Raw genomic sequence first — 72,089 nt, forward strand, 5'->3', positions numbered from 1 at the left:
TTCTCAGGAAAAAAACAGGACGGGCGCTAGAAACTATACGACGCACAGGGCGCGGGATTGAGGCGGCTCACCGCTGGGCTTCGGCCCAGGTCGCGGGAAGGGGTCGGCTGGGCTGGGCTGGGCCGGCGGATCTGCGCTGGGGCGAGGCCGACTGGGCCGGCGCGGGGCCCACGCGGGAGTGGCGAACGGAGGCAGAGCAGATCGGGGATCTGGCGAGGCAGAGGAGGGCCCAGGCGGCGGCGGCTCGCCGGAGGGCACCGGGGTCGCCGGATCTGGCCGCCCTCGACCGGATCAGGGCGGCGGCGGCCCTGCAGACGCGGGGACGGGGAGAGCCGGCGGGGCGCGGGGCGGCGTCCGCGGCGCCGGCGGCGAATGGCGGCGGGGCCGGGCGCGGGGTCGAGGCGGAGCGCGACGGCCGGAGGCGGCGGAGGCTTCGCCGGCGAGGATCCCGTGCGGCGGAGCGGCGGCTGGCGAGCGGAGGGCCCGGGGAGGCGCTCGGGACAGGCGCGCGGAGAGGCTGTGGGCCAGGAGGGCCGAACGTGGGCTCTCCGGGCCGGCGGCGGGGGCGGTGCGGCAGGCGAATGGCGGCGTGCCACGTGGCGGCGGCGGGGCGACCCGGACGTGTCCGGCTGCGGCCGGATGTGTTCGGTGGCGGCGGGGACGAATCTGCTAGGGTTAGCGGGAAATGATCCGGAATTTGGACGGGGAGGGCATATTTATAGGTAGAGGGAGCTAGGAGTGTCCAAATGAGGTGCGGTTTTCGCCCACACAATCGTGATCGAACGACCGAGAGCATGGAGGGGAGTTAGATGAGTTTTGGGCCAGTTTGGAAGGGGTGTTGGGCTGCAAAGAGAGAGGGGCTTTACGGTTACCCGGTTAACCGTTGGAGTACCAAACGACCTCCAAATGGCACGAAACTTGACAGGCGGTCTACCGGTGCTATACCAAGGCCGCTTGGCAAACCTCGGGCCATTCCGAGAAAGTTTAACACCCACTCACAACAGGAGACAAAAGGGGAATGCCGGAGGGCATAGGAGCGCCGGATTGCAAAACGGACAATGGGGAAAAGGCTCGGATGCATGAGACGAACACGTATGCAAAATGAAATGCCCATGATGACATGATAAAATGCAACACGCAAGCAAATGACATGGCAACGACGGCGAAAACTGGCGGACACCTGGCACATCGAATCCGGGGCGTTACAACACTCCTCCACTAACAAGAGATCTCGTCCCGAGATCTTAGGACCGAGACGGAAGGGAAAGAGGAAGAGGTGAAGCAAGAACAAAAGAGAGAGGCAAAGAATCGAGAGCATTCGAGATGAAGAGAAGAACGACGAGAATGACGAGAATCTAAAGCTCACGGAATCAGATAGACTATGAAACCATTCCGGTTAGAACGAGATAGAAACGAATAAGACTAAAATGATTTAGGCAGCACTCCGGCTGAAAAATGGAAGGATAGAACACGAGCTTGAGAGGACGGAGTGATACTTGATGATGATATGACACAAAACCTCCGGAAGGAATTGGAAGAAAGGAATGAAAATAACTTAGAAGGAAGGGTTGAATGGAGTTGTTGAGAAAATCAACAACGAAAGAATAAGCTTGATGTGGTCTTATAGATAACATCTCAAGAACCGGCCACAACGGAAATTATTGGATAGCTGAGAAGAACGAAGAAACGCAAAACTCCACTTCAAAAGAAAATGAAGAATTACTTGCGCTTCGAGACGCGAGAAGAAAAAATACTTGAACTCCACCAACAAAATCTTGATGAACACTTGAAGAATGAATTAAATCATGAAGAACCACCATGAAGAACTCCGGTAACAAAAAGGATGATGAGATGGAATGAAAGGATGAAAGAATAAGATGAGCCTTGCGATGATTTAGATGGGGGTTCCGACGAAATGGTCGAGGAAATTTTGAACTCCGGAAAAGAAAAGATGAAAACACTTGGAAATAGAATTTATTCCTCACGAACAAAATCCGAAGAAAGGGATTACTCACTTGGATGAAATAAGAATAAGATTTATAGTATGCTTATCCTTCATCAAATTAAATTGATGACAAGCAATGGATTTTTGCATACTACTTATTCTTCTTGAAAAGGAATGAGAAGGGATAGCACAAAAACTTGAGAAAGTCTTCATGAACCACCGGTAGGATTGAAAGAAAGGAATGGATTAAAATGGTAATCGAAGAAAAGAATCTTGAACGAACCACCGTTAGAATTTGGAAATGACTGACGAAAGAGGATGAATCACCGGGAAGAATTAGAAGAACAAATATGCTTGAGGGGATTTAGATGCAAGAGGACAAAGAGATCATGAGCGGATTGAAGAACACTTGAACGAAGCACCGGGATAATTAGAGAACGGTAACTGGAATGATGGCCTCCGGTGAAAGAATTGGGAAAAAAAACTTCTGACATACTCCGGATGGATAAGACAAGGATATCTGACAAATGGAATAATTCGAGAGGATGATATGAAGCTAGAACCGCAAAACTTCGATATGACGGGCAAAATTGAGAGGAAAACTCTTCTTCGGTCTTCAAATGACGACGAGAAACAACACCAAAATTACTGAGATACTCCGGGAAACGAAAAAAACGAAGAGGTTGAACCAAAAATGAAATGATTGGAAATCGAACTTGGAAAAGCATCTGACTGATGAAATACATACTTACGTCAAACTTCGGAAAATGATTTGAGAATAGCTCCGGGAAATTAGAAGAGTCAGGTAAGATCCTGGAAAAAGACCTGTGGGTTAGGGCCCACTGAAGAGACAACACCGTTGGAAAGGGATGTTGAGCAGATAGATGATGCACCGGAACAATTTAAATATTTGAATGAGGTGGCAACCTCGAATTAATTAGAACACAGACGAATCTCCTGAGATATCTTGAGCACTCCGGAAGGATAAACTGGCGAGAGGCGAACGAGCAGGGAAAACACTTGAGCTGAGGGAAAGAATATAATCAACTCGAAAAACTTGAATTGAGTCCACCGGAAAAGAGATGAAGAATGTCCACCGAGACGAGATTTCACCGGTTGAAATAATTGACGAAAGACTGAAGAGGCTCCGCACGAATGAAATAGATGGTCGAAAGAGACGCAGGCTCCGGGAAGAAAAAGGGTGGGAGGGCGGGAAAACAAAGGCAACTTGGAAGGGGAAATCAACGAATATCTTGAAGAGAAAGCACCGGTTGAGATCATTGAGGAAAGAAAGCAAAGACTTCGCACGAGTAGAATGGATACTCGATTACGGACTCCGGTTTCGAGAAGAAAAGGGGAGGGCGGGTGGGAAAGAAAACAACTGAGGATTAAACTCAATGATGAAGAGGCTCGAGTCGACTTGACGAGAAATGCACCGGATGAAAAGAGCTGAGAACCAACGATCGGAAAACCAACTGCGTGATCCTAAAGAAAATTTGAAAGGGGAGAGGAGTAATTCAAAACACCTACGTCAAGATTCCTTACCAGAGCGACGAAGGGGCTGAGGAGTAAAAAGAATTCCTACTCTCCGATATAACTAGACTCCGAAAACAGTTTTCTTCTAGACTCAACAACGGTCAAACTACACGATCAATCAAGGGGGCTCCTAGGGCCGGTCGAGGCTCTGATACCAACTTGTCATGCCCAATATGCAACCCTATCCAAAAGGAACTCGAAGGTCCCACCAAGGATAGACCCGCATATTGAAACGCTTTTGCAAGGTGGATATCATTACATCAACATTACATAATAGATGGGGATACATACATAAGGCATACAATGCCACATGAATACAACATCATCATACATAAGATCATCATCCGACTACGGATGAAACACAAACAGAAACTCAAACGACATCCACCCTGCTAGCCCAGGCTGCCGACCTGGAACCTATCCCCTGATCGAAGAAGAAGCAGAAGAAGAACTCAACGCAAGCAAGCATCGCTCTCGCGTCATGATCATCGCACAACCTGTACCTGCAACTGTTGTTGTAGTAATCTATGAGCCACGAGGACTCAGCAATCCCATTACCATGGGTATCAAGACTAGCAAAGCTTAAAGGGAAAGGAAGGGGTAAAGTGGTGAGGCTGCAGCAGCGACTAAGCAAGTATGGTGGCTAACATACGCAAATAAGAGCGAGAAGAGAGCAAGCAGAACGGACATGAAGCTAGCAATGATCAAGAAGTGGTCCTGAACTCCTACTTACGTCAAACATAACACAGAAACCGTGTTCACTTCCCGGACTCCGCCGAAAAGAGACCATCACGGCTACACACGCGGTTGATGCGTTTTAATTCGGATCTGGTGTCAAGTTATCTACAACCGGACATTAACAAATTCCCATCTGCCTATAACCGCAGGCACGGCTTTCGAAAGATTATACCCTGCAGGGGTGTCCCAACTTAGCCCATGACAAGCTCTCGCGATCAACGAAGGAATAGACCTTCTCCCAGGAAGACCCGATTAGACTCGGAATCCCGGTTTACAAGACATTTTGACAATGGTAAAACAAGACCAGCAAAGCCTCCCGCTGTGCCGACAAATCCTGATAGGAGCTGCACATATCTCGTTCTCAGGGCACACCAGATGAGCCAGACGTCGGGTTGGCATAGACCCTGGTTGCCCAGGGGGCGCCGGACATCGCTCAATTTGGACCAACACTTAGACAAGCACTGGCCCGGGGGGGTAAAATAAAGATGACCCTCGAGAGCGCGACTCCCAAGGGAAAAAGGGCTAGGTGAGGCAAATGGTAAAACCAAGGTTGGGCCTTGCTGGAGGAGTTTTATTCAAAGCGAACTGTCAAGGGGGTCCCATAAATCACCCGACCGCGTAAGGAACGCAAAATCCGGGAACATAACACCGGTATGACGGAAACTAGGGCGGCAAGAGTGGAACAAAGCACTAGGCAAAAGGCCGAGTCTTCCACCCTTTACCAAGTATATAGATGCATTAATAATATAAGAGATATTGTGATATCCCAACCAAAATCCTGTTCACCATGGAGAAATCTTCAACTTCACCTGCAACTAGCAACGCTATAAGAGGGGCTGAGCAAAAGCGGTAACATAGCCAAACAATGGTTTGCATAGGAAAGGTGTCAAAGGTTAGAGGTTCATGGCAATATGGGAGGCTAGATAAAACAGGTAATAGGTAGCGCAGCATAGCGATAGAACGAAGCAACTAGCATAGCAATGATAGTAGTGAGATCCAGGGTAGCGGTCATCTTGCCTGAAATCCCGCAAGGAAGAAGAACGAGTCCATGAAGAAGACGAACGGATGAAGCCGAACCAAGCGTAGACGAATGAATCCTCACGATCGCAACGAAACAGGAACTATCGTAAAGAAGCACACAACATAGTAAACACACCACACATGAACAAGGCATGATGCACAACAAGCATGATGCATGACACGGCTACATGAAGCTACTCATGGCAAGAGATGATGCAAACAAGAGCAACACATCAGGGCAAGTTTAAATGAGGCCAGGAACAACATATAACAATTCCGGTAAGTCCTCATATGCATATTTCAAAATTGGTCCAGATCTGAATAAACCTTATGTTCAAGTTGTTAAACAACAAGTTAAGATGCACAAGGATGATCTACACGAGATTCTAGTCAAGTTACATATAAAGTTCATTTAGTTCGGAGCTACGGCCTAGAAGATATGAGCAAAACAAGTTAAACATGGCATTGATGCAAAATGCACCCAAACATCAAGCAAACATCTCAAAACAAGGATGCAACATGATAATATGAATCTACATGCAAATCTAAGCAAGTTTCATATGGAGCACACTCAAAACGGAGCAACGGTTCAACACACACACATGAAACAAATTTAAAGGACAAGCTGTCCAAAACAGCAACTAGGCATATTGCAAGCACCAAAACAACATGCTGCATGACCTCCACATAATAACAAAAGGCATGGACATGATGTACAGGTAAAGCATTACAAAACATGAACAATGAGCTATCTCCAGAAATCACTAGAACATGCTCAAACACACATGGTAAGATTGCAAGTAACAACAATTCCAGACTTTGCAGAAAATAACATCACGATGCAATGTTCAGAGCTATCAAACAACATGTTACAAGAACTTATAATAGCAAACAAAGGCATGGCATGAATCTACTAAATTCATAGATCAAAAGTCCCTTACTGATCATAAGCCAAAAAGGATCAGAAAATATGATGGCACCCATGTACACATGGCAAGTTATATTACAAATTCATGCATGGCAGGAACATAATTACGAAGGCATGTAAATGAGCTTGTGCAACTCACTACAGAGCAATACATGGCATGGTAAGGTAACCAACAGTAAGAAGACATATTTGTGAAGCTAAGCATGGTAATAGCAAGGTCATAGGGTGCATGGAACACTAGGAAAACACATGACAACAACTGAACTTAATGTTAACAGGACGACAACAACATTATGAAGCAACTTTGGAGCAAGATATGAACAAGCTACAGCAAGATATAAATGCAACCATGGGCATGTATGGATATAGGATGATATGTAGAACAAAACATGTTTATAGAACATCTCCAGATTATGCATAGAATGATTAGTAGCAACATGTTTATATAGCATCACGAAATAACATATTCAGCCTAGCAAAACAGCAACATCATGTACCCTACTTAACAAGCTCAATTCACTCACCACAAGTCATTGCATTACAAGATAAGCATAGCATCATCAAGAAGACATGTTTTTCAAACAAACCAAGTCAAGAACAAGTCCATAGCATGCAAGGATCAACTATAGCAACCTTGGCCAAATTGAATAACATGTAAACAATCTGCCAGGAAACATTTTGAAGCAAAAGTAGAACACAAAAATGACATGCTAGACTACTCCATAATTGCAACAAAGGGCATGAATGGATAGACAATAACCAATTGTTCAAAACACCCTTACTGAAGTATCTCAAAATATGCATGGATCTCTCTGTAGCATCATGATTACATGGCATTAAAATTATAGCAGAACAGGGACTAAAATCAGCAACATCACGATGCCTAGTTTGCATGCTTGTGCTAGTCACCACATTGATCACAAAAATACATGGCATACACCCCTGTAAAGATGGCATGACATAGTTCAAAACACATGAAGATATCAATCTCATAGGATGCACACATCAATCATGGCAAAAATGACAAGAGCTCGTTCTGATAACAGACAGCAGAAAACATCATGAAGCACTCTTACAACAAAGATTCAGGCATCAAGATGACCTCAAATGAATATGATGCAATGGAAAGAAATGATGTACTCGTTGGGAAGAACAATTTGACATATTAGACGCACGAAACGGAGCTACGGATGCAGAGATATAGCAGGTCGAACATGGCATGAAAATTACGCAGAACTGGGACTTAGCAGTTTTCAGGAAAAAAACAGGACGGGCGCTAGATACTATACGACGCACAGGGCGCGGGATTGAGGCGGCTCACCGCTGGGCTTCGGCCCAGGTCACAGGAAGGGGCCGGCTGGGCTGGGCTGGGCCGGCGGATCTGCGCTGGGGCGAGGCCGACTGGGGGCCGGCGCGGGGCCCACGCGGGAGTGGCGAACGGAGGCGGAGCAGATCGGGGATCTGGCGAGGCAGAGGAGGGCCTAGGCGGCGGCGGCTCACCGGAGGGCGCCGGGGTCGCCGGATCTGGCCGCCCTTGACCGGATCGGGGCGGCGGCGGCCCTGCAGACGCGGGGACGGGGAGAGCCGGCGGGGCGCGGGGCGGCGTCCGCGGCGCCGGCGGCGAATGGCGGCGGGGCCGGGCGCGGGGTCGAGGCGGAGCGCGACGGCCGGAGGCGGCGGAGGCTTCGCCGGCGAGGATCCCGTGCGGCGGAGCGGTGGCTGGCGAGCGGAGGGCCCGGGGAGGCGCTCAGGACAGGCGCGCGGAGAGGCTGCGGGTCGGGAGGGCCGGCCGTGGGCTCTCCGGGCCGGCGGCGGGGGCGGCACGGCAGGCGAATGGCGGCGTGCCATGTGGCGGCGGCGGGGCGACCTGGACGTGTCCGGTTGCGGCCGGACGTGTCCAGTGGCGGCGGGGACGAATCTGCTAGGGTTAGGGGGGAAATGATCCGGAATTTGGACGGGGAGGGCATATTTATAGGTAGAGGGAGCTAGGAGTGTCCAAATGAGGAGCGGTTTTCGCCCACACGATCGTGATCGAATGACCGAGAGCATGGATGGGAGTTAGATGGGTTTTGGGCCAGTTTGGAAGGGGTGTTGGGCTGCAAAGAGAGAGGGGCTTTACGGTTACCCGGTTAACCGTTGGAGTACCAAACGACCTCCAAATGGCACGAAACTTGACAGGCGGTCTACCGGTGCTATACCAAGGCCGCTTGGCAAACCTAGGGCCATTCCGAGAAAGTTTAACATCCAGTCACAACAGGAGACAAAAGGGGAACGCCGGAGGGCATAGGAGCGCCGGATTGCAAAACGGACAACGGGGAAAAGGCTCGGATGCATGAGACGAACACGTATGCAAAATGAAATGCCCATGATGACATGATAAAATGCAACACGCAAGCAAATGACATGGAAACAACAGCGAATAACTGGCAGACACCTGGCGCATCGAATCCGGGGCCTTACACCCCCCCCCCCCCTTGATCACTAGATATCGCCTATTCTTATCTCTACTGCTTGCATTAGAGTAGTGTAGCATGTTACTGTTCGGTTAATCCCATTCTGTTGCATAGCCTGTCATTGTTGCTACAGTCGTTGATACCTTACCCGCAATCCTAAATGCTTAGTATAGGATGCTAGTTTATCATCATTGGCCCTACATTCTTGTCAGTCTGCCTTGCTATACTTATGGGCCGTGATCATTCGGGAGGTGATCACGGGTATATACTATACTATATATACATACTATACAGATGGTGACTAAAGTCGGGTCAGCTCATTGAGTCCCGCAAGTGATTCCGATGTGGGGGCTGAAAGGACAGGTGGCTCCATCCCGGTAGAAGTGGGCTTGGGTTCCCGACGGCCCCCGACTGTTACTATGTGGTGGAGCGACAGGGCAGGTTGAGACCACCTAGGCGAGAGGTGGGCCTAGCCCTGGTCGGCATCCGCGGTTACTTCATAATAACACGCTTAACGAGATCTTGGTATTTGATCTGAGTTTGGCCACTGGCCTATACGCACTAACCAACTACGCGGGAAAGATATGGGCACTCGACGTCATGGTATCAGTCGAAGCCTTCTTAACGTCAGCGACTGAGCGGCGCGCGCCGGGTTGGACTGTGTTAACGCAACTTCCTTTGTAATGGAGGTTGCTAGGTCTGCTCACCGGCCGCGTACGCAACGTGCAGGTGTGCAATGGGCGATAAGCCCAGACCCCTACGCGCATAGGATTTAGACCGGCGTGCTGACCTCTCTATTGTGCCTAGGTGGGGTTGCGACGTGTTGATCTTTCGAGGCAGGGCATGACCCAAGAAAGTGTGTGCGACCAAATGGGATCGAGCGTGTTGGGTTATGTGGTGCACCCCTGCAGGGAAGTTTATCTATAAGAATAGCCGTGTCCCTCGGTAAAAGGACGACCCGGAGTTGTACCTTGACCTTATGACAACTAGAACCGGATACTTAATAAAACACACCCTTCCAAGTGCCAGATACAACTCGGTGATCGCTCTCTAACAGGGCGACGAGGAGAGGATCGCCGGGTAGGATTATGCTATGCGTTGCTACTTGGAGGACTTCAATCTACTCTCTTCTACATGCTACAAGACGGAGGCTGCCAGAAGCGTAGTCTTCGATAGGACTAGCTATCCCCCTCTTATTCTGGCATTCTGCAGTTCAGTCCACTAATATGGCCTCCTTACACATATACCCATGCATATGTAGTGTAGCTCCTTGCTTGCGAGTACTTTGGATGAGTACTCACGGTTGCTTTGCTCCCTCTTTTCCCCCGTTTTCCTCTTCCTCCCGGATGTCGCAACCAGACTTTGGAGCCCAGGAGCTAGACGCCACCGTCGACGACGACTACTACACTGGAGGTGCCTACTACTATGTGCAGGCTGCTGACGACGACCAGGAGTAGTTAGGAGGATCCCAGGCAGGAGGCCTGCGCCTCTTTCGATCTGTATCCCAGTTTGTGCTAGCCTTCTTAAGGCAAACTTGTTTAACTTATGTCTGTACTCAGATATTGTTGCTTCCGCTGACTCGTCTATGATCGAGCACTTGTATTCGAGCCCTCGAGGCCCCTGGCTTGTATTATGATGCTTGTATGACTTATTTATGTTTTAGAGTTGTGTTGTGATATCTTCCCGTGAGTCCCTGGTCTTGATCATACACGTTTGTGTGCATGATTAGTGTACGATTGAAACGGGGGCGTCACAAGGTGGTATCAGAGCCGACTGCCTGTAGGAATCCCCTTCCACACTCCTTGGCCGAAGTCGAGTCTAGTCACTACAAAACTTTTACTAACATGGCTATGTGCCTTACGGGCCCACGTCGCCATTGGGTGGTACTAGGATATTTTACTCCTCGACCTTTACTCTGGGACTCTAATCTCTCTTCTATTCAGGGTAAATGATTTTACTAAATCTGACTCTAGGTTCTCGTAACTACTTCCTCCCGGTGAGCCCCTTATTACAGATGATTGCCGGCTGCACCAGAAGATTTCAAAGATAATCTCCGATATTCTCTCCAGACCTTATGCCCATTGCTTTTGCAATTCCCTACCACCGAAATATCCCTATGGATAACTACCTACAATTGTCGTTCATTTCTTTATCATCAATTGCTCTTGTTATTACAAAATGCCCTAAATTGCTCTCCGTTGTTCCGAAAATCCTTTAAGCTTACTGCCTTGCAGTTCTTTACCACATGAATACCCCTATTGGAAATTCCTCGCACTTATTGAGTATCTGTTCATCCCCAGTTGTTCGTATGCTTCATAAGATACTCTGAAATACTATTCGACCTTCTGAGCATCCTCTTCAAACTATTGCTCTGAAAATACTTGTATGCTTACATTATGGATGCTCCCATATCACTAGCAATATTCACTAGTATCTTTTGACACCGTAATTTTGATCCTATTGATTCAACATGTGTGTGAACGCACACAATCATCTATCAACCCTTCTAAATTATCTTTCCGGCTCAGACGTCATTTTGAACATGAGCTGGATCTCGACCAACCTATTTGTCTTCAATTGTGCCTCTGGTCTATACAACTTATCCATCCTTGATCAAAGCGTCTATTTCTGATCCTTTGTTTTGAAAATCATAATTCCTTTGTTATCCAAGCATCGAATTATTCCGATGTTTTATAATATGATGCTCGTGCATTCTTTCTTCCTCTGATGGAGTACCGATACTCACATTAGCTCCGTTGTGGATCACCCGATCCATTGTTGGATTGTTATCCGACAGTGTCCTTCATATTCAATCACCTTGTGAGTTCTTCCCCTAATACATAGTGCCTTTGGTAAATTGTATCATCTGCTTGGCCAACCATGCTCTGCTTTCGAGCTTGTGATATTTACTCTTGAAACTTGTGGTATATGTTTCTAAGAAGCCCTTATGGGTTGAACATATGCCTTCTCTAAACCGTGTGAACCCAAAAGTTTTCACGAGTCATACCATTCTGGTGTTTTTACCAGATAATTTTCTGCTCTACAACTTCTTCGAAAACGAGAAGTAAATGATAGGTTAGGCATTGAAGAAGTGGGAGTCGACCTTGAACTTTGTGTTCATGCCCATGGATCCGATGTGGCTATCATGGAAGCTTCTTGTAATAATAACTATTTCCTTGATATAATATCATTTGGTATCTGTGAATTGATCCTTTGCAAATGTGGTTCCGACCATATTTTCTCCTTGATTCCGTTTCTTGGACAAGTTAAATCACTTGTCTTCTGCAGGTCAATATACCTGCCCAACCTCTATTATGATCTACCTTTGAGTATTACCCCTGGTATCTCGGGGATATCTTTCCATTGCACTACATCTTATATACTTTGATGAAGTACTACCTTACCTTGTCTTTGTCACTTCATGGGTTCTGGGTTGTTTGTCGACCGAGAACACTGATAAGTGAATCGATTCCGCTCTCCGAATCAACAACTCTTAAGTAATTTTCGTTGCTTACGAGTTTAGTAACCCTTCAAGTCATTCCTAGTCTGATTAGCTATATGATTATCGTGCAACTTTTTAAATGTGCTATCTGGTCCTTCTTTCCGAATCACAATTTTTGATGATGAGCTAAGCTTACGTCGACTTTCCTCGTCATATCGTTTCGCCTTGAACAACAAGCTTGGTTCAGTTTGTTTCGTACCCGTGGTTTCAATAACTTTTCGCTCCATCCTTCCTTTTGCTTGATGTCGTCGATGAACGATAATATCTTCATGAAACCTCTCAATAAATGTGTCATGATCATCATCAACATTCTGAGCTCTTCAAGGATATCGATCGAATTCATGTTGAGAAATACCATCCTTGCCCCTCAATGATTTGTGTTATCATCGACAACATCCTTGTCTTCCCTTGACACAAATGTGTTCTTGTTTTGGATTGAATCTTGAGTTACTTGCTATCTAGCATTTGTTCTTCTTTACCTTGGAGTATTACCATCTTTTATGTCAAGAATGTCATGAGGATTACTCCACCTCTTAAGGATTCTTGGTATATTGATACTTCTCACCATCACCATTCTTTCTTGGATCCCGTGTTGATTCTAACCGGGGTACCAACAAGTGAACGGTGCTATTTGGATTCTGTACCTCTGGCAACCCTGATGGATTGAAGTTAATGATCGACAGTTCATTCTTAGACCAATGGTTATCGAATTACCATTCTAATCTTGATCGTGCTATCGAGCCCATATTTCGGGTGCAACTTTCAACCAATGTTTAAATATGTATGTTTTGCTCGAGCATAAATCATTATATCATTTGATCTGACAAATGATATCTCCTTGTTCACATAATTATGGAAGTCCATCTTTTTGGAAATCTTGAGGAATTGTCGCTGAGTCCATCATCCACCTCCTCATCCTCTTCTTGATTTAATGATAAACTCTTGTTTCGGAACTCGCTTCCATAGTTCATTTCCCGAGAATCTTTGATGTCATCTCGTCAATTTGTGTCGCACCTTTTCTCCTCGAGCATTGTGAGTTTGAGGTATCCTGACACCAATCAGATCTGAATCTCGGCCAGATATGATGGTTGGAACATATTTCCAAGAGTTATAACAATGGTCTTTATGTGACCCGGTAAGGTGATGTCGTGCCTAGCACACCTGGCCGGTGGCCCTATTGTTATAGATTCCTTTTGAGCAAGGTTATCCATTCTTCCATGAGGAAATTGTAAGACTTATCCTATAAGTTGTTTTCGATGAATCCTTTGTGTTTCCGAAGTCTGATCTTCACCTGATGACCATGTCAATGCTATCTCGAAGCATGTCTATGGTACTCCGATTTTCAACAAGAACACTTATACCAATGCTAATTGTTTCTTGCTCAATTATCCAAACACCATTGTATGGGTAATGTCATGAAATTTCTCTCACCTTACCTAAAGAGTTTTCTACATTATATCCGGTCATGGATATCATGCTCTGCTTGTCTTTGGGAAGGATATACCCTTGAAATTCGTGTGTGATCACAATTTTCCTTTCCATTGTTCTGTTTAATCTGATAATCGCGTTTTCCTTTCCATTCTTTTGTTTAACCTTTCCTGAGTCTGGCTTAACTAAGCAAAGACAATTCCCTGCTTAGGTAGGCACCTTGTTGTACCATTCTGTCTGTAAGATCCTGTTACTATTGTTGATGACATTCCGGTAACAACCATAGGTGATAACTTTGCCAATTGGTTCGCCTCGTTCAACAAGCAGAAAAATTGCTGTCTTCGTTCCCCGTCCTTGGTACCGACATTGTTGCTGGCATAGCTGACAAGCTATTCACTGACATGCCTCCCTGTCGTACTGTGCAAGATGTCACCACCCTTCCCACCTTCAACCCACATGGTGGGCCCATAACCCACAGGTCCACTGGATCGAATCCTGACTCTTCTTTACAACCCGGATTCTAATGTATCCTTTGCACCTGCCTTCGCATGTGATTCACGAGCTAAATTCTATACCATTATTCATCTTGGAATCAAACACCATGTTATCCTCGTTGTTCAAACCCCCATTCCAGCTTCTGTCTAGTCATCGAATGATTGCCTACCCGTTTGGAACTTTGGTACCATTGTATATTGCACTCAACGAATTCACTGAAATACAACTCGTGGGGTACCTCGTGTGTTTCCATTGAGTTCACCGTCAGATGCCCAACTTTGTGGAGATGCGTTCTTCCGGAGTTTTTCCCCTTGGTCACGTTCGTAGGACGATGGAGACCCCGAAGAAAGGATGACGACTTGATCATGGTGACTTGAAGCAGAGAAATGAAGACATCAACGAAAGGGATCAACCTCCTCGAAAGGGCAGCCAAGACCGAGAAGACTCGTGAGGTTTTCGCTACCAGCACTTTTTCCCCCTTACTCCACCGCTTAAATATCGGGACGAGATTTCTTGTAGTGGAGGAGAATTGTGACGCTCGGGTAATCAAGCTACGGTAACCCTCTGGTAATGATGCCATGTCACCGCGATTACTGTTGCTAGTCTCGTGTTAGTTCAGAACCGATCCAAATTCAAATTTGAATTAAATGCAAACATCAAAAGTTTTCAAACATTAAAACTAAAATGTTCAAGCTGGGACAAATAAATCCTGTGTAATAATGGTGGAGAAACCACACTTTTATGAAATGTTTAAATACTCTAAAACGAATAAAATAGGGGCTAAATCAATTATTCAAATTCTTTTAAAATAGTAAACAATGCAAGCTAATTAATTAATGTGCCAAATTATTTGTGGCAGTGGAATGTTTTGAAACACTATTTTAGGAGCTATTGTGGTATTTTATAAAACTAAGTTTATTAGGATATAAATAGACAGCAATAAAAGGTAATAAACAAAAGAAAAATCAAAACTAAAAGAAAAAAAGGCCCCCCTTCCCCACTAGGCCTCTTGGCCCAGTCGGCTAAGCCGACAAGGCCGGCCCAACCGGCCCCTCATCAGTTTCCTTAACCCTACCTCGACCGGAAACCCTAGCTACACCCCCCACTTCCCCCGAACCGCTCGTCTCCACTCCCCCCTCACTCCCCGATCCCCCTTGGATCGGGATCGATCCCGTCGTCGCTCACCACCCTGTCGCCCTCGTCGCCGGTGGCTCGGTCGCCACCCCGCCACCTCGACCGCCTCCTCGCTGGACCCTGCGCCCCATCCTGTTCACCTGCCGCGCCGAAGCCCCACCACCACCGCCGCGCTCGCGCTCAGGGATCCGCCGCCTCATCATCATCTCATCCCCGCCGCCCGAAGCTCCTCCGCCACGCCCTCGACGCCACCCCGAACCGCCGTCGCCGAGCGCCCTTCGTCGGAGCTCCTCCGTTGCCGATGGATCTCGCGTCCCCGTCCTCCTCCACAACGACGTCCACAAGCCACGCCGACCCCCCTTCTCAGCAACGCTGTGAGCCGCCCCCGTTTCCCTCCTCTTTCCCCGCGTTCATCGTGTCGCTCGCCGTACCCCTGCACTGCACGCACAGCCACCGCCACGCACGGCCAGCTGCTGCTGTTGCTGCGCCCCATCGGCGCTCGCTCACATGCCCGCTTCACTGCGGCCCCCGCCCGACCGCCGTGGCCACGTTCCGGAAAGCCCTGCCGCACCACCACCTCCCCTCGCTGGCGCTCGCTGCCGCGGCTACGCCCGCAGCTCCTACGGTGCTCATGTGCGAGCACGCGCCTCGCCCCTGGCCTGTGCCTCTGACCACAGGGCCCCCTGGAAAAGAACGTAAAGAAAATAAAATAATAGATAAAAACAATAAATTAATTAACTAATTAATTAATCAATCAAATAGTTAATTAACTTAATTAGCTAATTAACTTCTAATTAGCCTAATGTGAGAATGACAGTAGGCCCCACTACTTAATTAGATTAATTAAAACGTTAACAAAACTCTGGTGAATAGAACAACGACCTGCAATGGGGTCCCACAGGTCCCACTGACTTGGATTGCCCCAGTCAATGACAGGTGGGCCCCTGTTGACCCAGATGACCAGTCAACTGGTCAACATTTGACATGCTGACTCAGCCCACGACCCCACTGTCCGCCTCACATTATGCTGTGTACACTTTTTGTGTGCACTTAGCATTTAGCTATTTAATTTTCGAATTAATATTAATTCCAGAGTTATAGAAAAGGTATAAAACTCCTAAAATTAATATAAAATAAACCGTACCTCGGATGAAAATACTTTGAATATGAAAGTTGCTCAGAACGACGAGACGAATCCGAATACGCAGCCCGTTCGTCCGCCAAACATACCTAGCATAGCGAACATGCAATTTTCCCCCTCCGATTCACCTGTCCGAAAACGCGAAATACCGGGGATACTTTCCCGGATGTTTCCCCCTTTCGCCAGTATCACCTACTACCGCGTTAGGGCACACCTAGCACCGCTCTTTGTCATGTCTTGCGTCGTCTTGCTTATGTTTGCACTGTATTTATTGTTTCTTCCCCCTCTTCGCTCCGGTAGACTATGAGACCGACGCCGCTGCTACCCAGTACGACTACAGAGTTGACGACCTCTCCTTCTTGCCAAAGCAACCAGGCAAGCCCCCCCCCTTGATCACCAGATATTGCCTATTCTTATCTCTACTGCTTGCATTAGAGTAGTGTAGCATCTTACTGTTCAGTTAATCATATTCTGTTGCATAGCCTGTCATTGTTGCTACAGTCGTTGATACCTTACCCGCAATCCTAAATGCTTAGTATAGGATGCTAGTTTATCATCATTGGCCCTACATTCTTGTCAGTCTGCCTTGCTATACTATCGGGCCGTGATCACTTGGGAGGTGATCACGGGTATATACTATACTATACATACATACTATACAGATGGTGACTAAAGTCGGGTCAGCTCGTTGAGTACCCGCAAGTGATTCCGATGTGGGGGCTGAAAGGACAGGTGGCTCCACCCGGTAGAGGTGGGCCTGGGTTCCCGACGGCCCCCGACTGTCACTATGTGGCGGAGCGACAGGGCAGGTTGAGACCACCTAGGCGAGAGGTGGGCCTGGCCCTGGTCGGCATCCGCGGTTACTTCATAATAACACGCTTAACGAGATCTTGGTATTTGATCTGAGTCTGGCCACTAGCCTATACGCACTAACCAACTGAGATATGGCCACTCGACGTCGTGGTATCAGCCGAAGCCTTCTTGACGTCAGCGACTGAGCGGCGCGCGCCTGGTTGGATTGCGTTAACGCAACTTCCTTTGTAATGGAGGTTGCTAGGTCTGCTCACCGTCCGCGTACGCAACGTGCAGGTGTGCAATGGGCGATGGGCCCAGACCCCTGCGCGCATAGGATTTAGACCGGCGTGCTGACCTCTCTGTTGTGCCTAGGTGGGGCTGCAACGTGTTGATCTTCCGAGGCCGAGCATGACCCAGGAAAGTGTGTGCGGCCAAATGGGATCGAGCGTGTTGGGTTATGTGGTGCACCCCTGCAGGGAGGTTTATCTATTCAAATAGCCGTCTCCCTCGGTAAAAGGACGACCCGGAGTTGTACCTTGACCTTATGACAACTAGAACCGGATACTTAATAAAACACACCCTTCCAAGTGCCAGATACAACCCGGTGATCGCTCTCTAACAGGTCGACGAGGAGAGGATCGCCGGGTAGGATTATGCTATGCGTTGCTACTTGGAGGACTTCAATCTACTCTCTTCTACATGCTGCAAGACGGAGACTGCCAGAAGCGTAGTCTTCGATAGGACTAGCTATCCCCCTCTTATTCTGTCATTCTGCAGTTCAGTCCATTGATATGGCCTCCTTACACATATACCCATGCATACGTGGTGTAGCTCCTTGCTTGCGAGTACTTTGGATGAGTACTCACGGTTGCTTTGCTCCCTCTTTTCCCCCGTTTTCCTCTTCCTCCCGGATGCCGCAACCAGACTTTGGAGCCCAGGAGCTAGACGCCACCGTCGACGATGACTACTACACTGGAGGTGCCTACTACTACGTGCAGGCTGCTGACGATGACCAGGAGTAGTTAGGAGGATCCCAGGCAGGAGGCATGCCCCTCTTTCGATCTGTATCCCAGTTTGTGCTAGCCTTCTTAAGGCAAACTTGTTTAACTTATGTCTGTACTCAGATATTGTTGCTTCCACTGACTCGTCTATGATCGAGCACTTGTATTCGAGCCCTCGAGGCCCCTGGCTTGTATTATGATGCTTGTATGACTTATTTATGTTTTAGAGTTGTGTTGTGATATCTTCCCGTGAGTCCCTGGTCTTGATCGTACATGTTTGTGTGCATGATTAGTGTACGACTGAATCGGGGGCGTCACAATGGGGTGCTAAATGAAATGTAAGAAATACTAGTATGTACGTACTGAAGAGTTAAAGTAGCAAGAAGAAACATAACATAGTTCTACTGGGGCCTCAGCACAACACACCCCTCAAATTAAACTAAGCACACCTGAAATTAAACTATGCAACTAATCTGGTAGACACTGCATTAGAACCACCATGAGCAACGGCACTGCCACCTTACTCGGAGTCCTCGTCCACGTCCTCGACTTCGTCTTTGTCCCTCTTTCTCTTGGCCGATACTTCTTTGCTTGAACCGCACACTTGGCTCTTGATCTTCATCCAACCCTTGTAGATATTGAAACAAAGGTAGCCATCCATTGCAGCGTAGTGGATGTGGTCTATATCTAGTACATTCCGCTGCCATGCATGACGATGAAACCTGTATTGAGGTTTCTCCAGTTTACCGTATGAAGGATGAACCATGGCTCCTGCCAGGGTCAGCATTGAAGGCTGGCCACTGGAGGGCAGCAGCCGATTCTCCTGGAGGTCGAAGGGGTTGCCTACAACAAGGCCTATCTGACCCAGGACTTTTTTGTCGTTTGTAATGTCTACAGTAACAAATTTGACTAGGTTGCTCTTGAGGAAGTTCTTAAAATCCAGGCATTCAACGTCGGCATGGCATATGTGGTAGACCAAGCATAAGTCATGCACGCAAACCTGGATCACGGCGGGCTTCTTCCTCTCTTCCTCCTTTAGATCCTTCTCTCGTCCCAGGACTGTGGTGTACTCAACATCTAGCCCAGCAACCCACTCATTGTCTGAGTTTTCGAACATGCGTCTGAAGCAAGAAAGGCATCCTTTCACCGTCGCGGAAGAACAAGTGTAGATGATGTCAAACTCATCGTCGGTGATGGTTCTAACCTTGTACTCACCACCGATCATGGAGATTTGGGACGCCATGGATTTGGGAGGAGGGTTAGGATTAGTGGAACTGCCGTAATGTGAAAGGACGGGATGACTAGGAGCGAACCGTTGTAATATTAAAGGACGTGCGGGGACGAGTACGAGCGAACTGCCAGCATGCGAACGGTAGGGTAGTGGCTTTCCATTCTCCCATAATACGGGCTTCCGAGAGCCCTTGGATCTGAGATCGAATGTTTGCATGGCGCGATTCTAGACCTATGGGTGAATATCCTATCCTGGAGGTTTATTCTGCAAATTTTCAGCAACTTAGCATGCAATCGTTCAATCTCAGATCCAAGAGCTGCCAGCAGCCCGTATCATGGTCGCGCCTACCATGACCATTGCGTCGCTCGCACGGTCGTGCCCTTGGAGATTTAACATGGTGCGTTAGGCTATCTGATGTTGGCATGTCATACATAGTCATCACTTAGTCACTCATACTACAACAAGGTTAGCTATAACGTTGTCTATAAGTGTATTTTTTTTTACTTCTCTCTATCTCTTTCTTCGTACTCCCTCCGTCCCATAATATAAGAACGTTTTTGACACTAGTGTAGTGCCAAAAACGTTCTTATATTATGGGACAGAGGGAGTAGTATTTATTGCATTTGCCAAGGAGTGACCTCTTCCAATGAAATGGTGCTTAGATGAGGTGCTAAGGGTATTAAATGGCTTAGCGATCAAGTCCCCAATGCATAGGTGCTTATTAGTTTTTTGTTGCTAAGTTTGCTTCATTCAATTAACTATAGACTCAAAATTGTCTTTTAACCTAGGTACACGCGCTTAGCACCATTTCTTCCTTGGGTCACCAAACTTGCCACATCAGATTTTATGCCTATGTGGCAAGCTTAGCACCTGTAGGAGCAAGAAAGTACTACAATAGTGGGCTATAAGCCCGCTTTACATGGCATTTTTGCATATGTGGAGGAAAGAGGCAAGGAAAAAGTGGAGAAGTGGGCTCTCATGCAAGAGCGAGCCTCTACTACATGGTGGAGCATTGGGAGAGGCACCTGTATGGAGGTGGTAAGGAATCGGGAGACTCACGCCGGTCGTAGCACCGCAGTTAAAATGATAATGGCAAGTCAAATCACGGGGCCCCACCTGTCCAGCAGTAACTCGCTGTCAAATCACATAGCCCTATGTTTGCAGCATCCTACTCCCTCATCTGCTCGCGTCTCTGTCGAACCGACTAGGCGGAACTGCCCCGCCTACCGCGGAGGAAAAGCCCCGCCCTCAACTTTTAAATACAACTACATCCGCTTAAGAATCCAATGATATACTTTTTGTGACATAGTAACTCATATTTAGTTAGTCAAATGGATGACCTAGAACTACGTGCACGTCCTATAAACCGAGACGCCTAAAAAACGAGACGGAGAGGGTAGTTCAGCACATATCTTTTTAGATCAATATAGTCGGGATTCACCAAGGAGCAAAACCAAGTGGTAGGCTGCTCCTGTCGTGTTGGCGTAGCAACTCAAGCAGGGTCAGTCCACACACGAAATGGCGACACACTTAACAGGACCCCTTTGGCCGACATGAGGCTCATCCACCGTCTTGTTCCATGTGCGATGCCCCAAATTACAGTTCGGAGCAGCGGTTGGAATTGGAGGCACCCCGGTCGTAGCGCCGCAGTAGTAGAAAATGAGCGATGAGGGGTCAAATCACAAAGCCCCACCTTTCCCGCATTAAGCTGGACGGACAAAGCAACCATCATTTCACTCTAGGGCGCAAGAGCATAAAGAAAAGAGAAAACAATGATGCGTGAAGCAGCTACCTAGGGCACCCTAGGGTAGGGGTCTCCACTACAAATCCTTTTTTAAAGCGCCTCCACTACAAATCGGCTTCTCCCTCATCCTCTTGAAGAAAACCGATGATGAGTGCGGCGGTAGGGTTTGTAGGAGTACTACAGCGTGCTGGGCCACGTCGTAGTAAATGGGAGAGGGATTGAGTTCGAGTCGATGCCTTAAATATGTGTGGGCCGCTTGGTTTTACGGGAACGAGGCAGCATTTTGGGTTCGGGGACCAGTGGAGATATAGTACGTACAAAAAATTGTGGATGTAGGTTCGATCGAAAGGCAATGATGCATGGGCCCTGCATTTTGATATACCCGGGGCCGCGTGAAATTTGCTACTCTACTCAAAACTAGTAAGGTACACATGCATTGAACGCACAAGATTTCGAAACCAAATTATGAATAAATACACACTATAGCATGTAAAGCTTTGAGTCATATTGCATGATGTAGATGTTCGTTTAGTTCTTATAGTTCATCTCATTCAAAATCAATTAGTTTTATAAAAATGTTAAGATTCATGGGGTTGTGCATTGTAAAGCATAAAGTAAAAAACAAATGATGGCAATTCATTTAAAAAAAATTCAATTATGATACAAAAGATTCTAGAACAAAGGAGAAGTGCTTGTGTTTTGAGGTTTGTGCATTATGCTTAAGTTCAACCATGGAGTCTTCTAAATTGTACATGTGGCAGATCTGGTGGAATGTCGATGATATCCAACGGCCAGTAGTGCCCGGATTTGCCATCTCTACACTGTCGGATTAGCTTCATCCAGCGATCATCTTTCAAAGTTATTGGCACACTATATAGTTCTTGTGCCATAGTTGCATGTCTTGGAAAAAAGCTACTAGTGGGTTGTACTAGCTATTTAGGAATAGAAGATGTATACATGTAAGTTGTAGGGAAAGAGATGACATGGAGTATCTCAATTCCTATGAGTAGGGATTGGAAAAGAGATGTCATTTGGTTCACATCATAGGAACTTTTCTATTGAATCTAGAGATGACATGTATCTCAATTCCTATGAGGAGGGATTAGAAAAGAGATGTAATTTGGTTCATATCATAGGAACTTTTCTATTGAATATACGCTAATGTTTATTTTCCTTTGAAATTAAGGGAGTATAGGAATCCATTCATATGAACCAAGTGGCTCTAAAGCTATAGAAATGATATCATGTTTATTTCCTTTGAAATGTGGAGTATATGAATCTATTCCTATGAACCAATTGGCTCTAAAGGAAAAATCCCTATAAAAATCATATCATATAGAGTTCCTATGATATTCCTTGACACCAAAGGATGGTTGAAATTGCTGCGGGTGATACGATGGTATTTCTTTGTAGACTCCCCCCCCCATCTTTACAGTTACCTCTCGAAGATGAATGAAATGATATATACAGGGTTTCTACATGTCCAATTTGGTACACGAAAACTCGATAAAAGTTTGCGAGGTTCGAATTTTCAATAAAGCTATATGCACTGCATTTTGGAATGGAGGGAGCATACGGCAGTTGCTAACACTCACATGGAAGATTTGTGTGTAGGAGGAGTGGCTGTTCTGTTAAATGACATGGCAAAACTGGCACTGTCGGATGCCGATCTAACGGTTCTTACGGCGTTCGTCAGGAAAAGGATTGTGGCAAACGTTTGTCGGATAATGATTTACGGACACATGCATTGCATTGATACGTGCCCCCCTCTCTCTCACGCACACGCACCCTCACGAGTCATGACTCTCCCGAGTCCTCTCGCACACTCGCACATCGCACCCATCGTCTATCTGCAGGTAGAGTCACACACATATGTGCTCTTCACACCCTACGCTCAGAACTTCTAAAAAACAAAAGACACCGCACACATTTTATTTTAGCTCACACGTCACACACTTATACTATTACTCTTGCGGCGAACGTTCTTTGGGCATAGTATATTGTACTCTCACGAAGAGAAGCGATGCACGCACGCACTAGTTCTCTCACACCCACTCGCGGGTACACGTAGGAGCGCATTTTTTTGAAGCTGGTACAACAAAATCACTCCACTATATATATAAGCAGGAGCCTTAGCGCTTGCTTTACTAGGGTTCCTCTCGTTCACTCTCTCATACTCTCCAGATCTAAGCAAGACATAGGTGGCCACACTCTCTCTCAGCTCACGGCTGGTCACAAATCCGGCCGGACAACCTCGAGCGGGGCAGGGTGAAAGCACAAGTGCTCCCTGGGTGATTTTGGTAATTAATGTCAACATATCTCTTGTTCGACTAATACTCTTACCTAGTATGTTTCAGATAAGTTCAACAATGGAGTGGCATGGACTAGAGGATGTGGAACCCCTTCAAGATGCTAAGGACAAAGGATTGGCTCAAGCTCAAAGCACAAGACTCTACATTTTACTTTTAGTGATCCAAGATCACATTGAGTCCATAGGAAAGCCAATACTATTAAGAGGGGATGAGGTGTTGCTTAATGGCTTGCTTGCTCAAAGTGCTTAGTGATATGCTCCAAAGCCCTCAACCACTTTCTCACATCCACATATGTCCCAAACCAAAAGTCAAACTCGGCCCCACCGAATCTTTCTATCCGGCGCCACCGAGTTCTCTTGACATAGCCACTATCAGAAACCCTAATCTTTTCGGTCTCACCGATGGGATCTCGGTCTCACCGAGATGGGCTTGCAAACTCTCTGTTGCCTATTGCAATAATTTTGGTTCCACCGAGGTATGCAATCGGTCCCACTGAGTTTGCCTGGCCAACTCTCTGTTTCTCTTATTATCCAAATCGGTCCCACCGAGTTTGTGTAATCGGTCAAACCGAGTTGAGGCTTTACCCTAACCCTAGCACATCGGTCCTACCGAGTTGATCATATCGGTCCCACCGAAATGCCTAACGGTCACATTATGAACTAAATCGGTCTGACCGAGTTTCACGATTTGGTCCCACCGAGTTTGGTAAATTGTGTGAAATGGTTAGATTTTGTGTGGAGGCTATATATATACCCCTCCACCTACTCTTCATTCGTGGAGAGAGACATCAGAACATGCCTACACTTCCAACATACATTTTCTGAGAGAGAACCACCTACACTTGTGTTGAGGTCAAGATATTCCATTCCAACCACATAAATCTTGATCTCTAGCCTTCCCCAAGTTGCTTTCCACTCAGATCATCTTTCCACCAAATCCAATCCTATGAGAGAGAGTTGAGTGTTGGGGAGACTATCATTTGAAGCACAAGAGCAAGGAGTTCATCATCAACACACCATTTGTTACCTCTTGGAGAGTGGTGTCTCCTAGATTGGCTAGCTGTCACTTAGGAGCCTCCGTCTAGATTGTGGAGTTGAACCAAGGATTTTGTAAGGGCAAGGAGATCGCCTACTTCGTGAAGATCTACCCAAGTGAGGCAAGTCCTTCGTGGGCGAAGGCCATGGTGGGATAGACAAGGTTGCTTCTTCATGGACCCTTCGTGGGTGGAGCCCTTCGTGGACTCGCGCAACCGTTACCCTTCGTGGGTTGAAGTCTCCATCAATGTGGATGTATGATAGCACCACCTATTAGAACCACGGATAAAAAATCTCCGTGTCTCCAAATTGCGTTTGCACACTCCAATCCCATCCCTTTACATTCTTGCAATTTGCATGCTTTACTTTCCGTTGCTCATATACTCTTGTCATGCTTGCTTGATATGTATTGTGAATGTTAAAACTTGTGCCAAAACTCCACTTCAACTTAAAGAGATTAAAAACTGCAACTTTTCTTACTTAGAGTCTATTCACCCCCCCCCCTCTAGACACCTCTTCTCGATCCTTTCACAGGGGTGTAGGTGCATCGTTCACGCTATCGGCGGCAGGGAGGGAGGAGACCAACGGCTGCCCGCGCGTCCCGATCGGCGGCCGCGCCGTTCTCTCCGAGAGAGCGCCGGCTCGGGAGGGCCTCCGCCCCCTTCTTCCTCCCTGCGGTATTGTGGCCAAGATGCGGCCTCCCGACGCCATCTTTGCCACATGCCGACGACCCTCAGGTATATATTCCTTCGAAACCTGCCTTGCTCTACTACCCCAGCTCCCTTTGTGTGGATCTTTTTCTACTTCCGTCCACTGTTCCAAAGCACCTAGACTTTTACTTTTATTAGAGGTAAAGCCAGTTCATACAGTTGACTCTAAGAGTTTGTTCAAACAGGTAAGAAAGTGGGAAATATGTAGCATGAATCTAGGACTTGGTTCTAAGAGGAAACGGGGGAAAGTAGTAGATACTGGCTACCCAACCGGTCTCTTGGTTGAAAAGACGAAGAAAGCATGGTGGATGGCGAAGGGTGGGGGAAGTGGACCTATCTCTTGGTTGAAAAAGGAAAGAAAGTGACGGGTGTTGGGGGACAACTTAAATGAGAATGAGCAGGTCTAGATTTCCTGTGCTCACATAGGAAAATGTCACCGAGGAGATAAAAAATGGGACAAATGCAGACATGCTACCTGAGTGTTTGCCGCTCTCGGCAGCCATATCTGCCTCACCACTTTATGCCCCTGCTGTCCCTACGCCCATATCGCTACCGTTAATGTAAAATCACATGAAGCATTAAGCAATGCCACCTAATGTCACTATAAGTAATGGTCTAGTGTCGTCGATAAATTGAAGCAATGCCACCACCATTTTATGAAGTGCTTCCATCTTGCTTTATTTCCCATGAATTGTGTTTTTGCAGTTACACTTAAATCTCACACCGCTAACATTGCTTCATCCCAGTGGAACTGCACAAATTTGATTGCACATTTACTGACCATGTGCTAATCTCATGACAGTAATACTAATGCTATTGTTCTGCATGTTAATCTAGTGGAAGTGTTCATGTGATGTGATGCTGCTTTAAGGACTCTTCATACTGTCAATCTAGTGCCAATTATAACACAATAGATGTTGTTGTTAATCATACGCCACTGCAAATATCTGTCACTGTTTAAATAACCGTTTGTCTCCATATTGTTTCGGGATGTCTGTCTCCATATTGTTTCGGGATGTCTGTCTCCGTATCGTTTCTATCCGCGCAATCAAAATAACACACCTCAGTTTTAGTAGAACTGCGCAAAATGAGATGGCTATCCCTCGTTGCCGTCGTCTAACCACCCATCTTCCAGGTATTCCTACATTGGTAGTTACTAGGTAGAATGACCAACGCAATCTAAATGAAGTTGATTCGTAAGTTTTACTTTCTGATTGCAGTGTAGGGACGAGCGAAAACAACTGCATCCTAGTCCGGAATGCACTTTCTACTAGTTCATCCATGGACCGAGGACTAGCTGGCACGGCTGCACGGCGGTTTTTTGGACAGGTGCACGGACAAGAGGCATTGTGGTCTGCTTATTTCTGCAAATAGCGGTGCTTAAATTTAGTGGAATGCACAAGAATTTCACCTGGTCAGTACACTGCATGGTTCAGTTCAGCATTCCAGCTGAGACCACAATTATAATTGGTTATTCTAGAATGAGAGAACCTAACCCTGGATGGTGGCAACAAGAAAAACCAGAGTGAACTCCAGGAAATTTAAGCCTGCCGGGAGTCCCTTTGCTCAGAGAAGCCTTGCTTGTTTTTTCCTGATTTGTAAACCTTCTCACAACTTTGTCTTTTGCTGTGAACTAGTATATGTTTGTTATGTTCTATGAATGATTGAGATGTATAAAATTGCTTAACTTATGCTTTTCAAGTTTTTTTATGAAGACGAGTTTAATGTGAGTGTTCCACATGAGCGCTGGACTAGCGTGTGAACGTTTGGAATTTACATTGTGGCCTCAGTTAACTACATGAACCACTGTAACAAGATACATAGTTGCTTATATGTCAAACAGCAGATTGTTGATTGTTAGCTGGTCGATAGCCTAGTGTTGAAGCGAGCTGAGCCAATGTGTCGTGTTTTGCACAACTGCTTACAAGTGGGGTAGCACCAACAGTGTTTACAAGTACTTATGTATACGTCGGTGCACAGTTCTCGAACGAGTGCTCTATTTCATCAAAACGCACACTGCTCGTATGATAAACCGTGACAACTTATGTCTTACCATGCCATACTCATGAAAAAACTAGTGAGGACGCATCTGTTTCGCCAACAATTATGATGGTTCTCACATGATTCACGGGCACACAAAAGTAGCAGCAGTTCCCATAGACGGATTCAAACAGAGTACTAGCCCCAGAGGGGTCGATAACAGGCAAGGTTCGGATAATTAGACACAATCCAAACTACTATTAAACACTAGTCGGGGAAAATATTTCATGCCTCGATCTAATTTGGGCTGCACACAAGACGGACCTTGCCATGAACATCATCGAGGACGTCCCGCGGCAGCTCAATCTTGTGAACCTTCATGAAGACAACCTTGTGGCCTTGCCACTGATAAACTTGTTTGTGGAGGCATGGCACGTCATCGTCCTGTGTAAGCTTGACAAGAACAGTATGCCTCACAAATGAAGGAGTAGCTTTGAACTTCTTGTCCTTCAGTACACCCTGGACAACATGCCTGACAACAGTGAGGATGCAATACAACTCTTCATTGGTATAACCACAAATGGCTTCCAGGATCCAACAGCCTAAGAACTCTGTTTTCCCAGTGCGTATATTCAGGTCATCCGCCTCATAGCGAGTGACATGTACAACCACACAATCCTTGTCTGCATCAGGGCTCTAATTGCAACAGAAACAAATTCTGAATTACTTTTCAGTATAAGAAACACAAGTTATTTAAACCACTATGTATAGCATGGCATCGAAGCTAATAAAATTTTGCATTATTCATCACCACATACTTAGATGAAAACCCAAAATCGAGATCGGCAAAGAAGAAAATCACCTTGGGCAGCTCAGCGGGGGGGGGGGGGGGGGACATCCTCGAAGGGGGAAAACTGCTCCTGCAGTGCCACGGGGGCTGTAACCTTAAACGGGGCGTTGACCATCTCAGTAGTGGCCGTGAGCATATCTGGGTTCGGCTCAGTGGCTGCCTCCATCTTGTTAGAGCTCTCTGTCTCGTGGGGATCAGCCTCTCGCGTCTGCTCCAATATCGGCAGATCTTTGCCTGGTTCTCCTTGGTCCATCATGAAACTGACGAATACTAGGAGACCACTGAAAGGAAAACACAATCGCAATGACAATGAAACAAAAAAGAGAGTGAGGATTGGCTACTGCTTTGCAAAAGTTCTTTTTTTTCTTTGAACGAAAATATACCAACATCCCGGATCCGCTTACCTTCCCTTCGTTGGGAGAGAAGAACAGTGGCAGATGCGAGTGTTGCCTTTCTTGAAGACGGTGAGGGAGAAGGGGATTCAGCATAGAGTGAAATGATGGTTGCTTCGTCCGTCCAACTTAGACTGCGGGGAGGTGGGGTTTTGTGATACGATGGCTCGTTACTGCCGTGCTACGACCGGGGTGACTCTCCGCCTGCATACTACCTTCTAATTTGGTGGATGGCATTTGGGCCCGCGTCCTGCATGGCCCGCATGTCGGTGAACAAAAGTATAATGGCATTCAGTAGAGGGAGACGTTTCAATGACCTAGGAGGAGCCAGAAGCGGTATTGTATCCACTGTACTAGTAGTAATTGTTTTTCTGGGTAGCTGTAGAGTGTCTCCACTGTACTAGTAGTAATTGTTTCTCTAGGCCCAAGACAAAACAGCCCATCCACACTAGTAAATAGTAAAATCAATTCAAAAGCCCATATATTTACTGAATGAGACACGCTACCCACACCCAGCACACCGCCCCCCAAAAAAACCTGGGTGCTCTTTTTCCTCCTCACTCCCACCCACCTCACGTCAGCTCGCTCCACTCGTACCCCCAAATTCCTCACCTCACTCCTACAGAAAACCCCAGCCCCCCTTCTTCCTCACTACTACAGAAAAACTCCAGCTCCCCTTCTTCCTCACTCGCACTACAACTAGGCTCGTCATTCGTTACTCTGCTCAAATCCGTGAGCGCGACGCGACGCCCTCGAGGAAAATGGAGTCGGCTGACCCCAGCGCCAAGAAGATGAGGCTCCCGCCAGCGGCGACGCCTGTTGTAGATCCCGCACCCGGCAGCGCGGGGAGAAGCGGCGACCCCGCCCCCACCGGATCCCAGTAACCCGTAGAATCTCGGGTGGACCGCATCAACGATCTCCCGAACGCCGTCCTTGGGGAGATCATCTCGCTTCTCCCCACCAAGGATTGCTGCCGCACCCAAGTCCTCTCAATTTGGTGGTGCCCTCTGTGGCGCGCCGTGCCCCTTTATCTCGACTGTCGTCAGCTATCTCTCTTCAATGATTTTGAAATCCCCAGAGCCATCATCTCCTCCCACCACGGCTCCGTTCAAAGCCTTTGCATCCCGTCATGCTACCTGAGCAAGCATACCATGCCCTGCACGGTGGACGCCTGGCTGAAATCCCCTGAATCACAGAACTACAGCTGCTTGAGTTCTACTATTCCCCTGGAAATCATATACCACATACCAAACTCCATGTACTTGTGCCCTCAACACCTATGTCCATCTCGCGGTTTTCCTCCTCTCTCCACACCGCCACCTTTGTGTTGTGCTACCTACCAGACAATCTGGTACTAAACCTTCGACTCCTATTTCTCAAAAAACTTTCACTTGTGCGGGTTCGTATATCGGAGGCCTCATTGCACAGCATCATCCACTCCAGCTGCCCTGCCCTGGAGTGCTTGGTGCTTGTTTTCATAGTTAGAATCGATTGTCTCCAAATAAATCGACTAACCTTGTAAGAATTGGAATTTCTTTTGACGGGAGGCAGCTCATCATCCAAGATGCCCCTTCACTTCAAAGGTTGATCCTTGATTCTAGTTATTCACCGTTGCAAATAACCGTCCTCTCTGTGCCTAAACTGGAGACCTTGGGTGTAATACATGATCTCTGCGCTTATTTCAATATGGTGTTTGGCTCCATAGTTCTTCAGGTACTTTATATATCATCTTGGAGTACACATTTTGTACTAATATTATGTTTTATGCTCAATGAAGAGTTTCCCCATGGATGGCCTATCAATGGTGCTGGATTCTGTCAAGATCTTATAATATCCAAATGAACAGTTTTGATCTGCACAAGATTATTGGCTTGCTGCAATACTTTCCATGTCTAGAGAAGTTGTATACAAAGGTGATAATTTCACGCACATTGGAAGCCCGCATATAGTGTACTTTCAGTTGTTGCTCTTCCAACACTCTTTTTTAGACCTTAACTGTTTTCAATCTTCATGTCTATTTAGGCAACAGGACGGGGTAAGAAAGTTATAACCAATCGGTGGATTCGTAAGCATCGGGATTTTCTCACTTCTCATGAGATTCGATTGAAGACAATAACGCTAGAACGATATGTAGCCAACCGTGCAAACACTAGATTTGTCACATTCTTCCTGCTGAATGCGAGGTTACTATTGTCCATCAGGCTTAAGATTATCAGTAGCATGGTTTTGACGGATGGGTATGTCGAAGAGCAAAAAAAGGAGTTTAAGGTGGGCAAAAGAGCTTCTGAACGTGTCGGGCTTCTATTTACAACATATTGTGGTCATAATCAGTAAATTTTATGACCCAGGATGTTCATTCTATGGACCTGACCGATCCATTTGACTGTGACTGCCGAAAACAGTGCTGGAGTTAGATGTTGTTGCCCTTTTCAACCTGGATTTTTTTGTAAACCTGATGAACAATTAACCCTCGTGCTTTTGTACAGTTTGTAAGCTGGAGTTAGATGTTCTTGCCCTTTTCAACTCGGCTGTGACTGTTATATTTTCTTTGAAACAAGGCAAATGGCTTGCCATTCATTTAATTTATAGTGAAATATTGTAACAAATCCCAACCAAGGGAAATAACATCAGGCTTGCTGGCTGCTTGAGCTCACTTTGCATTACAGAAGCCAAGTGATTAGCCCCCGCCAGCACCCACAAACTTATTTTGAACTAGCACATCAAATGGGCTGTAAATTTTCATAGGAAAGGCTGCATGGCTGTGACAGATTTGGATCTGACATTTGGGACCCGCGAGGAAATAGCCTATCCAAGGTGGTGTCGACTTACTAGCCACTCAACAAACGATTCTGCCTACCAGCCGTTGGATTGACATCCAACACCTGTCGTGTATCTTCTATCTCTTGTCTTCTTCTTCCTCCAGCCGCCCAAACCAAACCACCCCGTCGGCTCCGCCTGCTACCACCTCCCATGGCTGGCTGCGCCTCTGCCGCCCTACCGTACGTACCCTTCAACGTTGGCCAGTCCTTCCCTCTATTCCCCCACACGTCCTGTTATTCTCCGGCGACGTCAGCCCCAACATGCACCCGCACCCGAACCAGTCAACCCTCGTACTCCCCTCCGCCTGTGACTGGACCGATGCATCTTCCATGGTTCCTATTCGTTCCGTCTGAGGCCTATTCGTCGTCCTCCGCCCTGGGGTCTTGGTTCGCTTGCCGTGCGTGGTGCGCCGCCCTTTTGCGTTGTCAACGTCGTCAACAACCAAGAGGAACAAGGAGATGACTGTACGTGGAGAGGATGACAGTAGGGACCCACCAGCGTCATGGCAGTACGCAAGCAAGTGCCTCTATATTACAAGCCCAAAAATATGGTTCCTCCTAATGGTTGGACATCTAGGGCTCATGCCATTGTCAAAGTAGTCAATAAACGAGAGAATTACACTACGAGCGGCTGACACCAGGGACCCAGCAGGTCGCACAGTTTTTTTTGAGGAACAAGCAGTTGTTATTTATACTAGTTTTAGTTATGGATCAGGGTAACAACGGGGTTGTGCGGTGGCTGTGGCCCATCTAGCTAGGGTTTTATTTATGTTTACCACATCATGAGCCCAGTTGTGTTTTTTTCTTGCTGAAAATGGCTCCCAGTTCTATTTTTTGAAAAGAAATACCCAAACGAGGCCTACTTGCTTTATCGGTCCTGCTGGGCTGCAAATCTTTCAAGACGAGGAGAGTTTCATTCGGATTGCCGAGAAATGGGTTGTACATTTTTAAAACACATCAAACCGGGAATTAGTTTCAATTTTTTTCATTACAAGATTTTAAATTCCATTGATTTTTATGCGTGGACAATTATTTGGATTTTATATTTATAAAAATTATTTTTCAAAATAGTTTGAATGTGAATCGATATTTCAAGATTAAAAACAGTTGACCGCACCAAAATATGCAAAATTTCGTAATTTTTAACCGTGGCCACAATATGGGGTGTAATTCTAACAAAAAGAAGATGGGCTCCAATTTTTTTAAGAATTAGCAAATGGGATGTACATTATTAGAAATAATGGCAGATGGGATGTATGATGTTTTCCACAGATTTGAGGCTGACTTGTGCGCCTACTACAGGTTGACGCGTATGCTTTCCTAAAAAAAGGTTGACGCACACGCAACACCCTGTCAACTTATTCAACACACGAGAGCAGTGACTGTTGGATGTCCATCCAACGGCTGTCGTGCTTCTTCAATCTCTGCTCTTTCTGCTCCAGCCGCTCAAACAAGCGCCGGCGGGACTGCCTGCTCCCTCCTCCCGCGGCCGGCTATGCTGCCGTGCAGGCCTCACGGCCCCACTGTACGCCCATCCCTGGCCTAGCCATCCCTCTACTCACCCACACCTACTGTTATTCTCCGGGGACGGCAGACGAACCAGTAAACCCTCGTACTCCTCTGTGTGGGAAACAACTATCGAGTATTCCCTAGCTCCGTGCCGTTCCCTTCCTAGGCCTCGTCGTCGTCCACCGCCCTGGTGCTCTCGGCGCGGCCAGGTCAACGTGGTCAATGAACGACATCCATCGGAAGCGGGTTGTTGGGTTGAAGAGCTTCTTGCGGTTCTTTGGGGCATAAGGACTACCCCCAACAGATCAACATGCTACATGCCATTTTTCATGGTTTATGGAGCAGAGGCGGTTCTCCCAAGTGACATCCGACATGACTCGCCCAGCGGCTTATGTTGAAACAGATAACGAGATAGCTCGTCAGAATGCTTTTGATGCATTCTAGGAAGAACGTGACCTTGCGGCGGCTCGATCTGCGATTTACCAGCAAGACCTGTGTCGCTATCATAGTTGCAGGGTTTGAAGCCGCAATTTTCAGGAGGGTGGCTTAGTGCTCCGTTTGATTCAGGATCAGACAGGCATGCATAAGTTTTCACCTTCTTGGGAAGGTCCCTTTGTGGTTAGCAAAAACCTCAACAACGGGTCATATTATCTCATCGACATACATGAGCGCAATAAATCACATACCTCTGAGGAGGAGACCAACAGGCCTTAGAATATTGCTCATCTTCGACCTTACTACACTTGAGCCACTGGCTACAATCATTGTACATACACATCATGTATATATTTATGATCAAATATAATAAAGTCGGCATCCCCGGAACTCGGGGCCTCTGTCGTTTCATCTCAATATATTGTGTATGCGACTTTTATTTGTTGACCATAGGTCACTTGGTGGCTTCCAACTGACCGAGTTTAGCTTTCTCACCCTCTTGACCCGGCAAAAATGCCACACTATTGGTTAAACCTGCATGTATGCTTGATGCTACTCCGAAAAGATGACCCGTCGTACTCTTCATGAGTCAATCTTTATGACCCTGAACTTGTGAAGGTTAAAACGGCGCCTTAAGTCATGTGATAGCCGGCTTACAAAAAGCGAGGATAAGCCAAGGCTATCATGCCAGCTTCATTGAAGCAAGACTTGAGCCTCGAAAGCCGACTTACAATTTATTCAATATATGTGAATATTGTTTATATCTGTTTTTTGCAGGAAATTTTAATCATATTCTAGCAATGATTATATGTCTCTGAGTCAAAAGAGATCTGGGTTTCTTGTGATGGCTACTGAGCCTTTATTGACCATGAGTCACCAGGTTATCAAGCCACAATTGCTTTTCAGCACTCAGTTATTCCGACTGTAAGTCGTCGGTGGACCAATTGCCAGTTATTTTACACCAATTATTACTTGGTGGTGTTTTTGCAGATGGTAGAAGTATCTGCCTTTACAAGTTGCTACAGGCTATTTGTAACATACAAGTACCAGCATTGGTTGTTGATATTCAAACAAGACGCCCAGGTGGGTCAAGTAAGCATGTGTTGATCCAAAACTTCCAACCAACAGATGGACAAGTATTTGATCAAACATTAAACATGTGCGAAGGCACGACAAAGCAACCAAGTATTTTCAGCTAATCCTATTACAAGGCTACAGCTGAGCCCATGATATTCATTCAAGTTTTTGCAAGAGTTTCAAACTACTCTTGTAAGCCAGCCTCTGTGTCGTCCGGGTTAGCACCTTGGTGACCCCCTGCAATTGAAGCTTCTGGGTTATCCTGCACCGACTCTTCTACTTGGATATGAGGGCCCAGATTCCAGTTGATATTTGTTAAAGCCTGGAAGATAGCTTCGTCATTCAAGATAGTAGACGGTTCAACATCGGGGGAAAAGAGATGCTTACGCCGTTGTAGAGTTAAGTCACAAGAAATCAATGATGGCGGCGGGATTCGCGTGTTATTGATGTCATAAGCCTGTTGGTACTTCTTCAATTCCATGTTGGCGACAAGCTGACTCGCCAGTACTCGAGATTCCTTTATGCAACGCTCGTAGTTAGCTTGATAAAAAGGAGTCCCATCATCTTTATATTCTAGGAACCCGCTGGCCATCTCCACAAGATCTAACTCTGGCGAATAAGTCATTGCCCAGCTTAACACTGTTGTTGCTCCTGATCTGGCAGCTGATCTCTTCAGCTCTTCCACCTGTTTTGGGATAGTGGACAACTTCTTCAATGCATCTTTTATAAGTTGTGGCAAGTCCTTTTCGCCCATTACAACCCTTAAGGTCTGCATGCTTCCGGTGTATAACTGCTCCATAAGAGAGTATACAGCTTTCAGCTTCATGACATTGTCCTGAAGGCCGCGAGTTCTATCACCTACATAAAAGCTGCAAATTGTGAGTCGCCAGGCGAGATCTTAATCACGGATGAGTCGCCAGGCGAGTTAATATTTCTTTATCATTTGAGAGAGGACATACCAAATATGGCTTGAGTCATTGGAGTGATATGGGGCTTTAACCCGGCCAACTCCTCGGTAACCGGTGCCAATTGACTTTCGGTGGCTTCTGCACGATGGATTAAGGCAGGTTTCAAAGGACTTCTTCTCTATTTCATAGTCCGCTTTGATCTTCTCCAACTCCTCCAGTGAGGATTCCAAGCTCGATTTAGCCTTGCTTTGCAGAGTCTGCTCAGATTCAACTTCTTTTCTTAAGCCGGTCAAATTTGACTCGGTCGTGCTTATAGCCTCCTACAAAACAATGGGATCGGTCATTTAACACATGTTGGAGTAAGCCGGCGATAATATCAAACCCAGTGCTTGGGGGCTATATCACTTCAAGTTTAATGGAGAAGTCTCAAGCAGATTGCAGGCAATATACTTAGCACTTGGGGGCTAATGCATATCATTTTTTGTCCTTTAAAGAATACAAGAAGACCCGGTTTATCTCATAAACATGAATCGACCCTTGGGGGCTACATGTTCATTCTTCAAAATTTCATAATATGGAAAGACCCGACTCATCTTAAGAAGATAAGCCGACCCTTGGGGGCTACACACTACTAGGGAAAAGCCTATACACAGAATCTTACCAGCAGCGCGCTTTAAAATAAGGCGCTGCTGCTACGTAGCAGTAGCGCGTGCAAACATAACTCGCTGCTGAAATAAGTATAGCAGTAGCGCGCCCGCTCTAAGAAGCGCTACTGCTATAATTCGCACGAGGCCGCCGCGAGGCTAGTTCTAGCAGCAGCGCGTTATCACGAAGAGCGCTACTGCTATGGATCATAGTAGCAGCGCATTTCACCAATAAGCGCTACTGCTAAGTTTACTACAAAAATTTAGTCCCACCTCGCTCCGTGAAGAGAGTTTCTACCACCTTAAATATGTTACTTCTCAAACTTTGGCAAGCACTTGGTCTTCACTGAACTCTATGTGTAGAATTTGTGGCCGCAATATGAGTCTTCACCGGTTCCTAAACCAATGAGGACTCATATTGACAAATCAGATTGTACACAAAAAGATTGTTGATGATCAATGCATTTTTGAAGTCTATTTTTACATGTTGACACATAGTAGTAGCGCTTTCTTTGTGAAAGGCGCTACTGCTAGATAGTTTAGCAGTAGTGCCTTTCTCTATAGCATGCTACTGCTAAGCCATTCCACCCCCCCCCCTCTCCTCTATCCGATCCACTCACACTCACACACTCACTGGATCTCCCCCTCAACCCCCCACGCCAGTCCTCCCCCGTCGCCCCTCCTCCCTCTGCACCGCCGTCACCTCCTCCTCCTTGCTGGACTCGGTACTGGCCTCCTCCTCCGTCCTCCCTCCACTCGCCGCTGGCCGGCCCCTCCTCGCTCTGCCTTCCTCCTCCGTCCTCCCTCCACTGGCCGCCGGCCGGCCCCTCCTCGCTCCGCCTTCCTCCTCCGTCCTACTCTCTTCTCCCTCCTCGAGTCGCCCATCCTCCCCCCTCCTCCCTGCTACATTTTGATTTAGTAGGCTAGTTCATATGCAACATTTGTATTTAGTTGATATGATTTAGTTGATTTAGTGGCTAGTTGATTTAGTTGATTTAGAACATTTTGATTTAGTTGATTTAGTAGGCTAGTTGATTTAGGATGCACCATTTTATTGTTATTTTTTCTGTACATGGATAGGTAGATGCTTTTGTTTTTTTGTAATAAGTTATTTTTTGGCAAAATGTAGGTGGTACCTTGTCATCTAATATGTTACTAGATCTTAGGATTATAATTGTCCATCAAATTGCTTCTCGCGGAAGAACCAAAAATATCACATGCTACTATTTTTCTTTCCTCTGAAGTGGATCGTTAATCCTTTGCTCATATTGCTTTAGGAAAAATGGCGCCACCACCACCACCACTATGTCGACTGTGCAAGCCAAGGTGCGCCAGCAGCCTTGCAACTGGCAAGCTGTTCGGCATCTACTTCTAGCCGAGTTTTCGTCATGGGGCGGTACAAAATTAGATGAAATGTAACAACTATTTTATTTTTAGTGTTGGCATTACTGCATTGTGTCATTTTTCTTATTTTACACAGATCGTCCCATGCAATGTGAGGTTGAAATTCAACAAGCTGACAGGAGACACTGTGACATTTGAGGCTCCTGGGGGCGTACACTATGGAGGTCGAGAAAGGACGCAATATGTCGCAGATTGGAGGAGATGGATGGGCCCGTTTCCTCGCCCGCATGCGTCTTACTGGTGGTGAGTTGATCAGCTTCTCCTTCAGAGCAAAAAGACCCAAGCTGGATGTCATTTATCTCAACCTGGTGGAAGATGATGAAGATGATGAAGATAATGAGGACCCACTCGATGAAGATGATGAGGACCCACTTCACGAAGCCATTGTAGCTCAAAGAAGGAGGCTGAGCGAGGAGGAGGTGTCCAACCTGTGGGACATAATTCCGCCACATGCTGACTTTGTCGGGGTGCCATTCGTGACCCGCCTGACAAGTACCATGGTTGATCGACATGATATGGTATGTTATACTTACAAATGCAAATTATCCGATGAAATACTTAGTGTACAGTCCAATGATATGGTATGTTGTGTGGAATCTAGTCGATGATATATTTTAATGTAGAGTTTGATCACATGCTTATTAGTGTAGAATCTAAGGAACTATTAATAGTGTAGATAATCCATATATACTTATTTGCAAGAGTATGTGCGAGGCTATTTATTAATTGATATGTTTTTCTTATTTAGAAATTGGCAAAGAGCCTATCTGTGAGTTATGGTATCGAGCCTGATGAAGAAGGCTCAGCTGGACTACGCCTTACTACAAGGGGCTCCGTCACAACCTGTACTTACCGCGTGGACACGGACAGTCGCACACACTTAAACTCGGTTGGGTGGAAGAAATTCCTCGATGGCAAGAAACTTCGTGTTGGACAGGCCATCCTAATTACTATCAGGAACACCAACCGCCCAGGCTTGAGGATGATGATTGTCTTTGATATCATCTAGAACTACATATGATGATCGTCGTCGATATCATCTAGAACTACTTATGATGATCGTCGTCGATATCATCTAGAACTACATATGATGATCGCCGTCGATATGACCTTGTACTGCTTGAGGATGCATGTTGACTATGCATGAAATTGTTATCTAGTACTCCCTTCGTTCCAAATTACTCGTCGTGGTTTGAACTAAAACCACGACGAGTACTTTGGAATAAAGGGAGTACTACCTAGTACTTATAATGGTTTATGAATTTGATATCTAGTAGTACCTAGTATCTGAAAGGGAAAGGGGTACAATGGGAAAATGATGAAAGATATAGCAGTAGCGAGGGACAATGAAATCGCTACAGCTAACTAATAGTAGCGCGTTACGCAAAAGCGCTGCTGATATCGTCAATAGTAGTAGCGGGGGTGCGGACCGCACTACTACTATAAGTTAGCTGTAGCGCCTTATTAGTAGCGCGGCCACCTGCGCTGCTGCTAGCCTCAAAACCCGCGCTACTACTAGGGTTTTCCCTAGTAGTGACATGGTATTTCTTTTTCTACAAAATTATTTGAAGAGCCGACTTATCATCAATGTGATAACCTGGCCCTTGGGGGCTACATTTCTAGCTTTACAGATTTATCTCTAAGTCTTAAAGATACTCAAGATCTCCTATGGTTAAGACTTGGGGGCTACATAAGGATATATACTGCATTGGAGATGATTGAGCATACCTCATATTTCTTCTTCATCATGTTGACCAGGCTGGCCTCCATGTCTCGGCTTGTAGATAGGCAACTTAAATAGCCAGCAGTTCCTCAGCACTGAAGTCCTCGTAGTTTGGCAGCTCAAATTTTTACTTTTCCCTTCTCAAATGAGGGTGTTTCCTCCTTAGATATGTGCTTAGTTAGCACGTTGGAGGTTTCTGGAGTTTTATAAGCCGCCCCAGTGATAGTGATGTCCTTGTTTTTCTTCTCATAAGAGGGAATGTCTTCAGTCGCCTTGGCAGGACTTGAGGCAAGAATGGGACTCAGCGGGTTAAGATTGCCCGCTGGGTTAGCATCAGTATCCATAGCTTCAGAAGCCTTCAGTTCAGTCTGCGGAGGCGGGTCACCCTGGTCCTCATGATGATCTTTAGGGTTCTCAACATTGGCTTCAGGGGTCACCAAGGTCTGGTCCTCTGACTCAGGGATATCTGGATTTGTTGAAGACTCGCCTACTTTCCTCTCCTGTCTCTTGGCTTTGGCCCTGTGATCAAGATGATGCATTCAAAAACACATACCAATAATTATATCAAGTCGCCAATAGTTGATAGAATTACTTACCCGGGGTTTATAATTAAAGCCGGCAGCTGAGTGACGGATGAGTCTCCTGAGGATGGTGGCGACTCCTGATAATTTGAATCAGAAGGGTTAAAAGGCTCCCTGATAAGGCCGTATTTTGGAACAGAATGAGTTGGACTGTCTGGCACCTCGTTACGTAGCTTGCGGGCAGATGGAAATTTGGAGATCCCCAGCAGATCCCCAGAGCCGCCACTCCGAGTTTGGCGTCTTAACTCATGCTGGGTTTTCTTCAAAAGAAAGTTTGGGTCCAAGTGAGCATCTGGATGAGAAAATCTTACTTTCCTCATGACCCGTCTTGTCTTCTTTGGGGACAAGGATTCTGAGCCGGAAGAGATGGAAATTACCTCGGTATCATCAGCTTGGCTGGTTGCAACATCACCCTGAGAACAAGAAGTGTCAGCAAGTTCAACAAAAAGACAGCCAAGGGAGTCAAGTTCTACCTCCGATTGATCATCAGCTACCGGCTCATTCTCAACAGCAGATTTATTCTTTTTCCAAGCCGGTGCAGTCCTAGATTTGACCGCTTGAGTTTTCTTATTCCTATTCCAGAAAGGAGAGACAGCCTACATGATTGATAAAGGTTAGACAGTGAAGCACTGAATAAATAAGAATTTATAAGCCGAATGGAAAAGTATGCTTACTGGAGGGGCCGGATTAAGTTTGGAGAATGGTAGCAGCCCCGTCTTATTGCAGTTCTCCTGAGACTCCCAAAGTAGACCCTTTATAACTTTATTGATTTCATCAGCTGTTAAGTCATTAGAGCTATACCGTTGAGGATCGTTCTAGTCGCCCGAATATTCACACGTTAAGCTGGGTCAGCGGCTCAAGGGAAGGATTCTCCATGTAACCCAGCACTGGGTTAAATCAACCCCTATTAAGCCATTGGCTAGCAAGGCCCTGAGTTTTGGATAGACATCGGCAGCTGAAGCATGCTCCTCTGGAATGATCTGGCTTGGGACATCCAAATCCATGGGGAGGCGGTCAACTCTGTAACCCGACAAGGGGTTCTCGTTAGGTGGGGCAGTATTCTTGTAGTAAAACCAAGTCTTGTTTCATCCCTTTGGATGACTTGGTAGGGTAGCTGAAGGAAAACAGTCGTCTCTACGTCTCTGGATTGAGACCCCGCCGAGTTCCAGGCTCGGGCCGTCTGCAAACTCTGTTGGACGATTCATATAAAAATATTCCTTGAAGAGGGGAAGAGTGGGATCCATTTGCATATATACTTCGCATAGGATTTGAAAGTGACAGATGTTGGATATGGAGTTTGGGCCTAAGTCTTGAGGATGAAGGTTAAAATAATTTAAGACATCTCAAAAGAATTTTGACTCGGGCGGAGAGAAGCCTCTAGAAGATGGTCTACAAAAACTACGACTTCTCCTTTGTCGGGTCGAGGAACATTGTCTCCTTGGCCGCATCGCCAACCAATCTCTTCCTGTGCCAGAAGAAGACCTTGATCTTTATAGTCTTGAAGAATGAGCTTGGAAACTTGGGAAGGCACCCAATTGCAAATAGTGGTCTTTGACATACCGATTCGCCTAAGAAAGGGTTGAGAACTGCATACATATAAATGGTGGGTTACTTGTGAAGTGGTAACTCGCCATATCAATCATGTGATGATATAGTACTGCTACTCATGATTAAAGACAAGACAACATAATCATCAATGTTAGATGAGCTGCCCAACATGGTGAAGCCGAGTTAACAACAAAGGCGTGTTCTAATATCTGGCGGGTTATGATTACAATGATGAGCCGCTAGACAGCATGAAGGCATCCCATACTAAATGGAAGATTTTCTAAAACTCTGCTAAGTATGATACAAACAAGTCTCTAACGAGGCAGCTACAATTATGGATCTACTGAACAATTTAAAAGGAAAGGATATTGCTAGACCTAAGATGAAGCTTCGGAACAGTGGATGCCTAGCCAAAGGATTCGTAAGGGGGTCCAAATATGTTCAGATGCAAAAATGGTGTCACTGCTCCCGCCGCTATATCTCTGTGAGAAGATCTATCAAGCTACATCTATGCTCTAGAATCCGAAATTAGCGTCGTGTTGGAAGGTATCTTAATCATTTTGCATAGGACAGGGCTTCCTATTATTATTCAATCTGACTGTTTTGTCTTGGTTGCTGCATTAACTGACGAGTCATTGGATAAGTCTGCTCATGGACATCTGATTCTAGAAATTAAGAGGCTCCTTGAACCACGTAGGTTTATTCCGCAGAAATTAGATCGTCATCAAAATAGTGTTGCTCATTGTTTAGCTAATATTGGTCGTTCTGGAGGTAGCACGCATGTTGGTTGCACCGTGTTCGAAAAAGTGTCTTTAGTTTTATATTAGCAGATTGTAACACTATTTTAGAGGAATAAACCAATTTTTGTCCCTGCAAAAAAAAAAGAAATTAAAATATAGATAAAGAAAATATAGCGCAAAATGAATGTACGTAAATTCTTTGGGATAAATCAACGAATTTTTTGTTTGAATTTAAATAATTTTGAATTAAAAAATCTAGATCAATGGAAATATAGCATAGTATGAATGTACGTAATTTTTCAAAAAAATCAACTAAATTTTTTGTTTGAATTCAAATGATGGTAAATATAAATATCTAGATAAAAGAAAATATAGTGCATAATGAGTGTATGTAAATTCTTTGGGACAAATCAATGAAATTTTTATTTGAATTTAGATAATTTTAAAATCTAGATAACATGAGATATAGTGTAGTATGGATGCATGTAATATTTTGGACAAGTCAACTATTTTGTTTGTTTGAATTCGAATATTTTTTTAATTTAAAAATATAGATAAAACAAAATATATAATGCAGAATGAATATATGTAATTTTTATTGGACAAATCAATGAAATAAGAACGGACGAAATAAATTTCTTTTTTATCCCTATTTTACATCATGTGTCCTCGTGGTTAGGATGGTTAGCTCACTCACACGCGACGAGCCATCATGAGTTTAAAGGTTCAAACCGCAGGGTTCCATATTATTTTGTTAGATTTTTCCTTTAAATTTTTCTGGTCAGTCTTGAAATGATATATAAAGCTAAATTGTGCAAGTAGAACGTGAAAATGACATTGGTTTGGTGGATGTAAGCGTGAGGCTACTAGCAGTGATCGTGTGCTCAAAACCACCCGCCCCTCCTTTCTTCATTTATTTGAGGGACTCACCGTGCGGCAAGAAAATATAAATAAAACGTTGTATTCTGAAGAAGAAAATCAAGTGCAGCCGCTACCAGCCACTGAAAGTGGCCCTGGCACGCCATGTAAGCGCGAGATACGGGTGGATACGGGAGGAAGCATCGTATTTGAACGATTCGCTGCCCGGAAACATGAAGTTGATCACAACTCTTTCAACATGCAAAGTGTCAGCCTCATCGTCCCCACTAAACCATGCATTAAAGTCGCTCTCCCATTAAGATATGCAAAATCTATCCTCTCACTAAGTCATGCAAAATTTGTCATGTAAGCAAACTCATAAATTACAATTATTTTTGCATTAGTCTATGCTATGCATGTAACGGTGCCAGATCATACATGCATATTAGTCATCCTTCACATTTTTTTTCGAAATGATATTTTTAACAGTAACTCAAAAGTTTATATTCTATTTTTAGAGACTTTCTTTTATTAATTTTTAAGTTTTCTTTTCATTCGATTTAGTTATATTTTAGCAACTATCTATGCATTTCTTTTAACAAAGTTACTGCAGTGCACCAAACTAACCGCGGTGTAGTTACCTCCCCAAGAAATCGCCTTTCATGGTCCGTGGCGTTCAGTTTTGGGGAGCGCTAGGCATCAGACTACTGATGTTTTGCCTCTCATCACACTAGTAATTGGCCGTTCGATCAAAAGTAGGCTGGCCGTCCGATCTGTTAGTAACCTCTCGCGTGATTTGCTGGATCCAGTCGTTAATTGACTGCTCCATGCATGGCTATTACGTACTACGTGTGCATGTGGCCCGGATGGCAAATCCTTTTTTCAGGGATGCGGCTGGTGGTAGTTAATGTAAATTAATCATATATTTGTTGCTTCCAAGATTTGCTTCCAAGAATCATTTGTTTCTGCTACTTGTTGCTTCCGAGATTTGCTTCCAAGAATCATTTTTTGATGTCACAGTATTATGGATTTTAATTGATTTCTTTCTTTTACTTGTTGCTTCCCAGAGTTGCTTCCATGAATAATTTGTTTGTCACTCCAATATGACTTTTCAAACCAGATAAATATTTATGTTTGATGCTGCTGGGGTATAATTTTAAGTCATATGTTTCTCCTAATTGTTGCTTCCAAGAATAATTTGTTTGATGTCACAGTAATGTGACTTCTCTTTTTAAACTAGTGGAAACATACACTTAAATAGTTATGATAAATATTTATTTATTTTCAGACGCGTTTTTACTTCGATAGTGACATAGCTTTTCTGCCATGAAAACATTCCTTTTGACCGATGAAAGCATACTTTGTGATCAGCAGAAACGGGTTATTCAACGGAAGCATCTGATTTATGCTATATCTTTTAAAAGCTTCGGAAACAATTTATTGGTATAAAGGAAATTTATTTTTTGTGAATGGAAACATGTGCTTGACAAGAAAGCACGTTGAAGCATAGCAACAAAGTTTAAGCTTCAAAACAAACTAATTGGATATGATCAAAAAATTACAACTCATTTTACAACAAAATAAAAGAGAATTAAAATAGCCATGTTTACGAGTTGATTATGGACAAGATCCACGTGCACCACAAGCTCTCCGTTTTTCTGTACAAACATGCAACTTTTAGCGGGTAGGTCTCAGTTTGTAGCCCACTCAACGTCATTGCAATGCAACAAAGAGCGCATCTAGATTTGGGTGTGGCAATGCCTCTACAACAGAAGCATTCGATGAGAAAGATGGAAGCACACACTGATAGTGGTTGAAGCCCATACTAGTAGTGGTTGAAGCCCATACTAGTAGTGGTTGAAGCATAAACTAGTAGAAGCAACACTAGGTGGTTGAAGCCCATATTAGTAGTTGTTGAAGCATAAAATCAAATTATATGTACAGTAAAATTTTAATAATGCTTCCTTTACTTTCATTGCATGCTTCAAGGGTAAAGCAATACATATGCACATCAATTTTGTTTTAATTCACGATTAGCATTGTGGGCATAGCTGCTGATGAGAGAGGGGGATGCCATTGTTGGAGGGTGAACCCGATGAAGGTGTTGAGGAAGCAGATGATGTTGTTGGGGGCATTGCAGAAGAGGACTGTCAATTGAGGAAGATGACTAAGACGCCTCCTCATTGTGTTCTTCCCCGTTGTTGGGCGACATCCTCGCCGTTGTCTCTGCTACCCCTAACAGCCACCTTGTTGTCGTTGTCCTCAACTACACGTCGGTTGGCCGTCGATGGCCACAGAGAAGCCCACAACGAAGCGAACGTCGCCACCTCTATTGTTGCTCATGACATTGTGCAAGAGACATTGGTTCATGCTTCCTACATACAAAGATCATGCATCAAGCACCGCTTACATTGATATTGGAATTTGCACCAGAAGAAAATAGGAAGCACATTGCAGTGACTGCTAAAATTTCATAGTATTACTATGGAAGCATTATAGGAATACGCACTAGCAAAGTACTAAAGAAGCATCATAGGAAAGAAATTAGGAAGCGATTGCCATAGGAGGTGAAGCATTATCTCAAGCGATGGAAGCACTTTTTACATGTAATAGAAATACTATGTCATGTTCATGAACTGTTTTCCCTTGCCCAGGAAACAGTCACGAATGATGGCGGTGACCGTAGTAGCCGGAAACGGGGAACGGTGGGCCGCCCCTCGATCCGGATTCATCGACCCGGAATCAGATTCGGGAACGAGGATCGATTCGGTAAGATTCGATGCGGATTCGGCGTTTCCGCAGCCGGATCGTCGATTCAGGTTCGGCGACTCGACAGTCTTGGTTCTTGAATCGACCGAGTAAGCAAAAGGTCAGCCATATCAATCAAGAACTCATCGCTTTAATTTCTGCCCCGTTCTTTTCCACTCCCCTAAATAGCTCCTTGTTCTGCTCTCCAATTACTCCAAGGCTGCTAATAAATTTTCCATTGGGAAGGAGATGATATATTTTAGTCTTCATGAATCGACGATGCAGCCAGTTCCCTGTATAAGTACTCCCTCGGTCCCTCCTAGCCAGTTGCTCCCCGCACCCGTAAAGATTCACGTTCCTCATTCCATGGTACCGTACCGGATTCATCGTACCGGAATTGATTGGATCACGTTTCCGTTTTAGAAAAATCGTTCTAGAGATGTATACCCCCACTGTACCCTTTTTTTCCAGCCCCTGACTCTCGTCCCCGTTCCCGTTCCTCGTTCCCACCGTACCGGAAACATGGCAACTATGGCGGTGACGGCCACCGCGTCGAGGAAGACGCAGCATGTGTTGTAGCCATGGTAGCATTGACGGACGAGGACAGAAGGGCTCGTCGTTGATCTCCCGCCGCTGCCGGTAAGCCTCCCGGCAAGAGTGCTTACCCCGTTGGTGAAGGACGCATCTATGAATTGGAAGGTGGAGAAAGGAGTGGAGGAACGGATCTAGGAAGTGGGGAGTTGAGGGGGTACGGGCCTGAGCAGGTGGTGGGCGGCGTAATCGAAGAGGAGGAGCAGTTCTGTTGACGGTGAGGCGAGCTGCGGGTGAGGCAAGCGAGGTGGAGGAAGAGCTCGGGGAGGTGCGTGCGATGAGGGGCGATGGAATCGGGCGGGATTACGGAGAGTGGTACATGGCGCAGGGATTGCGGGCGGTTAGTCAGAAGAGATTTTTGTTCCTTTTTTCCACATATATGAAACAAAATCTGGAGCGTCAGATTTGGATCGAATCAACGGCGTTTGAGTGGTCTGAGGCTGGCGTCTCTTCAGACTATAGACAACAAGCGTTTCCCTTCAGTTTTCTCGGTAGGGAGCGCCTGTCGGCAGTGCAGCCGCTTGGTTTGGTCCCCACGCGTGGTGCTGTTTTGCTAGCTAGATCGGCAGACAGCAGAGACGCAGAGCAGGCGCGAGCAATCACGGCGATGAATGATTAGGCCCGGCAATTCACACCCGCGGCCGCCTGCCTTCCCATTCCCAAATCTTGACGGATGGTCTTGGCCGTCGTTATTAGTAGAATTTTTGAAGAACCACACAGACTGACGATACGGGACTGTGTAGTCCCGGCTAGAGTTAAACAGGGCACAGGTGGCAGAGAAGACGGAAAGAATGGCATCAAGCCTGTCCTCGGGATCGACGGCAAAAGCACAGGCTTAGCATATGCGTGCGTGCAGAGCCATGACTCCATGAGCAGGAGCAGAGTGCAAGTGCAACTGCCCGATAGGGCCGCTCTATGCTAGTTCTGCCATCACAAGCAAGGTACTACGCGCTGACCGCTGATCTTGTGCGTTTTGTTCGTCGGTAGCTTAGTTAAGCAGGGCCGTCCAATCCACAGACCCATGGTCCCAATGGACAAGCGCTCGTGTTTTGCTTTTGCCGTTCCCAAACAAGTAAACTGGATAGAACCCATGTTGTTCCCAAGTCCAAAACTACGAACCTCCCTCCCCTCCCTCGCGTCGCCCTGCTTGGGCGACTCGAGGGCGAAACCCAGTCCCGCCGCCTCCCCTCCCCCCTCCTCGATCTCCCCTCGCCGCCACCGGAGGCTGCCGCTGGGCAAGCCCGGTGTGCTGCTGATGACGGTGGCGACGGGGCCCTCGCTGCCTCGCCTCGCCCGCGGGGGGCTGCGGGATCTGGGGCGGCGGCCCCGGCCGGTGTGGCACCTCCAGCTCGGCTTCTGGTGGCGCGGGCGTGGGCCGGCGGTCTTGGCCGTGAGGACGGCGAGACCTCCGGAGGATGCAGATCGGGGCGCGGCGACGGCTTCGACTACAGTGGCGTCAGATCTGGCCGTCTCCTCCCCAACTCTCCACCAGCGGGCTCCTCCCCCCTCAGATCCGGCCTGCTACAGCCGGTTTTGGTGAGTGGGAGCGGATGTTGGGGTCCAGGACCAGGGGAAACCCTAGCCAGCTTTGTCGGCGCGACGGCGGCGACGCCCGCGGGCGCCGCTCACCTCCTTGGAGGCGTCGTCCAGGTCTTGTCCTCCCCATCCCATGCCCACTTGCTTCCCGGGTGAAAACCACAACTGTGTTGGACGGCGGCGACGCCCTTGGCGCCGTAATCTTCTTGAAGACGCCGTTTTTGGGAACAAGTGGGGCGATGGGCTTCGGTGTGGTGTGGTTGGTGTGCGGCGGCGGCGACAACAAGTCTCCAGCGGCGTGTCCTCCTGGAGCGGGGTCCTGTGTCTATGGTGCTCCTCGTGCGGCTGGTGTGCAAGCGATTTCCAGGCAGGGAGAGGATAGGGTTCCCCTCCGCCGGTGGTTTTCCTCACCAGCTCGCCGAGGAAGCCGGAGCTTCTGAGTTTTGTTCTTGGCCCATGCTGCTATTTCACCCTGGCAGCTTACCCTCTTTCTCGCCCGGCCTCTAGTTTTGGGTCTGGTTGGCTCTAGGTGAGTCGCCGTCGACATGTCAGGAACGCCTGGTTCCGCTCCAGTGGCTTCCCTGGGTACCATCCAGGCAGGTTCTAGGGTGAACTACTCCATCGCTCAACGGTGCGGCGCCTTTTGAGCCAGGCGAGGAGACAGGGGTCTTCTTTGACGATGGACTTGTCTCGGTGTGTTTCCCACAAGTCCCTAGTGTTCTGGCAATGGCTTGCCTCTCATCGTCGTCGTCTCCTTGCACTGAGCCTGCAGATGCCTTCCCTTTGGTTGTGTGCGTGCAAGAGGGCCCTAGCATCCCCTAGCTGTTAGCTACATGTTATCTAGTTGGTTTGTGTGCTATGTGAGCTGCCTCCCAGCGCCTTTGTATTTTTGCCGTTTTTCTTTTCTCTGTGTGGTTCGTGGTTGTAATCTTTGTTATCCTGGCCGGTTGATGGCTTTGTTAATTCAAAGTCGGGCTCATTCTTGAGCCTTCGTTCTAAAAAAAAAGTCCAAAACTACAGAATATGCCATCCAAAACTCATGATCCCTAGGGCTGGCTAGAAAAGTAAACAGCATGCTACAGTCAATATGCGGGCGCTGCGATGGATGTATGCGGCGCTGGTAATACCAGGGAGGATGGCTAGCTCCGGAACATCATCCGGGAAACAAGACAAGCTTAGTTCTGGAACAGGAACTTCAGGTCAGCCTCTGTAAGCTTCGACATGGCCTCTGGCGAGTCACCCACGGTGCTGCAAAAAGGACGGGAGGAATGTATCAGCCACCATCCTCCCATCCACCCGACCCAAGGATGGCTGAGGAAGAAACGAGATTTACCCATCGAACACAAGCTGCTTCTTCTCTTGCAGTTGTAGGATGCGCTCTTCAACTGTGTCTTTGATCACAAACCTCGTGCTTCTGTGTCAGTCAAATCATATATGCCAAGTCAGATAAAGGAGGCGGTAAAATTCAGTGTCCATTTTAACTAGCATAGCAAATTACCTAATAGGCTTGAATTGTCCGATTCGGTGGATTCGATCCTGCGCTTGGCTCTCCACTGCTGGATTCCACCAAGGATCCATCAAGAAAACCTATCATCCACCAGGGAATATACATATATAAGCAGGCAGCATCAACTGGATCATTCTGCTTATTTTGAACGCTGAGCAACTACATGGGTTATTGCTGTCTAACTAGACATAAATAAAGGAGGATATGCACTGGCTTACATGAGATGCTACAGTGAGATTAAGAGCTACTCCTCCCGCTTTCAGGCTCATCAGGAAAATCCTGCAATCTGGGTCATTTATGAAGGTATCTATAGCTCTCCCCTTCTCCACCATGTTCATTTTCCCATTAAGTTGCACACACTTGATGCCAGACTGTTAAACCATTAAATTATTCCATTTGTCAATAAACAATGCAATGCTAAATATCAGTATTGAGTTCAGTGAGTTTATCAATACTTTACCCTCTGCAGGGAGAATTCAATCAAATCCAAGAACGATGTGAACTGGCTGAAAACAATCCCTTTTGCAGAACCATCATGCTCAATCATGTTTCTTATTTCTTCTCTCTGCATTAAAAAATGTCAATATTGTTTCTTCTCTTTGCTCAATCATGGTCCATTCTTGAAGTAATAGTAAGATAGATCTTATTGTGCCCAGTGCTGGCCTAAAAGAACCATAATTACACTAGACTTAACAGAACCATTTAATCGCTCTCCGGAAACCTCTCTATACCAAAAGACTTATAATTTGATCAAGGTTAGTTTCATGCCAGGGGTGTCCCCAGTGATGTCATGGAATATATTAAGCCAATGAGAGAACAGATTAGGTAATTGCAGGATACTTGTTTACTATTGACTCACATACCTTCAAATGGTGTGTCTTATCTTCATAGAGATGAATTAGTTTAGCCCATATAAAATATCCACCTAATAATCAAATATTTGGATAATAATAATAAACAGCTGGTTACCACCAGCTCTTGCCAAGATACTTAAGGCACAAACAGTTTCTAGAACTTCCAATGTTATCACTATGCATAAGAGTTTGTTGACAGAAAATTCACTCCCCTGCAGATTGGCTGCAAACAACAAAAATATGCTGACAAGTTGGCCAACTTACCAATGCATCAATTTTCGTACTTGTCTTGAAATCTGCTAGGCTTTGTAGTCTGGCTAGTATTCCTGAGCGTTTGCCACCCTTCAAATTTGCAGGGACCTTTCGTCTCGAGTTTTCTGTTGTTAAGTCAACAGTAAGAGGCTTTGAACAAGATGGGCATGAAACATTCCCCAAAGTTGCAGAGTACTCCATCAAACAAGTCTTGCAGAATACATGATCGCAAGATGTAACCTTGAAAGGAAAGTTCATATGTGAAAGTCAGCTTATAACCAGTGGAAAACAATGCATGAGCTTAAGTAACTTTGCAGGGGCAACCTACTAACCACCACATCTTCTGCCAATTCATGACATATTCCACACTGGCTTTCCATGGCACCATTTTGTTGATTTTTGCATCCTTCCTGAGATTCTGCTGTCTTGGAAAATGCAACAAGGTATGGATGATCGACAGCCTACAATTTGGATGGAACAGTCAACATGTTACTTCAACAAAGAGAAATAATTAGGAGTGCAATTCTATAGAGGGGGAAATGGCATAATAGCATAGACTATAGGCGATTAAACTAGCTTGTTGCACCCATAAGGAATTCTAAGGATATCCAAGGAATTATGTGCACACCTGTCTCAACCTTGTGAGGAGGTCAAAGATATGGGCATAGTTGTTCAGCAACGTTCCAGCAACAACATACCTGGAGAAAACAGCGTTAACTATCTGAAAAAACTAAAAAAACTCAAAATAGGAAATATAAAGGAGCGTTTGCATACATAAGCTACTTTACAATGGCATCCAGTGATTACAAAAAGAAAACCTGCTACATCGAGTATTGGATGTAACCATGAAATTACGAGCAGAATCTCTTTGCAATGCACCTTGCATCTGTTGTAAGTACAACTCCAGTCCAGAGAAATTGGTGTTTAATTAAATCCAGAGACAAAACAAATGGATGAGCTCTAACCTAACAATGGCACTTTGTTACGATGTATTGCAAATCAGAGCTGTTTGAAGCTAGTAAAGAAGATTCTTGTTCAGATGAAACTGGATTTTCAACTTTTGCAGAAGCAGCATAATAATCACACAATGTCTACTGAATAATCCATATGGTATCACTACATAAGTAGGAAGGAAAGGAAGACTCACGAATCAAACTGCGTGCAGCTTTGAGTATATAAGGCTTCATAAAATTCCATTTCATTTCTATCAAAAGAGTCCCGCCTCAATGTCACCTAACATGTTAAAAGTTTAACTTCTTGCAACTGGTACAACTATAGACGAGGAGGCATTACATTCATTGTGTATATAACGTGTTGTGCTGACTTACAGTCTTCGGTGGAAGAGCAAGATCTGCAGCTCGGCCTATTTTTGTCCGCCTTAACACTATGCCCTTCAAGACCTTCTCCTTGAGAAGAGTCATGGCTCTTCTGCCCTCAAAACTCGCGGATCCATACAGTATTGGTGTCGCTATGTACTGTTAAAAAATGACTTTGTGTTAGCAAAGATAATGTCACAAATAAAAAATATGTCAAAATCAGGGACATATAGAACCCTGTAACTGACCTTATTCCACCAGCAAAAGTGCCTGACGGATGAGTGACCACAGTCGCATTTTTTCTTCATACTGCAGGAGATTAGGGGTCAATAACTAAAACGAAGAAATAACGATGGGAACAGCAGCAACTCATAACCTGGTGTGATACAACTACAACATTGCAACAGTAACCTTGTTTAGAATCATACTAAAGTAAATTTTAGAAACTACACCTCTTTATAGCAGGTAACATTTTACAGAATTACATTTTGAATCTTGCAACAGTTATAAGCCCATCCGTAGGTCACACAATTGGTACAAAATAAATCAAATGGTATTGTGATGTATGTATGGTTGACTGGTGGGCCTTATAGGACGGAGCCAAATGACTAGAGCCCATCAGCGTAACTGGACTGCTGTGTGGTTGACCGATGGCCCTATAGATCATAACTGTTTCAAACAATAATATCCTTCCAAAACTGGACTGCGGTTACATGATAGAGTTGACAAATGAATATATTTTTTTTAACTAAATTTACACTTATTAATAAGAAATTAGTTGTTCCATCATCAGATATTACTAGTAGAGGCAGATCTTACTTGGTATCTAGTATCTGACAGTCACAGTCCTTGCAGAAGTACTTCGAGTATGGAAAGATTTGCAAGAAGCGAATCTGAGAAAACAACAGTAAGAATAGAGGAGGTAAAATAAAATTGGTCAGGATCTTCAAATGTTAGTTGCAAACCAGTGAGTAAAGTTCTCCAACACGATTTTGCAATGGTGTCCCACTCAGAGCCCACTTGTATTCCGATTCCAATGCAAAAACTGCCCTTGCAGTATTGCATCGTCTATCTTTTATGAAGTGAGCCTGCAGAAAAGAACATGGAGGGAATGAATCAACTTTAAAAAGAAACAGGTCAATCATTGTTGAATTGAACTTCAGGAAAATATTATAAGATTGAAGATACTCATCAAAAAAGACAAAGAAATCACTGTGTAGTGAGAACACAGCTGTGTGTCTCAAGTACATAAATTGGTCTCAATGCTTGAAATTTCAGAAAACGGTGTAATGATGAACAGAAAACACTAAGCCGATAGCAACAAACCTAGAAACTGTCCACTTGATAAAACCTAATATGTATCTCTATTATCTACTGAAACATGCGTACAGAAAGTAATATGTTTTGAAATGGGACAAGTACTTGTGGACAAGCTTCCTTTTAGACATGAAACGAGGCTGCTGGCCAACATCATCATGTTGAAAAACACCAACAGAAAAGGAGCATTCAGTAACACCAGAATGAGCTTGCCAGGGAAAGAGGACCTTGGTATTAAATCCAGAGCTATAAACTTTGTGGATTTTGCATAACTGCTCATTCAGCTTTCATGCTTCATGATGTCAACATGGTGTGCCGACTATTAATAAATAGATTTAGATTAGCAGAAAAACACTTGTGTGCAACTTAATGCACTACAATGCAATACAGCAAGTAAACCTATCATACATTATGTTAATTTTTACAAATATATCATAGAAACCAAATAGTAGAGTTCTGATTCTTGCAAGTGTCATCACCAAAACATTACAACAAAGAACAACCAGATGTACAGGAACAGATTATTGGTCGAAATACTATAACAAGAGCTCTTATCATAATAATGATGAAGCTATTAGAACTTCTAGTATATCACCTATGACAGTAGAACGTGGAAATGCTGTAGAAATAATATGTTATATCATGTTATGCATTGCCAAAGGATACAGTAACATGTTCACATGGAGGCTACAATTTTAAAAAGTCCCCCAAATCAGATAGTACAAAATCAACTTAATGTTCTTCATCCAAACATACAGAGTGCACCTAGCTAACAAATCTAATACTCTTAGTCCATTCGATGAGTCAAACAATGTGATCCTTTCTTGCTTAGGATATGAATTTGCCATGTTTGAAAACTACAGTCCGAAATCATGCTTAGTCTAAGAAAACAGGGCTACAGCCTAAGAAGTAATACATGGCAGATTGGCGGCATGGACCACGACTAAGTGTTCCATTTTAAAAATCGATTACTTCCTGAGGATTCATATCTATATATGCAGTTTATGCAGATTGGCAGCATGGACCACGACCAAGTGTTCCATTCGAAAAATCGATTACTTCGTGAGAATTCATATCTATATGCAGTTTATTATATTAACTCCACCTATGTCTTCTAGGCATAGCCGGTCCCAAACCCGGGTAAAGGAGGAGGGTTGTGATAGGCTTGGCGAGCCAACGTAAAAACTAGCCAGTCCCATAGGTATGAAACCCATCTAAGCGAGAGTAGTACTAGGATAGGTGACCTCTTGGGAAGTCCTCGTGAAAGGGTTTCATATCTAAGGGTGGTGATAGGCTTGGCGAGCCAACATAAAAACTAGCCAGTCTTTTGGGTATGAAACCCATTTGGGCGAGAGTAGTACTAGGATGTGTGACCTCCTGGGAAGTCCTCGTGAAAAGGTTTCATATCTAGCCTACCCCAACTTTTTTGGGATAAAAGGCTTCGTAAGTAAGTAAGTAAGTATGCAGTTTATTATATTGCTGAATAAAAAAAATGCGGCAAGAAAGGGCATATGATCACCTCATCTAAGATAATCCGCTCCCATCGCACTGAGTGTAGAGGTGACTTGCCCCTGGATTTGCTACCCAATTCCTCAAAATCCTCCTCCTCCTCCTCCTCAATACCATTTTTCCTCTTCCCTTTCCCCTTCCCTTTCCCCTTCACTTTGGTGTCAGACCACTTCTTGCTCTTCTGCTTCGCCTGCTTCTCAGTACGAAGAGCATCGGGCCCACAGTAATATCTCAAGTGAATCTTCAGCTTCTCGGGGTAAAACTGTTTATTGCAGTACTCACACCGAATCTTGGGTGGCATTATGTGCTTCCGGTAGTCCGCCTCAATGGTGGAGTAGGTGGTGACCACGAAGTCGAAGGTGTCGAAATCATACTTCTGAGAGCCCCGCCGAGCGCCATGGTAGAGCAGCACGCGCGCGCTGCCTTTGGCCGTGTGGCGCTCGATCTCCTGCGCCCACTGGATGACGGCCACCACGGGGCAGATCACAAGGGTGCACCCTACCCGGCGCATCGGGAGGCCCAGTGACGGGGACGGTGGCGAGGGCGGGGGCGAGCCGGGGGGACGGAGCCGGCGCGCGGTGAGGACGAGCGCGATACCCTGGATGGTCTTCCCCATCCCCATCTCGTCGGCGAGGATGCCGCCGCGCGAAACCGAGGCCTCCTGCGCCAGCGCCCACGCGAGCCACTCCTTCTGGAAGCGCAGCAGCTGGAGCAGCACCTCCGGGGCCGGCTCCGCGGTCGGCACCACCCCAGCGGTCGGGGCGTCCGTCTCCTCCACTGCCCCGGCGCGCTCGTCGAGCCACTTGGTATTAGCCTCCTCCCACTCTTCCCACGGCAGGGGCGGGCCGTCCTCGTCGCGCTTCCCCTTCTTCTTCTTCCGCCTCCACTTGGACTTGGGCGGCCGTGGCGACAGCACCGGACGCGGCGCCACCACCTCGATCACCACCGCGGGCGCAGGGGCATCTTCATCGGAGGCAAACTCCTCGTCGTCGTCCGCCACCTCGTCCTCCATATCAGCGACGAAGTCGGAGTCGGAGGTGTTATCGGAGGGGACGCTCTCGTCGTCGTCGTCGTCGCGCCGGCGGCGACGACTGCTGCCGGAGCCTGCGATGGGAGACGGGGAGTCAGGGCTTGAGGGGTGGGATTCGAGTGGTTCAGCGTAAGGAGGCGACTTACCAGATGCATTCCCGTTTCGGCGAGGCATCGCGCGGGGCGGCGGCGGCGGCGGCGGTGCGGAAACGGAGGAAGGGCGAGAGGTGGGGTGGGGTGGGGTGGGTGAATTTTAAAGTCGGGCCGGGGTTTGGGGGCGTTGGGTTGTGTGGGGTTATGTCGGTCATGGGGAGAGGAAAGGGCGGGAAGGAACTGCACTGCAGCTGCAAGGGTGGAAGGAAGGGCTGACCGGGTCAGCGGGGAATTGTGCTCCGGAAGGAACAGCCTCACCGGATTGTGCTCAGGAAGGAACACCCGGTGTGTTGTGTGTGTGTCACGTCATGTGTGAACCCAGCCTCGATTAATCCATGGAGTTCCCATGCTAAGGTTCGTCGAGCGTGACAGGCAGGCAGGAAAGAAAGCGATGCCGATTTATTGCTTTTGCATCCACGCCATGTCTACGTTGAATACACCGATCAACTGATTTCTCTTTTCTTGCGGCAACGGATCGGGCTCTTTAGGTAGTCCAAATGATAAAGGTCAGTGCTATAAATCAACCGGATGATAATAAGCAAATATAAGCCGCCTCGTCAGCCGTCAGATTGCCCGACGCGTCGCCGTTAGATTGGGTCAACGCAAAAGTCGCACGCAACCGCCCGCCCTCAATCCGACCACGCCTCCTCCGCGGTTATGCTGCTCGCCGTCAATCCCACCTCACCGTGGCGCCTGCACCGGCGACATGATAGCACCGGAGCCACCGTCGGAGCTCCAACGCAGTAGCACCGGAGCCGCTGGCAGATCTCCAACACGGCAGCACCGGAGCTGATGGAAAAACAAGTTTCAACTCAACACCGACGACGCCCGTGGAAACTCCACTGTAGCTCCATGGCAGCACCGCGGCGCGAAGAAAAGCTCCATGCAGCACCGTCGGCTACCCGACAAATCTCCGTGCAGCCCCTGCCGCTCTCCATTGTAGCCGCGACGGAGCTCCATTGCAGCCCCGACTGCTCTTCATTGCAACAACGGCGGAGCTCCATTACAGCCCCAGCTGCGCTCCATTGCATCCACCGGCGCGCGGCGTTCCAGCGAACCTCCATTGCAGCTCGAGCCGCACTCCATTGCAGCGAGACCGGGCTCCATTGCAGCCACGACGGGGCTCCATTGCAGCCGGACGCGACCATTGCAGCCACCAGCGCGCTCCATTGCAGCCGCGGCGGGCTCCATTGCAACCACCGCGCGCGCTCCATTGCAGCCGCGGCGGGGGCTCCATTTGCAGCCGGATGCGCTTGTTGCAGCCACCAGTGCGCTCCATTGCAACGCAGATCAGCGACGTAGCATGTGGTAGCCATGGCGGGACGCGACATGTGGCATCCAAGGCGGGAGGCGGCGGTGGTGCCTATCCTCTAGAGCTGAACAAGAAAAGGGGGAAAGAAAGGAACTGGTGGGCGGAGACGATAAGGCGGAGGGAGACGATAAGGTGGGAGGGGTGGCACGGCCCCGCGACGACACGTGGTGAGCGGAGAGAGAGGTTTACGAGAGAGAGTTTTCATCCGGTTGAAAATAAACAATTCCCAATGATAAATCCCCAATGTTCGGGGTTTAACCATGATACATTGGACGTTTTTATGTTAATTTTAATTAGTAGTACTGCCAGAAGAAAGTTAACACCTGATTTGGTATCGTGAAACATGTCTAATTATGTTTCTTCTAAACACTAGCAAAAAGGACCATGCGTTGCAACGGGAGAGAAAAAATACCACACGCTCTTAATTTACAAAAAATGGTCTATTATCTGAAGAATTGTAGCTACGGCCAAACAAAGATGGTCTTAACCTATAAAAGCATAGTTTAAGATTCTACAAGTGTTCTATTTCAACACGGCTTGCATATAGATTTAGTACGTACAAAAAAAACGGGCAAGTGATCATGCATTTATTCATGTCATGTGGGAATGGGGTGTTGTTACGGGCGAGTAAAGAAAAACGACAAAACAAATGACGACACATCAGCACACTACAGAGACATGTGTGCATCAATGGTAGTTTTCAGCTTAAGAATCACCAACTTAGAGTAACTATTGAACACTTTTTTCACATGCCTATTTCTTAAATACATGAAGAGTTGTTAAAAAGATATAGGATTTTTTAATCATAAAAGGATATATGTTTTTTTTGTCTGGAAAAGAACATTTTTGTATGGTATCCTATGGACGCAGGTACTTGTGCCCCTATTTCATCACTATTTCTTGCCATACATGTCATAGGTATTAGTCCCTTTTTCATCACTATTTATATCTTATTAAACTTTTCTTTTATTTTATTTTTTTGTCATGCATGCCTCCTTTTTACTTTTTTTCATGCATGTTCTCTCTTTTTTCCTCTTATATATAGGAGAATAGCGCAACATCTCATCTTTATCGGATCTACTCTGCATTTTCTCGTTTATTTCTTATATAGCGGACATCCCATCTTTACTGGGTCCTTTTTTATTTCTTTTCATGCATGTCCTTATTTATTGGGTGTCTCTAACAAATTAATCTTCAATCATGTCCATTCCTGATTTTGCTGAGGTGTTCATCCCCAAACTGAATCAGTACCGATATGAAAAAATGGATAATGCATTGTTGATTAACATTGCAGCCTAAATAGTATTTTTTTAATAGGTAAAATAATATCATATTTAGATTCTACATATTTTTCTAATCAAATTTCATATATAACATGTTAAATTTGGAGCTACGGTTTAGAAGATATGAGTATTTTAAAAAACATTTGATATGTACTCCGGATTTAATGTCAGAAATATTAGGGATTTTCTATAAAATAGCAAAATGGACTAAGAATACCTATATTTATTACTAGGTAAATATAGATACGGTTGCACACTTGATTTGTACCATCAAATCATCAATCTCACTACTTTCCTTGTTCAATAATTTATCAATAATGTGATATGAAGTATTTATTTTTTATTAAATAATAGTAGCTGAAAATAAAATGACATTACATCATAATAGACTATCTTTCCATTTTAGTTGCATTGCATAAACAAAACTAACGAAAAACGTGTTTTCTATACTATACTAAAGCACTAATGCAGAACCGGGTTATAGCACCGGTTCGTAAGACCCTTTAGTGTCGGTTCTGTAACCGGCACTAAAGTGTGGGGACTAAAGACCCCCCCTTTAGTACTGGTTCTACACGAACCGCTGCTAAAGGGACACTACATGGCACGTGCCAGCGCCGGGGGCGGGGAGCCCTTTAGTACCGGTTGGTAACACCAACTGGTACCAAAAGGTTTGGGGGTGGGTTTATTATTTATTTTCCCTTTAATTTTTATGTTTTCCATTTAATTCTTTTTCGTTTGCTGGTACTTTACGATACTACATATTGTACACGTTATACATATATATAAATAGAATTTCTCGTAGAACCGATCATATATATATATGTGTGTGTGTGTGTGTATATATATATATAATAGAATGTCTCACAACCACCATTATTCACACACATACATATATATATATATATATATATATATATATATACAATTAGGTATATATACAATTTCTCCTACATGTTGTCTTCAGAGCAAATGACATTTGTCTTGGTGCCTTCGGAGCACGATGACAATTGGGAGTGGTTCATGGGGGCGGTAGCGGGTAATAGTACTCTCCGTTGGGATCTATGACCTGGTCGAGCAAAAATCGCACTATTTCCTCTTGAAGTGCTCGTATGCGCTCCTTTGGTAGGAGCGTCTCCCGCACCTCACTGAACTGTTAAGAAGAAGATCAATATGCACGTTCTGTGACTAGATATCGATAATGATGTAAAAATTGTGAATAGTGTTCTGGCAAACGTACCCATAGTTGTCTATCAGATTTGGTCCTTTCGGACACCATCATGCGAATGTTCTTGCAAATGTAGTATGCACACACTTCAGTCCCCTGCGCCTGCTTCAAGGCCTTTACGAGAATAGAATTTAATCAGATAATAATTAATCAAGCATGATGTATAATTAATGGCATTGAAACTAGAATTAAAGAGATGGTAGCTAGCTAGTACTACTTAATTAATTATACCTTGGGTCGAAACCAATACAGTTTTTCTTTCCATGGACCTGGAGCTTCTTTCCTGAACTTTGCCCAAGCCCTGCCTGCCGGCAAAGAAAATGAATAAACGAGTTATTAAATGGTTGATATAAGGAAATGACAAACTAAAGAGGCCGACATATAGTTAATAATGATTAAAATTACATGTCGACTATCCCCTTCAAGATTGAGTAGTCACTTTGTTTTTTGAGTAGTGAGTCCAGTAGTTCAACTGTTCCTTCGTCAACTTTAATGATTAACAAGACCCAATGATAACTTCATGCACACATATTTGCATGTCTTAATTAAGCGGGCATGTTTTTTAACATCTAGCTAGCTAGTAAGCAAAAACAGAAATTGTAGTATAAAACAGTGTGACTCATCGTTTTTAAGGAAGTAGTATATCTTCATTGGTATTGAGGCGCTTCAAGAACTCTACCATGTTTTTCTCCACATCGTTTTTATACCATGGAAATGTCCATGTATCTTCATTAACGGTATTTGGGTCAATGAACCCAATACCATAGCGTCCCGCTTTTTTCATTTCATACATCTTCATCCTGCATAATACCACAAAAAAGAATATAGTGAGGATAATTACAGGTAATGATCAATCAATGAGCACTACAGCTAGCTTGAGACTTAAATTACAGAAAGAGAAATTACTTAGAGACAATAGCAACTGACGAGAGCTTTGTCAAATGCTTCTTGATTGTATAATTGCCATAGTTCTGAATACTCAATGGTCAGGGCTAGCTTATGGAAGTAATGCTCTTCCTTGACTTTCACCACGAGGGACTCTCAATTGGAACTCTTGATATTTTTCATGTACTAATCATGCAATTCATACATTCTCGTTGGGAGGTTTTTGATCTCCTCAGGCTTGACCAAAGATTGGCCGCGGAAATATTTCAGTTTTATGTCCTCCTCTCTAAGCGGGGACATGGGCTCAATCTCGAGGAGTTGTCCAACAGCGATACCGAGCATTTCAGCCTGCCTTCTATGCTCGTCAGTTATTACCAGCTGATCGGCGCCGGTACTCTCATGTGTTGGTATAACAAGCGGGGGGATCGATTGCGCCGCCTGTTCTCCTAGCTGGGGAACGGTTTTCCCGCATTTTTGGCCAGCTGCTTGGCTCGAGCTTGAGCTCGACTCCTTTTGTCGTGCTCGATGTGCCTTCCTGATTTGGTGCTCATAGTCCGAGTCAACATGCTTGGGAGCTGGAGCTTTAGCAATACGAATAAAGTGGTCAATCTTATCCTTAGGCACTTTCTCCCTTGGCGGTGGTGGCGGTTTCGGTCCAAAATGGGTGTCCACTTGGGCCTTCACTATGGCTTCGTTTTGCTCCTCGGTCATGTCGTAAGGCCTCTGCGGAAGAGGCCCGAGGCTTGGACCATATTGAAATCGCTTGCCTCCACCTGTACCTCTTGTACTACCTCGACTTGTAGCACTACGCACCATAGCTGCAGCGGCTCTCTTCCGCGATTGTAGAGGCAGCAGAGATGGCTGACACGGTGTCGGATTTGGAGGAGGAGTGGCATGCGTTGGTGGACTTGGAGGAGGAGTGTCCTCACATGTTGGCTGAGTTGAAGCAGGAGGAGTGGCCTCACGCGTTTGCTGAGTTGAAGCAGGAGAAGTGGCCTGAAGCTGTGCCGGACTTGGAGGAGCGGGAGTCGTCTACTCCTCATCACCTCCTGGAATGTCAAGCTCTAGCTGACGTGGTGTCGAGGGCCTTCGAAAGATGATGCAATCCTTTCTCCATAGGATGATACGATGTATGGCCTCTCCCAGTGTGTGCTCCTCGTCACCTCCAGGAATGTCAAGTTGTAGCCCCGAATATTGGTCCACCACCTCATCAACCATGAACGAGCATAGCCGGCTGGAATCGGGCTGCAATGGAAGGTTGCTTGAGGGGGATTTGTATAAGCAACAACGTCCGCCACCTTCACGGATATGTTCTTTATTTTGAAGTGTAGCTCATAGTTAGTGTTCTCCATGATGTCATCCATAGGGTATCTATCCAGCAGTGCGTCGCCCCGGGGCGGAACCTAATGACCCATAAGTATAGGGGATCTATCGTAGTCCTTTCGATGAGTAAGAGTGTCGAACCCAACGAGGAGCAGAAGAAAATGACAAATGGTTTTCAGTAAGGTATTCTCTGCAAGCACTGAAATTGTAGGTAACAGATAGTTTTGTGATAGGATAATTTGTAACGGGTAACAAGCAATGAAAGTAAATAAGGTGCAGCAAGGTGGCCCAATCCTTTTTTTAGCAAAGGACAAGCCTGGACAAATTCTTATAATGAGAAAAGCGCTCCTGAGGACACATGAGAATTATCGTCATGCTAGTTTTCATCACGCTCATATGATTCGCGTTCTTTACTTTGATAATTTGATATGTGGGTGGACCGGTGCTTGGGTACTGCCCTTTCTTGGACAAGCATCCCACTTATGATTAACCCCTATTGCAAGCATCCACAACTACAAAAGAAGTATTAAGGTAAACCTAACCATAGCATGAAACATATAGATCCAAATCAGCCCCTTACGAAGCAACGCATAAACTAGGGCTTAAACTTTTGTCACTCTAGCAACCCATCATCTACTTATTACTTCCCAATGCCTTCCTCTAGGCCCAAATAATGGTGAAGTCTCATGTAGTCGATGTTCACATAACACCACTAGAGGAGAGACAACATACATCTCATCAAAATATCGAACGAATACCAAATTCACATGACTACTAATAGCAAGACTTCACCCATGTCCTTAGGAACAAACATAACTACTCACAAAGCATATTCATGTTCATGATCAGAGGAGTATTAATATGCATTAAGGATCTGAACATATGATCTTCCGCCAAATAAACCAACTAGCATCAACTACAAGGAGTAATCAACACTACTAGCAACCCACATGTACCAATCTGAGGTTTTGGTACAAAGATTGGATACAAGGGATGAACTAGGGTTTGAGAGGAGATGGTGCTGGTGAAGATGTTGATGGAGATTGACCCCCTCTCGATGAGAGGATCATTGGTGATGACGATGGTGATGATTTCCCCCTCCCAGAGGGAAGTTTCCCCGGCAGAACAGCTGTGCCGGAGCCCTAGATTGGTTCCGCCTCGTGGCGGCGGAGTTTCGTCCCGTAAGCTTGCTTATGATTTTTTCTGGGGTAAAAGACTTCATATAGCAGAAGAGGGGCACCGGAGGGCTGCCAGGGGGCTCACGAGGCAGGGGGCGCGCCCTGTAAAGGTGGGCATGCCCCCACCTTCGTGGATGGTGGGTGGCCCCCCTAAGGAATTTCTTCCTCTGGATATTTTTCATTAATTCCAAAAATGACTTTCGTGGAGTTTCAGGACTTTTGGATCTATGCAGAATAGGTTTCCAATATTTGCTCATTTTCCAGCCTAGAATCCCAGCTGCCGGCATTCTCCCTCTTCATGTTAAACCTTGGAAAATAAGAGAGAATAGCCATAAGTATTGTGACATAACGTGTAATAACAGCCCATAATGCAATAAATATCGATATAAAGCATGATGCAAAATGGACGTATCAACTTCCCCAAGCTTAGACCTCGCTTGTCCTCAAGCGGAAGCTAATATCAAAAAATATGTCCACATGTTTAGAGATAGAGGTGTCGATAAAAATAAAATACGGACATGAGGGCATCATGATCATTCTTATAACAGCAACATATATATATTTTGTCATATGATTTCTTATGCTCAAGTAACAATCTATTCACAATGTCAAGTATGATTCAGAAACTTCATTGAGAACTAACAAACTATAATCTTAGTCATTGAAGCAATTGCAATTTATCATAACATAGGAAAGAGTCAACATAAGCGCTTTTCAACAAGTCCACATACTCAACTACCATTTAGTCTTTCTCAATTGCTGACACTCACGCAATACTTATGGTTATGGAGTTTTAATCAGACATAGAGAAAGATAGGGGCTTATAGTGTTGCCTCCCAACCTTTTACCTCAAGGGTAATGTTAACAATAATAATTCATGCTAACTTACATCCAATTGGATAAATGTATCAGGATCTTTCCAACACGAGGTGCTTGCCAAAGGATAAAATATAAAAGGGAAAGGTGAAGATCACCTTGATTCTTGCATAATGTAAAAGACATAAAGTAAAAGATAGGCCCTTCGCAGAGGGAAGAAGAGTTTGTCATGTGCTTTTTGGTTGGATGCATGAAATCTTAATGCAAAAGAACGTCACTTTATATTGCCACTTGTGATATGGACCTTTATTATGCAGTCTGTCGCTTTTATTACTTCCATATCACATGATCGTATAAAGCTTATTTTCTCCGCACTAATAAGTCATACATATTTAGAGAGCAATTTTTATTGCATGCAACATGACAACTTACTTGAAGGATCTTACTCAATCCATAGGTAGGTATGGTGGACTCTCATGACAAAACTGGGTTTAAGGATATTTGGAAGCACAAGTAGTATCTCTACTTGGTGCAAGGAATTTGGCTAGCATGAGGGAGAAAAACAAGATCAACATGTTTGAAATATCCATGACAATATACTTTAACTGAGATGTGAGAAAACATAACCCATTACGTTGTCTTCCTTGTCCAACATCAACTCTTTAGCATGTCATACTTTAATGAGTGCTCACAATCATAAAAGATGTCCAAGATAGTACATTTATATGTGAAAACCTCTCTTTCTTTATAACTTCCTATTAATTGCAATGATGACCAAAACTATGTTTGCCAACTCTCAACAACTTTTAAGCCTCATACTCTTTATGTGTGAAGTCATTACTATCCATACAATATGAACTCTTTTATTCTTTTTGTTCTTTTATGCAGTTAAGATCATAGTAAGATAGCAAAGCCCTTGACTCAACACTAATCTTTATTATATATAGCTCACGGACTCGATTACATAGGGGGATCTCAAAGCAAAACTCAAAACTAAATCACACCAAAACTTTATTCTACAAGATCAAGATATTACCAAAAAGGATCGAACTAAGTAAAATGGTAAAGATAGAAGTGTGATGGTGATACGATACAGGGGCACCTCCCCCAAGCTTGGCGGTTGCCAAGGGGAGTGCCCATACCCATGTGATTACGTCTCCTTCTTCGGAGTTGGTGGTGTGATCTTCTTGGCGATGATGCCCCTCAGGATACGATTCTCCTCCTCGAGCTTATTAACTTGCTGCTTGAGGTCCATATTTTCGTCGCGGAGCTTACCCGTGACGGCTAGAGCTCCTTTTACCCAATGATGTTGCATAGCTTCTGGAGAACAAGTGACACTCTTTTTCATATTTTCATAAGAAAGAAATTTAACATTGGAAGGGATGACCGAGTTTGGAATAGCTGAGCTCTGTAGTTCCCCCATCATGAATCATGCTTGGAAGTGAGAGGTAACTTCTTGATCCTCCTCCATGGCATCTATCCTTTTCAAGTCGGCCTCCATCTCATCCTCCATTGATGGCCCAAAGTGATAAGAATCGCTGTTTGCTCCTGGACCTGGCGTTGGGTGAGACACCCGACTCTCCCCGACTGACTTTTGAGAAGACATCTTGCTCTAAATCTGCAACAGAAACAACTCGAAACAAAGACAGAAGATTTTTGCGTGATATGGTGGTTAAAACCATCGGGAGATTATATAATGAATTTTTATCGACCAAAAGAAGTATCATGCAAGAAAACAGAGTCCGGAGAGCACACGAGGTGCCCACGAGGCAGGGGGCATGCCCTGTAGGGTAGGGCACGCCCCCCACCCTCGTGGGCGCCTTGTGTCCTTCCCGGACTACTTCTTATTTTCCTATTTTCTTAAATATTCCAAAACGGACAAAAATTTCTATTAGAACTGTTTTGGAGTCCGTTTACTTACCGTACCACATACTTATTCCTTTTCGGAGTCTGAAACGTTCTGGAAAGTGTCTCTTATGTATTCCTCCGGGGTTACAGTTTCAATAATATTAGTTTCAACATTTATCAGATTACCTGAGATATAATGTTTGATTCTTTGGCCGTTCACCACCCTTGGGTTTGTGCCTTCGAAGTTGTTGATTTTTATGGCACCGGAATGATAAACCTCCTCGATAACGTAAGGGCCTTCCCATTTAGAGAGAAGTTTTCCTGCAAAAAATCTTAAACGAGAGTTGAAAAGCAAAACATAATCACCTACGTTAAACTCACGCTCTTGTATCCTTTTGTCATGCTGTAACGCCCTCGATGCGGCTATAGCTCCCACGTGTCGAGGCACGACTTAGAGGCATAACCGCATTGAAAGCAATGTCGCAAGTCAGGCAATCGTTACAACATCCCATGCAATATATATAATAAAAGGGGAAGATAACATAGTTGGCTTACACTCGCCACGTCACATCAGAGTACATAAATAACATCCATCAAACAAACACTCATGGCCCGACTACGGCGCCAAAATAGAAAAGACCCCCAACATGCGACAAGGTCCTGAATCGATAACCCCAACTAGGCACCACTACTGATCATCTGGAAAGGACACGTAGTAACGCTGAGAGTCCTCGTCGAACTCCCACCTGAGCTCGTAATCGTCAACTGGAGCAGAATCACCTGGACCTGCATCTGGAGTTGTAGTATCTGTGAGCCACAAGGACTCAGCAATCTCACACCCACGCGATCAAGACTATTTAAGCTCATAGGAATGGATAAGGCAAATATAGGTGGAGCTGCAGCAAGCGACTAGCATATGTGGTGGCTAACTTATACGCAAAAGAGAGCGAGAAGAGAAGGCGAAGCACGAGCGAGAAGCTAAAGGAACATCCTGCGCAAGCATAACTCCAACACCGTGTCCGCTTCCCGGACTTCGCCGAGAAGGGGCCATCACGGTAACACACACGGTGGATCCATTTTAATTAAGTTTAGTTCAAGTCATCTACAACCGGGCATTAACAAATTCCCATCCGCCCATAACCGCGGGCACGGCTTTCGAAAGATCAATCCCTGCAGGGGAGTCCCAACTTAGCCCATAACAAGCTCTCACGGTCAACGAAGGAATAGACCTCCTCCCAAGATGTTCCGATCAGACTCGGTATCTCGGTAACTCAAGACACTTCGACAGGTTAAAACAAGACCAGCAACACCGCCCGAATGTGCCGACAAATCCCGATAGGAGCTGCACATATCTCTTTCTCAGGGCACACTCAGATTGTCTTAGGTACGGGTAGGCCAGCCCAGAGTTGCCCCTGGTAGCCACCGGTAGCTGACAGGTGGACCAACACTCAGAGGAGCACTGGCCCGGGGGGGGTAAAATAAGATGACCCTCGGGCTCCGGAAACCCAAGGGAAAAAGAGGCTAGGTGGCAAAAGGTAAAACCAATGTTGGGCATTGCTGGAAAAGCTTTAATCAAGGCGAACTATCAAGGGGTTCCCATTATAACCCAACCGCGTAAGGGACGCAAAATCCGGGAACATAACACCGATATGACGGAAACTAGGGCGGCAAGAGTGGAACAAAACACTAGGCGAGAGGCCGAGCCTTCCACCCTTTACCAAGTATATAGATGCATTAAGATAACATAGCAATATAATGATATCCCAACAAGTAAATAAATGTTCCGACGAGGAACGGCTCCAATCTTCACCTGCATCTAACAACGCTATAAGAAGGGGCTGAGCAAAGCGGTAACATAGCCAATCAATGGTTTGCTAGGACAAAGGTGGGTTAGAGGTTCAACATGGCAATTGGGAGGCTGACAAGCAAAAGGTAGGCATCGTAGCAGTGGCAAAGCAAAAGAGCGAGCAAACTAGCATAGCAAAGATAGTAGTGATTTCGAGGGTATGATCATCTTGCCTGCACAGTTGTCAGAGTTGACTGGATCCTCACAAGCAAACTCAACGGGCTCCTCGGTAGCGAACTCGTCTCCCGGCTCTACCCAAAGACAAACAAGCAACAAGGACACAATCAACCACGGGCAAGACCAAGCACTATGATGAAATGACGATATGCTATGCGGATGGATGCGGATGCAAAATGCAAGATATGACAGGAAATGCATGAACCTGGCCTCAACCTGGAAAACCAAGTGTGCCACTGGATAGAGGGGATGAAATCGCTTGAAAACGATATAAAGATCATTGGAATCGGAGTTACGGTTTGGAAATGGCGAGCGTTTTAAGATATGACACCGGTCTGCGATTTACAGCAAGTAGGCATCTAAATGCAACGAAATGAACATGCTACAGCTACCAAACATGAAAACAAAATACATGGCAGTGATGTACACAAGATGGTTGACAAAACACTAGCACTGAGCCATAGGCAAATTCATCCATTAAGAGGTTCAAACAAGCATGGCTAAAACGCAAATGCAAAACAGATTTCAGACTTAGTGAAATTAACACTAGTCTGAAATTTCAGATCACGAAGCTCCCTTCGGAGCAGCAAAACAACATGATAGAAAACCTGAACATGACAAGTAAGAACATGGCATGGAGCTACTCATCAAGCTTAATAAAACACCCAAAGTGACCTGGGGCCAAAAGGGTTCACAAAATACTCTACCGAGCTCACGAACATCGCTCGAACACAATCAGTTTTCAGACTTAGTGAAAACTGAGACATGCTGAAATTTAACTCACGAAGGCACGCAAACGAGCTCGATGCACTCACTACGGTGCAAGTCATGGCAAGGAAAGCATATAACCAGCAAGAAGGCACAAAGTTCTAGCTACACATGGCAAGAACGAAGGCATAGCATGCATGGAACACTAACGGTAGCATCGGCGAAATCGCAAACAAGTTGACGATCTGCCCAGATTAACAACGAAGCAAAAGTTGAGCTCGATTGAGTCAACCTAGAGCACTCCACAAATGCCAACAAAGACATGGATGGATAGAGCATAACATAAATATCAAAACTCCCTTACTGATCATCCTCAAAAGAGGCACGGATCACTAGGAAACAAGCTGGACATATAGCATCACGAACTAAAAAATCCCAGACTTAGCGAAAATCACTAAGTCCCTGAAATCTGCAATCTCAGGTACCCTACTTCGTAAGCTTGCACAAGACAACACACACATCCTAAAAATGCATGGGTGGCACCTCTGGAAAGAAGACAAAATGCTTCACAATACATCCCAAAGGGGCACAGGCATATCATGCACGGATTAAATACAGCAAAAATGACATAAGTGCATGATGAACTAACGGATCTGCAATTTAACTCACGAAGCCTCCTTCTAACAGCATTTTGGGTATCAAGATGACCTCAAATTCAAATGATGCAATGGAATGAAATGATGTACATGTCGAGGCGAAGATTTTGATATATCATATGCCCAAAACGGAGCTACGGTTGCGGAGATACGAGCAGTCAAAGATAGCACGAAAAACTGGAAGATTAGGGTTTCGGGGAGAGGTCAACCTAGCCCAGATCCAGATCTGGCGCGGGCACGGATTCCGAGGCGGCGCCGAGGAACACTGTAGCTGGCCGGACTTGGCCGCCGGAGTCGCGGGAGGAGGCCGGCCGGCCGGGGCGGATCCGGTGGTCGCCGGGGCGGTGGTGCCCGGCGCGGTGGCGCGGCCCGCGCGCCGGCGAGGGCGACGGCGGCCGGCGCCGATGTTCCCGGGCGGCGAGGGAGCCGCGGGCGGAGGCCGGAGGCGGCGGCGGACTCCGGTCGGGGCGCGGCGGCCCGTGGCGACGGCGGCCACCGACGCCGAAGGTGGCGGCGGCGGGCGTAGGAGGAGGCGGCGGGGAGGCTGCGGGCCGGGGAGGGCCCGATCCGGGCTGGCGGCGGCGATGTGGGCCTCGCCCACGTGGCGATCGGCGGTTGGACGAGGGACGCGGCGGCGGACGCGTCCGGCTGGGGGCGGACGTGTCCGTCGGTGCGGGGAGGTTTTTTTTTTTAGAACTAGGGTTTCGGACGGGGGAAGAAAGATCCGAATGGAGGGGGTATAAATAGGCATAGGTGGAGCTAGGAGAGTCCAAATGAGGTGCGGTTTTCGCCCACACGATCGTGATCGAACGCTCTAGGACATGGAGCAGAGTTTGGTGGGTTTTTGGGCCAAATTTGGGGGGTGTTGGGCTGCAACACACACGAGGCCTTTTCGGTCCCTCGGTTAACCGTTGGAGTATCAAACGAAGTCCAAATGACCCGAAACTTGACAGGCGGTCTACCGGTAGTAAACCAAGGCCGCTTGGCAAGACTCGGTCCAATCCGGAAATGTTTAAACCCCACACAAGAAAGAAAGGTAGAAATGACCACCGGAGGAGAACGAAACGCCGGAACGCAAAACGGACAACGGGGAAAATGCTCGAATGCATGAGATGAACATGTATGCAAATGCAATGCACGTGATGACATGATAAGAGATGCCCGAAAAAGAAAACAACACACGGAGACAAAGACCCAAACCCGAGAAATAAATATAACCTAGCGCCGGGGACGGCAAGAGTTGGATACAAATATGGAAAGATACATCTGGGGCGTTACAACACTCCACCACTACGAAAAGATCTCGTCCCGAGATCTAAGACTGAAAGAACTCCGGGTACTCAGAACGGAGGTGATCCTCGCGTTCCCAGGTAGCTTCACGGTCGGAATGGTGTGACCACTTGACTTTGAGAAATTTGATTGACTTGTTGCGAGTCTTGCGTTCAGTCTCTTCGAGAATAGCAACTGGGTGCTCACGATAGGAGAGATCTTCTTGGAGCTCAATGTCCTCGAAGTTGACGGTGCGGTCAGGAGTCTTGAAGCACTTTCGAAGCTGAGAGACATGGAACACATCATGAACATTTGCAAAATTTGAAGGAAGCTCGAGTTGATAGGCGAGGTCGCCTCTCTTGCTGACAATCTTGAAAGGTCCCACGTATCTAGGGGCAAGCTTCCCTTTGATACTGAAGCGACGAGTACCTTTCATGGGAGAGACGCGGAGGTAAACATGATCTCCGATCTCGAAAACCAATTCACGGTGCTTACTATCATAGTAGCACTTCTGGCGGGATTGAGCTGCTTTGAGGTTATCACGAATGACTTTGCACATTTCTTCTGCTTCTGTGATTAAGTCATTACCCAGCAGCTGACGTTCACCGGTTTCAGACCAGTTGAGAGGGGTACGGCACTTCCTGCCATATAGAATTTCGAAGGGGGCCTTGCCCGAACTTGCTTGAAAGCTGTTGTTGTATGAGAATTCAGCATAAGGAAGACAATCCTCCCACTTCATGCCGAAGGAGATCACACAAGCTCTGAGCATATCTTCAAGAATCTGGTTGACACGCTCTACTTGACCGCTTGTTTGAGGATGGAAAGCTGTGCTGAAGCGGATGTTGGTGCCCATGGCCTTCTGAAAAGAATCCCAAAACTTGGAGGTAAAGATGCTGCCACGGTCTGAAGATATCACTTGAGGAATACCGTGCAGAGAGACAATGCGAGAGGTATAGAGTTCCGCCAATTGAGCTGCAGTGATCGACTCTTTGATAGGCAGAAAGTGAGCCACTTTGGTGAGCTTGTCGATGACAACAAAGATAGCATCATTGCCACGCTTGGACTTTGGAAACCCAGTCACGAAGTCCATTTCAATATGGTCAAACTTCCATTCTGGAATGGCAAGAGGTTGGAGGAGACCAGCTGGCCTTTGGTGTTCTGCCTTCACTCTTCTGCATACATCACATTCGTTCACGAATTGAGCGATCTCGCGCTTCATTCGAGTCCACCAATAAGCTTGCTTAAGGTCCTGATACATCTTCGTACTACCAGGGTGGATGGAGAGGAGAGAGTTGTGAGCCTCGTTCATGATCACCTTACGAAGTTCACCTTTGGGCACAACAATTCGATCCTCGAAGAAGAGAGTGTCCTTATCATCAAGTCGGTAGCACTTGTACTTAGACTGACTCTTTGCAATACCAATCTTTACCTTCTTCACCATAACATCAAGAAGTTGAGCTTGGCGAATCTGGTCTTCTAAGGTAGGAGAAACTTGAAGGTTGGCGAGGAAACCTTGAGGAACAACTTGCAGATTAAGTTTGCGGAAAGCTTCACAAAGCTCGGGTTGATAAGGCTTGAGAATCAGACTGTTGCAATATGCTTTTCTGCTCAAAGCGTCAGCAATCACATTAGCCTTGCCTGGAGTATACTCGATACTCGGATTGTACTCTTGAATCATTTCGACCCATCGAGTCTGCCTGAGGTTGAGATTAGGCTGAGTGAAGATGTACTTGAGACTCTTGTGATCAGTGAAAATATCCACTTTCCTTCCCAATAGAAGATGTCTCCAAGTCAACAAAGCATGCACAACTGCCGCCAACTCGAGATCATGAGTGGGGTAGTTCTTCTCATTAGGTTTCAACTGGCGAGAGGTATAAGCAACAACTTTCTTCTCTTGCATCAGTACAGCACCGAGACCTTGGAGAGAGGCATCACAAAAGACCTCGTACGGCTTGGTTTCATCAGGTGGAGTCAGAACTGGAGCAGTGATCAATTTCTCTTTCAAAGAGTTGAAAGCAATATCACACTCCGGAGACCAAACGTACTTGACGTGCTTCTGAAGAAGATTTGAGAGAGGCTTGGCGATCTTAGAAAAGTTTTCAACGAATCTTCTGCAATAGCTTGCGAGACCAAGAA

At 45.8% G+C, this 72,089-nt stretch overlaps 1 protein-coding gene across 2 annotated transcripts; it reads right to left on the reverse strand.

The window, feature by feature from the left end:
• Positions 1 to 44,530: 44,530 nt before the first annotated feature.
• LOC123044702 (DNA repair protein RAD16) lies at positions 44,531 to 55,566 on the reverse strand. 2 transcript variants are annotated; one of them, XM_044467533.1, is made up of 16 exons: positions 55,422 to 55,566; positions 54,256 to 55,349; positions 52,385 to 52,507; positions 52,239 to 52,312; positions 51,668 to 51,728; positions 51,432 to 51,578; positions 51,251 to 51,336; positions 50,732 to 50,801; positions 50,436 to 50,564; positions 50,116 to 50,343; positions 49,458 to 49,562; positions 49,216 to 49,368; positions 48,989 to 49,077; positions 48,824 to 48,904; positions 48,618 to 48,738; positions 44,531 to 44,990 (listed from the first exon to the last, which is right to left on the reverse strand). In XM_044467533.1, exons 1-15 carry the CDS (start codon positions 55,447 to 55,449, stop codon positions 48,666 to 48,668), a joined length of 2,541 nt encoding a protein of 846 aa, XP_044323468.1. In that variant the 5' UTR covers positions 55,450 to 55,566; the 3' UTR covers positions 44,531 to 44,990; positions 48,618 to 48,665. The 2 variants fall into 2 exon arrangements, with proteins under 2 accessions (XP_044323468.1, XP_044323466.1); XM_044467531.1 differs by lacking the exon at positions 44,531 to 44,990 and having other exon boundaries at positions 48,487 to 48,738.
• Between the last annotated feature and the right edge of the window lie 16,523 nt (positions 55,567 to 72,089).

This window comes from Triticum aestivum, chromosome 2B (genome assembly GCF_018294505.1).
Source record: "Triticum aestivum cultivar Chinese Spring chromosome 2B, IWGSC CS RefSeq v2.1, whole genome shotgun sequence".
Classification (NCBI taxonomy): Eukaryota; Viridiplantae; Streptophyta; class Magnoliopsida; order Poales; family Poaceae; genus Triticum; species Triticum aestivum.

Bases quoted from the DNA above. Each gene is read 5' to 3' on its own strand.
- LOC123044702 (XM_044467533.1), bottom strand. From the start codon at position 55,449: ATGCCTCGCCGAAACGGGAATGCATCTG. The intron at 51,337-51,431 runs GTAAGTCAGCAC...TTAACATGTTAG, and splicing joins TTGCTCTTCCACCGAAGACT to GTGACATTGAGGCGGGACTC. The intron at 50,344-50,435 runs GTTAGTAGGTTG...TTTCCTTTCAAG, and splicing joins AATTGGCAGAAGATGTGGTG to GTTACATCTTGCGATCATGT.